This window comes from Carlito syrichta, unplaced genomic scaffold (genome assembly GCF_000164805.1).
Source record: "Carlito syrichta isolate Samal-C Ts95f unplaced genomic scaffold, Tarsius_syrichta-2.0.1 Scaffold143131, whole genome shotgun sequence".
NCBI lineage: Eukaryota > Metazoa > Chordata > Mammalia > Primates > Tarsiidae > Carlito > Carlito syrichta.
In genome coordinates, this window is record NW_007087227.1 from 45,468 (window position 1) to 117,556 (window position 72,089).

The following is a 72,089-nucleotide window of genomic DNA, read 5'->3' on the forward strand; positions in this document are numbered from 1 at the left end:
TATATTTGAAATGTAAAACTCCATTTTGTGACTTGTCTCCATGTTGTTAACTTGTCATTGAACTTCTGTGTGGCTGATGCAAGAATTTAAAATTTTCCCTCACAGCTCTGCACCCCAGCCAGTGCTCTAATGGCTTCCCCCTTATCTAAGTATACTATGTTCCCTCTTATCCGAGTATACTGTGTGCCCCCTTATCTAAGTGTACTATGTCAAACCCCAGAACATGTGTTTCATGTGTTTATCTCTGTAATGACTCAGTTTTCCAACTGCTTTTACCAATAAAGACCACCCGCAAATTTCATTCGTCGTCAAGGTCTGGGAGGCACGAGTCCCCTCTAGACCGCTGGCTTTAAGGAGGGGCTTACTTATTAATTTGACCTTTAATTGGGCTGGTTATCTGATTTCTAGCAATTCGTGTATAACACTGAGAGTGCCCACTTGAGTTGAGAAGCAAGGAAACGTCCCCGGGCTGTGGTCCCAGCAGGCCCCTCCTCACAGTTCTGCTTGGTAATGGACCTGTGGGATCACAGCAGTCCCCAGCAGCCCCTGTTGACCCTTCCATTAATTAAATCACTTGGCATCAGTAGAACAGCAGGGCGGTGGTTTGGGGACTAACAATATTGTGATTGCTTTAAACATCAAGAGAGAATTGAAAGGAGGCTAACCTAACTCCCTCCTGCCCCACAAGTATGTACTCATATTCGATGCTGGGGGGACCCGCTCGGAGCCTGTTAGGAGCCTCTGGGAGTGACTTTCAGTACTCTGCCTGCAGCCGTCAAGAGAGCCCAGTGGACTCTAGAAAATCATAGCCCTTGGGCACACATGGGGAGCCGGAACCGGGCTCTTCTTGCCGGTCCTTTCTGGAAAGGACTGCCCACTCCCCTAGGTAGGCCAGATGGAAGCTTTGCTACCTGAGCTAAAAGCACTGCACCAATTCTTCCTCCACACATCTCCACCCAGAAGGTCACGTAAACCTAGGGAGGATCATATTTCTCAGATAGTATGTAAACTATCTGAGGCTCAGTCTACCATTCCTGCCTTGTGCAGGCTGAGCTCCGAGTCACTGGGGACCAGAAGCGCTTCAGCCTTTTCAGGTTTAGGGTCATCTGCATACACATCATGAGATATCCTGGGGGTGGGTCGCCCCCTCTGAACCCGAGATTCCTGTCTGTCTCCTATACACCTTATTGACATAATCTGAAGGTGGCTTTATACACTATTTTAAATAATTTTGTGTGTAAGACAAAGTTTGTGGACACAGACCTGTCAGAGAGCAAAGGTGTCACCCAGCCGCCTGTGTGGACACCATGGCTATTGGCGTCATGCCATTCCTGACTCTGGGCTTATAAACCACCAGTAAGCAGTCACCTCTGACACTTCTCACACATAAGTACTTAGCCATGAGCATATGGTTCCTGTTGATACAGCAAACAAACCATGTGTTCAGGGAACATGTAGCGGCAGTGTTCCCAGGACACCATGGCAGCTTCAGACACCACAACACAGACCATGGCATTTTGGTCTCCATACCTGCCAGGTTTTGGTTAGAAGTCCATTGGAAGTCACCCCCTGGGGACACTGAATGAACGGTGTGTTTCACACCTGCATTTCAACTGTGACCCTTCTTTGTAGGAGATCAGGAGTGAAATTTCCCACTGTGGGGTCCTATCTGCATTCAAAGCATTTGGAATTTTGGAGCCATTCAGGTTTTGGATTGGGAATGCCCTGCCTGCAGGAGGTGCTCAACTCACACTTGTGGTGATGAGCACATGTGTCGTGTGTGCTGGCCATGAATGAAGCAATGTGTCGGGCCCTGAGGGACCAGCACGGCTGGGTCCTGACCCTCAGGGGGTTAATGTCTCGGTGGAGGTGAGAGAGAGGTAGACAGAGCAAGGCGAAAGGGGTGAGATGGAAATACAGGTGCTGAGATAGGTGCCTGGGATGGGTGCATGGTCCTTTCCAAGTAGAGTGCGTCACCTGAAGATGCGGCACCCTCAGGCAGATGTCCTCACTTCTCCACACCAGTCTCCGCATCTGTAAAGCCAAGAGTACCAGTTCCGCCCCATTCAAAGGGACATCATGGGGCTTAAGCGACGGGGCCTGTGTATGCTGCTGTCACAGTGCTCAAGGGAGGATGCAGCCACCATCACCCATCGTCGTCCCTGCCTTTGCTTCTCCACCTCACACTCAGTCCCAGTGTGAAGGGGGCAGCCATGCTGGGAACTTGGCCTATGGTGGAGTTTTGGGCCCTTCTCTGTGGATGTTTAAAATGCCAGTCTTCCAATAGGCTAGCCAGGGCCTCAATTCCTTGAGGCATCGCTGAAGGAATGAGTGTCTCTGAGCTTGTCCTCAGGCTTATGTAGGATGGATGCCTGTCTGACTCACAACATTTCCCTGTGTGATGAGGTTTCCTTCAGCACTGACTCCTCTCAGCATTTTCATTCTGAGCAGTATCTCTGGTCCTTGGCTGTGATGTTAAGTGCCAGGCTGCGGGTCATGGGCATTGCAGAAGCCTCCGAGCTCTCCGAGCATGAGTCCCCGTTCACCCACCTGGAGGCTGCTGTAATGGTGAGAGGGATTTGCCTGGGGTCTGGTACAGTGTGAGTTCCAAAACCAAGGTGCAGCTGCTGGAGCATGTGGTGGCTGTTTTTAATTTTTAATTTTTAGGAGCCTCTATGTTGTATCCCACAGCGGCTGCCCTTTCTTACCTTCCACCACAGCATACGAGGGTCCAAGTCATCCGAAAGAGTCAGAATCAGGGTCTCAAAAAGATGCCACCCTCAAAAAGAGCCGTGGCACAGCACAGCCCAGGGGGGTGCTGAGAGATGAGTGAACAATGTGCACGTAGGTTGGAATACTGTCCTGCTTCAAAAAGAAGGACGTTCCACCCACACCATGACATAGACGGCCCTTGAGGTGTGTGCAGTCACCAGAGGAGTCGGGTCCACAGGGACAGAAGCAGGGGTGGGTCGAGGCTGGAGGCCGGTGGGGTTGCCAGCCTGTGGGCACAGGGACTCAGGGACACGGGTGCTGGCGCCCTGGAGATGCCGGGCAAAGTCCATGCCTGCGGTCCACAGCACTGCGCGCACTGACCATCATGTGTGTGTTAAGGTTCCCGCCACAATGCAAAGTTAAAACCAAACCAAACCCCAAGGTGATCACTATTCCTGCCTGCAGTAAAATGTTCTCAAGGCAAAACCTGGTTTTTAACATTTTAGTATTTCTACGTAGGTATTTGTGATTTTAGTTGTGGGGACCGTGTGAGGATTTGCTGCATCCACAGGTTGCGTGCAGGTGGGGCTTGGGATTCTCGCAAGCCCACTCTCCCTGTGGTGGACTTGGCGCCTAGCAGATGGGCCTGTGCCCTTATCCACTGTCTGGGGTCTGGAGCATGCTGTTTGTGTTGTGTCCAGCAGGGGGCAGCCCCAGCCTGCAGAAGACGCTATGTGCATGCTGGCTCAGAGGCCCTTGTGTCCTGTCCTGGGGCAGAGGGCACCATCATCCCTTCTCCCCCGCCCGAGGCACAGCACAGCCAATGTCTCCCAGGACATCGTGGAGAAAGAGTTTTCTTGCAGCAGAAGGGCAGCATCGTTTCCTGAGCTTCTGAGCTCGTTATAAGGTAAAATCTCAAACAAGAGAAATCTATAGTGTCTTCATTTTATTTTATTTTTCTTTTAAAGATCCGTAACTTGGCCGAGCTCAGTGGCTCAGCCTGTAATCCCAGCACTTTGGGAGGCTGAGGCAAGTGAATTGCCTGAGCATATGGGTTCGAGACCCATCCGGGCAACTTAGCGAGACCTTGTCTCTACAGTATATCAAAAATTAGCTGGGCGTGGTAGCCCATGCCTGTAGTTCCGGCTACTTGGAAGGCTGAGACAGAAGGATTGCCAGAGCCCAGCAGGTTGAGGCTGCAGTGGCCGGGAGCGGCCATTGCACTCCAGTCTGGGTGACAGAGTGAGACTTCAACTCAAAATGAAAAAAAAATCCACGGCTCTCTTGCTGTCTTACAGCTGCAGCAAGAGAATGTCACAGGTCAGATGTCTCTGCCCTCACTCTTTGCTCCAAAATGAAATCCGTCACCCCAATGATGGAACCACAAAATGCAAGAAAACAGAAAAGTGTATGAATAATGTTGGGGTACAGAAGGCATGGCCTGGATCCAGAAGACATAAAAGACAGAACTGATGGCATTACTATGTAAAAATAGAGCCATCTGGACAGGAAGATGCAGGTAAATTCAGACACAAATGTCCAACGAGCAACAGATATTACTGATACACACGGCAAATGGAAGGCTCATGACTCTAACACACACACGTATCAACAAGGAGTGAAACGTGGAAAGATGGGCAAGTGATTCAAGATACTTCCCCAAAGAAGATCACTAGTGGCCACTGGGCATTAAAAAATGCTCAGCCTCACTCATTGAGGAGCGTTCATTAACATGATGTCATGTCAGTTGCCACGCATCTGTCGAGAGCGAGGTGACACTGGTCTCATGTCACTGAGGGTTTGTGCAGACCGGCACTCGCAGTTGCCATTGGGGAGGCTCCCTGGGCCTTATTTTTGAAGGCTGTCCCTGTTGGCTCAGGGACTCAGACTATCTGTGCTGAGACATTGACTGCAGCCACAACACAGAGACATTTGTGTGAAGCCACAACACAGCTTAAAGACCCGCAGGCTGGTGGGCAGTCCCAGGTGCTGCTGCTGCCCGAGGAGGGAGGTGGAGGCAGTGGGCATCGCCTCTCCTGCTCTGTGGCATCAGAGGACAGAAGCGAGTGGTTGATTGGACCTTGGATGTGGGATCTCGACCGTGAAATGTGACAGCAGGTGTCTCCATCCACACTGATGACGTGGCCATCGTCTGTCTTGGGCTCCAGCTTCCCAGAGCTCCTGCAAGTGACCGGTGCTATGTGGCTCCTGTGGGACAGACTTCACGCACTTGAGCTATTGCAATGAACGAGGGCTATGTGGGACAGATACTGCCCACTCAGAAAGTCCAGGGAGAGGGAGGTGTGTGTACCGTCTCTCCCGGCTCCACTGTCTTGGCTCAGTCAGCTGCCAGCGCTGGCCTTCACCAGGACTTTGTAACCTTGGAGGTGGGGGTGGGGGACATGGCAAGATCGAGAATCCCCAGCCCCATGGAGTCTGTGTGTTGGGAGAGTTCCAGTGCTTTGAGGAGGCTCTTGGGGACATTTTTCAGGAGCGTCCCTGAAACCACACATCTGCCACAGCTGAAAGAAAGCCCTCTCCCCAACGGCAGAAGCCCTGCAGCAGGGGCGGGTGGGGGAGGCTCTGTGTGTCCCTGCTCCCCTCCCTGCCACTGTGTGGAGCCAGAGTCCAGCACACCTGGCCAGCTCCATGCTGGGAAGCGCTGTCCGGCTCAGCTGTCACCAGGTCTCCCACTCGACCTGCATCCTGCCTCCGGTGCCTTCAGCTGTGTTTTCTCAAACAGAATTTCAAATTCACAGATTTGCACTGGAAGGGAGTTTAGAGACCATATAAAATGATGCCTTCAATTTCGTTTTTTAAAAACATTGTTGTTACTTTGAGTTGGGGGTCTCACTCTGTCACTCAGGATGGAGTGCAGTGGCACAATCATGGCTCACTGTGGCCTCGACCTCTTGGGCTCAGGTGATCTTTCTGCCTCAGTCTCCCAAGTAGCTGGGACTACAGGTGTGGATCACCAGGTCTGAATAATTTTTTTTTATTTTTTGTTGAGACGAGGTCTTGCAATGCTGCCCAGCCTCCCAGCGTGCTGGGATGACAGGCGTGAGCCACCGTGCCCAGCTGATGCCTTCATTTTCCAGGTGAGGAGCCTGAAACCCAGCAAGGCTAAATGAGACGGAAGAGTAAACACCCACCCCACCCCTCAGGACAGCAGGAGCTCACTAATGAGTAACCCCAGAGACCTCAGCGTCAGACAGGCCATTCCAGGACTGAAGAAGGGAGCTCCTGGCTCAGAGTTTGTCCGTGAATTTCCACAGGTAGCCAGCATCAGGGCATGGGGGAGGAGACTCGTTCTAGTGTGTCGACGGTGTGCAGCCAGAACTATGGATCCATTGGTCAGGGTCCAATTCACACTCAGATTTTTAATTTTTTTTCTTTGCTCATCACTGCCATTTTTACTAGGCTGTTGACACAACAGCCTAGTAAATATATATAATGTATCATATTATATCAATTGTACTGTATATTTTATATTATCTGTCACTAGCACCTTCTTTCTATAGAGGCACTGTTAATGTATACAGAAGGTGTGCCTTTATTCAAAGGAGCCAACTGAGCTGAGACATGACAATCTTTACTGGGAGTCATGTGTTTGGAATGAATTTGAGGGGAGTGAGTTTCATGGACTAAGTTGAGAGTTTAGTTCTAGCAGAAGCATGAATCTTTTCCTGGTGACTCTCTTCACATAGCAGCTGTGACATCATCAGGATCGAAACCTGGCCCCTCTGCCAGGGTCACTTGAGGCCGTGAAGGACGAGAAGGAGACGTCTGGCTTGCCAAGCACAAGGCACAGATGTGCAGAGGGGCACGTCGTGGGGAGACGCCAGGGACGCCTTGCCTGCCCAGTTCCACATGGGGCAGGCGGGTTTGTGCTTGAGGACGATGTTCCTAGTCGTGGGTGTTATCCTGGGAGATGCGGCAGGCATGTGGGCAGCAGGCGTGACTGGGAAGGGGGACTATAAGAGCACATGTAAACACAGGGCAATGTGTGTGACTGGGAAGGGATAGCATGTAAGCATGTGTGCAAACTGGGCAACACATGTGACTGGGAAGGGAGAGTCTGTGAGCGCATGAGCACATAGGGCAGCACGTGCGACTGGGAAATGGTTAGTATGTGAGGGCATGGGCGCACAGGATAGCAGGTGTGACTGGGAAAGGAAAGTGTGTGAGCATGTGTGCACACAGGGAGGCACATGTGACTGAGAAAGTGATAGTATGTGAGTGCGTGGCACATAGGGCAGCACGGGTGACTGGGAAAAGGTTAGTATGTAAGGACGTGTGTACACACCAGCCAGAACGACAGGGCAGCGTAACGGGGAAGAGTCACAGTATCTGGGGAAGTCCATGATCTGGGACGTGGGTGTCAGATCATGGGGTGTCGGGGACTTGAGTGTCGGGGTGTCTGCTCAGGGACTCCTGAGCCTGGTAATGGGGGCTCTCTTCTTCCTCAATGCAGATGGCCACGCTGAGTGGGTCGCCCTACACGCGTGTCTCCTCTGTAGACTTGGCCCACGGAGCGACCTTTCTCTTCTTTCCCACAGGGCTGCTGCGGGGCTTCCCTGTCATTCTCCCTAACAAGTCAGTCCTGCAGTTCCCAATCAGGCACCCAACCACTGATCATCCAGTCCACCAGACCTCTCTGGGCAGTTTCCTTTTTCAGAGCCCAATGCCCGCTGTGGATGCTGGGTTATGTGGGGTGAGTGAACTTGGAGGGTTTTCTCCTGCACTTAGGGTTTTCTCCAGGGCTTGGTGGTATTCTCCAGGGTTTGGGGGGTTTTCTTCTGTGCTTAGGGGTTCTCTGGTGCTCTGCCTCTCCCTCTTGGTCTCTGTGGGCAGAGTTGGCTGCATCCCATCCAGAAGCTGAAGAGCCTTGGCTGGGAGGAAGGTGGCCTGCTGTCCCAGTGGGCACAGTCATTATGTTGGATGAGAGACTGATCCCAGGACTCCCGGGCATTCCTGCAGCCTCGCCCTCTCTCCAAGGGTCACGGTGACTCCAACCTCAGGGGCTTTCCTCTCTCCGGATATCTGGGGAGAAGCCTGATTTCATGCATGTGTTGTCTTGTCATGTATCATAACATGCGAGCCTTTGATTTTAACTGAACACGTGATACAGTCCATTAAGAAACAAGAACTCCTACCAGCACTGGGCTCCGCTGTTTCTGCACAGTGTTTCTGGTGCAATGTTGTGCACTCCTTCTCTTAGGAGCTCTTGGGGACTCACGCGGTCCAGAGAGCAGGTTCATCAGCACCAAGACCAACATCCCTCGTACTCCTAGAGTTAGGGCTTAGGTGGCCTTTTGGTTGTGATACTCGACGTAAGGGGGTGTTGTGTATTTATGGCTCATTTTGTTTCCTTTGAAGATAAGCATCACTTTCAGAAAAAAGTTGAATGTAAAATAATTTGCAACTAGATTTCAGTGATGATTCACGGCAAAGCAAGACACTGATGTGTTGATGAACCACCCATGTGCCCTGTGACCTTGCACACGTGGTTTGCTGCATGCTGGCATGGCTAGACTCCCTTTCCCTGGACTCTGCCAGTCCTGCGGGCTCCATCCAGGCGGCGTGCCTTTCTCTCCAGCACATGCTGCATGTCGTGGTTCTGTCTCATGGGAGCCATCCTTCGGATGCTGGCAGGCCAAGGCTGGGACACAGCCAGGCACCCTGGAGTGGGCTCCACCACGAAGAGCCAGTTCCTGCACCTCCAGAGTTCTGAGAGTCAGTGCCAAGACAGCTTGCGGTGGCCACGAGAGTAATACTTGCAGCAGGCAGCTAACACATGTGACACGTAAGGACCCCGCCTGGCAGAGGAAACATTGAATCATGTCTGCCATCTCTGCTTCCATTTGGCAAAGTTCAGTGATGAGACTTCGGAGAGCAGCTCCACCCTCTGCCACGTGATCAACACTCCTCCGGACCCACTGCCTACGACTGCATCCTGGTCAACATCACGACGACGTTCAGAGTAAGAGCCCTGGGCTTGCCGGGCTCGGTAGCTCAGCCTGCAATCCCGCGCCTTTGGGAGGCTGAGGTGAGTGGATTGCCTGAGCCCACAGGTTAGAGACCCACCTGGGCAGCGAGACCTCATCTCTACACTAAGTCAAAAAATCAACCGGGCGTGGTAGCTCATGCCTGTAATTCCAGCTACTCGGAAGGCTGAGGCGGAAGGATCGCCGGAGCCCAGCAGGTCGAGGCTGCGGTGGCCGGGAGTGGCCACTGCACTCCAGTCTGGGCGATAGAGTGAGAATCTAACTAAAAAAAAAGAGCCCTCGGCTGGAGGAGCTGGTGGCCGGTGGGGAGGTGACGTCGAGGAGTAAACAGGAGATGGAGCCCCACACCTCCACAGTGTGTGTGCACTGTCAGCTGGGAAGCCTGGAATGCCAGTGCTGGAACTCGGCTGGGATGGTAGGAGGTGGGGAGTCAGGGGAACCTATATTCAAACCAAATCTGGAAGGGTGAGCAGAGATTCTTGGAGACTGAGCAGGAAGAAGGACATTCCAGGCACAAAAAAAGAAAGGCAGACAGAGACCCGGGGAAGGCGGCTGCAGGTGAGGTGGTCGGCAGGTGACAGTCTCAGTGTGACCGGGAGGTGAGTCGAACCCAGGAGTGTGTATGGTTCATGCATCTCCTGTCTGGATGTTCTAGGCCAAGTGCACTGAGAGCCTATGGGTGTAACAGCACGTCAAACCCGTCAGCCCTGAGGAGCCATTGAGGAATTTAGCCACCCTCCGCTGGCGTCAGAGCCCTGAGGGTGGGTCTGGATGATGTGAATTCAAAGAAAATGATGTCTTGGCTTTCACTTTCAAACCCACTATTGGCTTAGGGGATGAAATTTAGAAGGTCAGATACTCAGTGTCTTCACGTGTAAAATGACTGTGCTGGGGGCGGTGCTCATGGCAGTTGTACAGAGGGATCAGCCCGACTAAGCTGCTGAGCCTGCTTGGAGTTGGTGGCAACCAGGACGTGTGCAGGATTGGCCACTGGTAAGGAGCCTTTCTCTGCGTCTCCCTCCTCTCTTGCTGCCAGGCCTGAGCCGATCCAATGGTGGACCAGGCAACTGGGGTGCAGCGGGGATGCCGAGGGCTTCCAAGACCCATCGGACGTGAATATTCTGCAAAGTGAAACCGTCACTTGTTGAGACGGGCCTGGGGCAGTGTCTTCTGCCCCCTGGCGCTCAGGAGATGCGGCCCTCCCCTTCTGCCACTACCGCTTCAGCTCTCTCACTGACCCTTGCTGAAAGCCCAAGGGTTCAGGAGTAAGTACTGAGCCTTGCCCGCTAATGCTCAACTAAAACACCGAAGACCCATTAACGTTAACAGTGTAATTAAGACTAGGTTCAGGGAGAACTAGGCGCAGCCCCATTGGGGAATGTTTATGGACAGGAAGGAAGGAGAGTGACAGGAGATGCAGGTGAGGGACAGAAGCAGCAGGCTGGGTACTGCTCACATCTGCCTTACATGAACCCAGTTTGAACAGTTGGTCACTGTGGTTTGCCCAAAAGTAGGTGATTTCCCCAGGAGTAGGTGACAGCCGGTTACACATCTGGCTGGGTGGCAGTTCACCTTGTGGAAGGGGACAGAGAAACCTCCAGATCGAACCCAAAACACACAAGGGGCAGCTTTGGGTTATACTTGATTTAACACGCGTAAGCTCTTGTTTAAGTGTCTGTCACTATAGTCCCTTTAGGTTGGGCTCCCTGACTCTGAAGACCCGATGTCTCTGCATTGGTCATCATTCTGAAAATGTCTCCTAAATCCCAGTGCGTTTCTGCCAGACATCTGACCTGCCCTAGGGCCATGCTGATGGGTGTCCACAGAGCACAGCCTGGGGCGCAGCTCTTACCTTCCCCAGGGACTGGCCAGCGTCCCTCCTGCTCTGGCCCCGACAGTCCAGCTGTTGACTTTAGTGCAGGGTCCACACACCAGCCTCTCCAGCCTGGTAACTGGGGAAGACTTCCTCTCTTCCCTAGGGAGCCCGCAGCCGTGGAGACACTGGCTGTTCTGCACCACTCTCCTCCACTGTGTTGGATTCGAGGTGAGTTGCTGCTTCTCAGCCTTTGACAGTGGAGGAAGGGAGGCTGCAGACTGGCCTACAGTGTTGCACACTGGAATGGCCTAGATTAAATGCTGTAGAAAGGCCTCCCCCTCAGAGGCCTCCTTTAAGGGCAGGTGACAGGGTATGTTTTAGAGATTATACATCTGTGTCTTCTAAACATTCGTGCTTTCACGAGCCTGGTGAGCCTGGAGATGGCATGAGTGTGTGATTTCTAGCTCAGCAGGCCACACCCAGGCACCCTTCAACTTAGTTAAAATTCAACGAAGCTCATCACTGTGACAACCTTTCTATAGGCTGGCCCTCCCCCCTCTGTTTCCTATAAGAAATGGAGAAACTTGCAAACTCATGAAACGTAATTGGCTGAAAGCATCCCTACATTGCTCTACTGGAAGGGGGAGCCATGCACCTAAGTTAGTTACCCGACATGAAGAGCGGCCCCCACACAGGGAGGGGAAGGGCTCGGAGTTGAGACTGAGCAGGCTGCTACATGACCAGCAGGCTGGATGAGGCCAGCCTCCAGCTCCTGTAGCTAAAACCAACAATTCTCCTGGGGGAACGAGCTGGAATGGTTCTCTACACCAAAGAAAGGACTGCAAAACCAAATCCCTGTTCTTTTGAGACTGACGCTTTTGCCCTCTGGAAAAAATAAATTGGCGTTGATGTGACAGATCCTGCTGCCCAGCAAAATGCAAAGCAATTTAGTAATCATGTCATTTTTGGGTTTTGATTAAGCAAACAGTTTTCTACAAAAGCAGCTAATCCTCTCCCGTCATTGCTGGAGCATCTGTGGTGATAGAGGTAGGTGTGAAGTGCTGGGTTTTATTTGTTCTGCAAATGAGTATTACCACAAACTAGAGAATCTGGGTGAGGTGAACTGCTCATTCTTCCCCCACACATTTGGTTCGGAGGCACAGACCCTGTGAGGAGTCACCAAAGGGTCTCCCTCAGCTTGTTTAGGGCAGTGGCTATGGTGCTCGAAGTCTCAAGTCTGAGTCATGCAAAAATTCCTTTAAATGGGCTACATTTTGAGCAATGCTGATTTCAAAAGCCAAAGTCTGAAAATATCTTTCAACTGTAAATGTTCACATCAAAAGAGAAGTTTCGTCTTCATAAACCAGTAATTTTTAAAGTGCCGTGAAATGGAGACACACACACACACACACACACACACGCACACACACACACACACACACACACACACACACACACACACACACACACACACAATGATCTTCCAACTCATCCCGCTGAGTGCTGTTTGAAGACTCTGACTGGGGACCACTGAGGTGATGTAAAAACCTCAGTCTTTGCAGAGACAAACGGACTTCACTTTGCATTCCAACCCCACCACTCACCACCGCTGTGATGTGGGTCAGCTATTCCACCTCTCCGAGTCTCAGTTTGTTTATCCACAAAGAGAGAAAATACTATCTGCTTTGAGTGGCTGCGAGCATTGTGTGACGTGTCGGCGACACACTCCGTGCATAGTAGATGAGCAGTTGCGAGCTTCTCCCCTTTCTCTCCTGTAGCAAGTATTGATGGGTACCGCTTGAGTATTGATCTGCAAACTCCATTAGCAGAAAGAAGGCTCCCTTTGGAGAGGGACTCAGTGGCTCCCCCCAGGCAAAGCCCATGGCTTAGGAAAGAACGTTTTCTTCTGGACCATAAGGGCTGGAGTCCTGAGGCCCAGGACATTGGCTCCAGACAACCTGCATGACATCATGCACACAACTTACTTCCTTTGTGCCTGAAAAAAGGAGAAAAACACCCAGTACATAGGGTTGTATTAATGTCAGTCACGATTGTTATAAAAAACATGCCTTTTCCCCTTGGCTGACTTTGGCCACGCCTCTTCCTGTTGTCTACACTTATTATTGCCGTGATCTTCTCCTGGACGAAGGGGGTGGGTGAGTATTTAAGGTGGTGTCATATGAAAGATCCGAGGAAGAAGTCTTTTATCATTCAACCCTAAATTGCTCTGGTTAGGAGTGAGCCCTCCAGACTATAGAGGAGACACGGGTAAGGACACAATATGCTGTTTCATTGCAAAATCAGCACCCATTAGGCTCAGTCAACTGCTTCTTACCACATTGCAGTGAGGAGGTCATCATGCTTGCAGAAGGTGTTCTTAGGACTAATTTGGGCATATGTTGCCATATGTCACTCTTGTGAATACACAGAAAAGAAACCACGCATAAAGTGAACAGGTGACTTCCCTGGACTGTGGTCAGAGTTCATGGCTTCGTCCCTCAGAGTCACTGATGACTGGGTGACTGGTGTCTGCTTTGCCAGGACTCAGGACTCCTGGGAAGTGGACCTTTTGGTATAAACAGGGACAGCCCAGCCCCCCTGGACACGGGTAGTTTCTACACAGCATCATCCTCTGCGTCCCTGGGGCCTTGGTGGACACACGTCTCAGGAGCACTCGTGGTCTCCCAACCCTGATAACTGTTTTGCAAGTGTTGACACTGGCATTTCTTTGGTCTTATCAGGTTGTGTACACGGAGTGTTTGCAGACGAATATCAGGGCTTACTTTTTTATTCACCTGGTCCTTACATGCTTGATGGGTTAAAACACTGAGGGGTGGTGGCTGTCTGGTGGACGATAACAGGTAACAACCAAGACAACGGGTTCCTAATTCAAGATCCAGAACATCGAACGTGGGAGCACTCAAGTCCTCAGGGCCCCTGTGACTGGTCCTACCTGGTCTCTCTTGTCTCTGATCTGTGGAGGGTCTCCCTTCATGGTACACTGAGAGGTTCTGCAGTGGCCTTGAGGTCCCTTCCTCAAAGGCCTGACAGTTTTGTCAGGTGATGCCTATAACGCATTTGAAGTTATGGCGTATCACCAAGTTCACTCACGAGGAAGCAAGAACATTTAACCATGACCACCTCCCATTGACTTTACAGAGGTGGAAATGTCAAACATACAGTGTTTGTTTGTTTGTTTTTAAAGAGACGGGGCCTTGCTCTGTCACTGAGGCAGAGGTGTGATCATAGCTCACTGCAACCTCAATATCCTGGACTCAGGTGATCCTCCCGCCTCGGCCTCCTGAGTAGTTGTGACTATAGGCGTAAGCCAGCATGGCCAGTCAATGTAGTGTGTTTGATAATCTGTAAAATATTGCAGTTTGATCTTGTCCGGGAGGAGCTTCATTTCCAGCGACAGTGGCCAGTGCTGCCCTGGAGCCCTCACCATCTCCTCAGGCTGTGCTTGTCTTTCTCTCCAGGCAGCTCATCATGCCTCTTCACAGCCCAGCTCAGAAATTCTCAGAGCACCCAACCAGACAGGACCCCCTCTGGGCACAGGGGATGGGAGGGCGTCCATTCCAGGTACCTGGAAGGCCCCTTTGCCTGCCTCAGCTCTGCACCGACTGCTGCAGTCACATTTCCATCTTAGTAATGATGGCTTGAATATTTGATTCTGTCTAGGCTGCCTGCTGCGTCTTCCACATTTCCGTTTTGAATATTGACAGTTGAAGTGAAGGGCTTATGATGAATTATTTTTATTTTCAAGAAACTTCTAATGAAGTCCAGCCCCTCAAATCCCAGTCAGCCTGGTGACTCTGTTTCTGACTTTCCATTAATGGTATTCAAATCTGATGGAGGAGGGTTTTTTTTTTCCAGGCAATGCTGATCCCACGAATAGTGCTTCCTTCTGCCACACACATATCATTGCCGCTTTTAATTATGACTTCTGATGTTCCTCCTTCTGAGGATATAGCCCCCTGCCTTGTGGTGAGGATTGAAGATTTATAGATTAAAAGCAGTAAACCCTGCCAGGTGGAAGTGGTAATTTGTGCTGTGATCTCAAAGACTTTCTAACCCATTAGAGAATTTTGTTTAACATCTTAAATCCATCCATCAAGAAGTAAACTTGAAAAGAGGATGGGAAATGATGTTAACTGCTCTGTCTAAAAGCTCCCTTCCAATGAGAATACAGGAAAGTGACCAGTCATTGACATACTAGGTGATCTTCCGCTTGTCCTCACTGCTGTAATGACCCCATTTTTTTGTCTCTCCTAATCGCTCAAACATAAAGGATATTTTATTTATTTATTTTTAATTATTTATTTTTGCATTTTTTTTTTTCTCCAAAAAGACAAGTTGTCTACCATTCCACACTCTCAAGAGGAAAGCATGACTATTTCATGGCCGAGCTCATGCAGATTGAACTGAAACTCGAAGCTTACCCAGGCTGAAATGACTCCAGCCTCACAGTTGATAGGACTGTATTAAGACAGCCATGTGCAATTGGGGTGACTCCTTCAGATGTGACCGTGATGCTGAATTCCGGGTTCAAAGTTCAAATCTAGGGAGGTCGATATGTTGACAGAAATGGGTCTCTGTCCATTTCCGTGTTGTCTGACATAAGATAAATTCAAGCATGTATTCAGATATTTGCATTTCTAACACACAGAAAGAAGAATGACTCTTTTCTACGGGGATATGTCACACATTTTCATGACTTATTTTTTTCAGACCTTAGAGCTTAGACTCACATCTGGTTATTCTCAGGCTGAATTTCTTTTTGTGTCTCTTCTCAGACCTGTGTTCTAGAAGAACTGAGAAGCATAGACATGTCGAGCAAAAGATTGGGAGTGAGAGGAATGAATGAGTCGACCTTGGGTCAGTCAAGAGTCGGCTTAGGAGGCTACTTTTTAAAAGTACCATTCAAGTCAGTTGACATTTACTGATTCAAGTTCTCATATTTGACATAGAAAAGAGTAGAAAGTAAAACCTCACTCTGTGCTCAGGGGACTAACTGTCTGGCGGAGGAGGAGAGCATTCTACAACCCACCACAGAGCAGATTCTCTCAGAGAAACGGAAGGGGTGAACACAGTGGCTGGCATCAGAAACCAGGAGCGATGTGGACAGGCCCTGGTGGAAACTAGGATAGTGGCTTTCTAGCTGCTTGGAGCTCCGGAACCCTGAAATTACATGTGGAGAATCATCTGGGTCAGCGATTCTCTTCATGTGCACTCACCGTGTCGGAGGCTGGGCCTCCGACATGTTGAGATTTCCCAGATAAAGCCTGGGGCTGGGCTGTACACACAATTCTCAGGGAAGAGTATTCACGGAGCCACTTGGCACAGCGCGCTCTGTGTGTCAGGAGAGGGGCTGGTGCTGAGGAGACGGGTCTTGGGAAACACTATCTCTGATATAACAAGGCCCTTCATGAACCTCCCAGCTTCCAACGATTCGTTGATTGAAATGTCATCATTCCTGGGTGGTGTCTTGGAAACCTAAGTTCGTTGGTTATGTTCCAGTACATTTTTTGTTAATTCCATGTAAGCATTAGAAATGGAATCAAAACAAACAGTCTTAAGCTGCGAGACTATGACTGGGCTCAGCCCCCTTTCTGCTGAGGAATGTGGAGTAATCTTAAGCTTCAGAGAGACCAACTGTGACCCCAAATAGGCCAGGAAAGGGAGGTGACTGGGGCTGGGACCACGGGCACATCACTTGGAGGCTTTGAAGACTGACACCCCTAACTGCGTGAAGCTCAGCAAACCCTTCAGTTATGGGAGTTTCTTGGTTTTAGGATTGTGTGTCTCTTGTCATGATCACTTAGGGGAATGAGAATGACTTTACTTATCCCGTGAACTTCCTCCATCAGTTTTTGTTTTTTGTTTTTTGGTTTTTATTTTTTATTTTTGAGTTGGAGTCTCACTCTGTCACCCAGACTGAAGTGCAGTGGCCGCTCCCGGCCACCGCAGCCTCGACCTGCTGGGCTCCGGCGATCCTTCTTCCTCAGCCTTCCGAGTAGCCGGAATTACAGGCATGCGCTACCACACCCGGCTGATTTTTTGATTTATTGTAGAGATGAGGTCTCGCTGCCCAGGCGGGTCTCAAACCCGCGGGCTCAGGCAATCCACTCACCTCAGCCTCCCAAAGGCGCGGGATTACAGGCTGAGCCACCGAGCCCGGCTTCCATCAGTTTTTATAAGACACAGGAAGAGCGTTGCATATTTCTACCTAGTTACTTGAGGATGACTGTCACCTACATGTAGATTCATGCAACTGAGAGTCCTGTCTTCAAATCTATATGGCTGGCAAAATATTTCTGAAAATTCATTTATTTTGAGAGTTTCTTCCTGGGTTACTTGATACAATTTAGATTTTTAACTACATATTTTAAGACTGCTTTCTAAGTATTGTTAATCTTCTTCATGGAAGAAATTAGTAACCAAAATTAAATTACAAATCATCTGATACATAAAAATGATCTGGTTTTTAAAAAAAATCATTTAGCATTTCTTTGATAAAGTATTGGAATTTTGTCTATTCAGCTATATGATTATAGCTTTTCTTTCCAGACTTCTTTTGTTGATTGTCATGGCTCTATGGAATATTATGAAAGGATCACAGTGTTGGAAAGCCAGCACTAATGGTGATGATGATGGTGACGAATAGTATGATATTCCTTCGTTGCTTACCAAGTGTCAGGCATTCTTCCAAGTGCCTCGTGTGCACCCACTCATTCATTCCTGCCATGGCTCTGTAAGGTAGGAGTTGGAGAAGCTGGAGCCCAAGGCCCAATCTTGTCCACAGTCTCGGAGACGAGTGGGCAGAGCTGAGGTGGACGCCAGGCAGCAAGTCTTCACTGCTGCTCTCCGGGTTCCCACAAGCAATAGGACAAGCTTGCAGCTCAGACGTCACCCCGTGCACTGGGCATGCATTGCCTTCTCAGTATTGGGTTCTAGGGTCTAGCATGGGACCTGGTACATGGACATTACCCCAAATATTAACTGAACGGACACCAATTTACCTGGAGGAGGGTGGGTTCACGTGGCATGTGTTAGAGAGGGGTCTTTAGTTGAAATGACTATATAAAATATACTTAAAAGAGAGTTTTGGTGGCTGAGGTGGTAATTTGGCATCTGCATGTTTTAGATGCTAAATAGGATCCAGTATGTGGTAGATCTGGCCATATTTTTCAGGCTCTAGGAGGAGCCTTTCGCCTCTGGTTGAGTGGATCTGGCCTATTGTCTGTTTGGTGAAGCTTCCGTGTCAAATGAACGCTCTTATTTGGGACAACACGAAGTCACTGACTTTCTACTAATTGTTTTCCACTTTTCACCTCTTTCGTGTTTGCTAACAAGGCCATCAACAAAGCGGGAATAATGAAAGGGTGAATTGCAAAGTTGCTGAAAGATGTCGGCCATGACCCATGGCTCTCGTGAGTGTTGCAGAATGTTTGGAAAAAGGAGTGTGATTCCCTGAAGCTACCTGGACCACATAATCCTATTATTCACGTCTATTTTATATAGGGCATTTCATCTCCAGCATCATCTGCTGAGAAGCCTCGGGTGGGGCTCCAGAAAGGCTGGGACTCACCCTGGCCTTGGATCCAGGGGCTGACCTCACTCTCTGTGTCCTGTTCCCGTCCCTGGGTGGGGAGCGCCTAGCTCCAGCATGCACCATCATCATCACCGAGAGGACATGTAGTGGGTGCTGTGATGGACTGCGGAGTCAGGCTCTCAGGCTGTTGCCTGGCTGGAAAAAATGATGTCAACTTTGATGTCCCCAGGGCACCAGAATGTTCTGGATATGCTAGGGTGACCTTGGAAAAGAGAAAATGTACGCCTGAAGGAATATTTTAGGAAATTAAATAAGAGCAATGTGAGCTTAGCTTAGTGCTGTTTAGTGATGTGGTGGCATAGTTGTGAGATCCATGTTGACTTTTTGTCCCCAGACCTCACGGATGGCGACACCGCCTTCCCCGGGTAGAGGAGGAAGCAGGGCACTGAGGAGGAGTCAGGGAGCTGATGTTTCCTCCGCAGCCTCATATCTCATCTCACCTGTGACTGGGGGCAAGAAAGGAAGGTCATACCACCAAAGCCCCTTCAGTGAAGCACACGTGATCCTCCCTTCCCCTTCCAGCTGAGTGCTCCACTAGCTCAGAGGACTCTTTTGTGTGAGTTACAGCACCAGGATTCTTCCTGAAGAGGTTTTCTTTCCTCTGTCAAACAATAACTGGAGAGGGGGTTTGGATGGCAGCATTTCAAGCCACGGCAGGGAGCTGGCCTGACTCGAGAATAGCTGCGCACTTCTCTCGCCAGGAAGATAAATGAGAGCAACGGAGAGTTCGGCGGGTGTATCTGCCGCAGGCCCGGAGGTCACGCTTCACCCTTGGCTTGGGTCCTGCATGTGTGTTTCCAGATTGTGCAGGAGTTATCCACAGAGGGCCTATGTCTCGCCAGGGACAGCTGTCCACAGCATAAAGCCCTAAACGGTCCCTCATTCAAGTTCCCTGCAGCATTAGGAATATGTGAGCTCTACAGAGACAGAATTTGATCATTTTTCTCCAGCCTTTCTGAAAGCTCTAGAACACAATCCTAAAATAATGAAAGTTTGACTCAAGCCAACAACAAGATCTCTTGAGTCAGGTTCTCTGAAGAGAGAGCTTGGGGATGTGTGGTGGGCTTGGTGGTTCCCCGACTGTCCTGCAAACCACAGCACAAACATCACTGGGATTGCACCCATATGATGGTCACTGTCAAGAGGTGTCTACATGTTCTCAACAAGACAGGTGTGGACTGACTTGCTGCATATACTGTCAAGGAGCCTTCTGGGGAGTAACCCTGAGAGATTAGTCAGGTCAGCGGCATGTCTGCTGGCTGGGCATCTGCACACCTTCTCAGGTTCCAGGGAGTCAGCACTCCAACTCATTACGCAACAGCTTCTGCCCATGAGTGACTTGATTTGCAAGGGCAGTCACTTTACTTTTCTGTTTTCTTTCTCTTTGCTGGAGTTGTGTGGCTATCTGCAGAGTCTGGGTTAGGATTTCATTTATAAAGGAAGAACTCATGTTAGTCTGTTTTGTAAAGTTCTACTACAAGATGTCTATTTCTGGGTGCCCTAAGTGATAGTACAGTTAGCCCTCTGTGTCTGTGGGTTCTGCATCCCTGAATTTAGCCAATGGAGGATGGAAATATGTGGAAAAAAAGAATCCGCACAGATCAAATACAGCTCTTTTCCTGTCCCTGTTCCCAAAACAATACAGCAGAGCAACTCTTGGCATAGTCTTATACTGTACTCAGTATGGTGAATGACCTAGGGGGTGATTTAAAACATGTGGGAGGTTATATGCAAATGCATCATTTTAAATAAGGGACTTGAGCATATGAAGACTTTGGCTTCCTTGGGGGTCCTGGAACGGAAAGATGACTGTATTTATTTTGGTCTCATGGGTTTCTTTTGGGCTGGGGAAATATTTCTGCCATGACAGCCCCAAAGCCAGTGATGCTGGGAGTTCCTCTTGGTGGGCAAGAGACCCATTGAAGGAGCTTCCCAGTGTCCGCCAGGGTGCGAGTACAGCTCTGCCTGGGCATAGGGACACATGCAGTCAGAAGACGAAACAGCCCTCCTTCACACACACTTGTCTTTCAGTCTGATGGCTGAAATTGGACTCAATTCTTGGCCAGAACTGTCTTGCATACTTATTTCTCCCTGCATCGCTAATACACACACATCATAAAATAAGTGTCCACAAAACATAGTAATACACATCTGCACCCAATCGGCAGTAAGGGCAGGATAAAAAGTCAGACAGAGCAGGAACAAAGACCACTCTTAGACACAAACCGGTGGTTTCAGAAAGGACTGTCCAGAGTTCCACTTTCCAGAAAAAGCCCACCAACAGGAGTGATGCTTCTCAGAAGTCAGAGTCATCAGAACTCCTGGGTCTCAATTGTGCAAGAAGGGACTCTCTGGATTTGTGACTAAGGGCTGGCAAAGTTGTCTCCGGTCATCAGTGCCCTTCAAGTCAACACTCATTAAAATCTGCTTCCCTCCAGGGACACCCGGTGTCTCCAAAGGCTCCCCTGACCGAGGCATCATTAGTATGTGTTTCTATTTCCAAATTCTCATATTTTTCTCTTATTTACAACTGACCACAAGTAGGGCCAGGATGCACCCCGAGGGAGGGGAAGAGTCGGGGCAACCTCATGGAGAAAAGCTGGACCCCCTGGTGACCTCTGACTGTCTGAGACAGGCCTTTTGTCTTCACAGGAAAGACTTCCTGATAAGACGCTGAAGAGGATGCTGAGTCTGCATTTCAGCTGACCAGTGCTCCACACTCGAAAGGGACATGCTTGACATAGTCAGTAAGACTTCCCAAGGGCCATGACCTCTGCCCAGGCCTTTCACCCCTCGCCTGTCTGCTCCCTGTGGGGGAGGGTGTCTGTGAGCACAGGGCTGTGAGGATCTCTTTGGAAGGGCTGTTCCTGTACCCGTGTGCCAGGCACTCTGCCCTGTTCTTGTGAGGGACAGGGAGGGGTGCATCTGGGGTTCCCTAGAAGCATGGGACACCTGCCTGAAGGGGACCTTGACAGTCGCTGTCTCTGTTTCTCCTGAGTCCCACCAGGCTTCTGCTTCTGCGGGAGAGCACAAAGGTTCACAGGAGGCCCCAGGTGTAGACAAGGCTGGGCCAACAAGGACTGCTAAGATTGGACAGGTGTGTGTGGGGGGTAGTCAGGATTGAAACGAACATGGGACCCAAGCTCCTGCAGGGAGGTGGTGGCCAAGTGAGAATATAGGTCACAGGCCAGCCTTGGGACACATCCATTGGGGAAGCTGTTAGACTTCTGATGGGTGTCCACGAGGCAGCTGAAGTTAAGAGAGAGACGGGCTAGGGCTGTAATTTCAGGAGCTGCCTGCACAGAGAGGGGACAGGCCAGGGCTGGAGCAAGCACCTTGGAAAGGGATGTGGGGAAGTTCAGGGCTGGGACAAGCCCTCACCCTGGGAGAGGGAGGCAGGGAGGCTCAGGGCTGGGATGAGTTCCTCGGGAAAGGGAGGCAGGGACGCTCCTGGACTGAGCACCTAGCACGAAGGCTGCCGAGGCCAGTGTCAGCCACTTGGTGCTTCCCAAGGCACCAGAAGGGCCATGCCTAGGACAGGCCATGTCCATGAGGAGTGGCAGGTGGATCCCCTGCACCTGGGGTCACGGGGCAGCGTAGAGATACCTTCTTCTGTCAGAACGAGGCGATTTGAATGAAGCAGCTCTGCTACCCAGCACATTCTCATTCGACATTTTTATCAACAAGAGAAAGTTTCCTCGAATTGCATTTTACTTGTAAACTAGGCTGAAATATTTTGAAAAATAGTAAAACCGACTAAGTAAATCTATGTTGCTGCCTGCCAGCAAGGACGATATCCCGAGAACACATTGTAGAAAAGGCCTCCAAACCTCTTAGGTGTCGCCCGTGCTGGGAGGAAAGGACAGCAGGGGGGATTGTGGGCAGGGAAGGGGTGGTGGAGGCACTGAAGGCTGTGGTCTGGGACCGGGTGGCCTCCTCACCCGGCTTCTCATCAGAATATTAGGGTAAGCGCCAGTCTGCAGGACGGCTAGGAGGATTTACCAACTGGTGTGACATGGTGAGACCCAGAGCACAGAGCTGGCCCTCAGGACCAGAGGATAGATGCTAATCATATAAAAACACTTAACAAATTCCGAGAGTCTGAGGTGACGGCTGCAGGAATAGGGAATAATACGCCTCCTCTAAAAACCGCTTTATTGAGATGGAACTCACCTACGGCATGGCTCACCACTTAAAGGGACAGTTCCATGGTTTTTGGTGTCTTCACTGCCTTGTGCAACTGCACCACAACCTGTTTTGGAACCTTTTTCGACACTCCAAAAAGAACACCCGTTTCCCCAGCTGCTCCCTTCTGGGCTTCCTCCCCCAGTCTCAGGTGGCCACACATCTACTTTACGTCTCTGTTGACTTGCCTGTTTTGGATACTTCTCATGCATGAAAGCCTGTGAGGTGTGGTCCTCTGCGGCTTGTGACACGTGTGTTGGACTCCTCTGGTGCCTGCCAGGATCATGTGAGATCAAGTGTATGTCCACTGAGACTCTGCATTCGCCACGTTCTTGTTTCTGATGCTGATGGATCTGCCTGGGTTTGGTACTGCCCCTCACGTGAGGACCTTTTGAAAAATGTGTCTTTTGATCTGTTCCCATAACAATAATTAGTCCGAAATAAGTCCACAGTGAGAGTCTCCTGCAACTTGCCTGATGGGTTGCTGCTTCAATCGTGCAATTAATTCTTTCATTTTGGTTCAATTCTGGTTAAAGAAGCAGGAATAGGGAGCCCGGTAGAGTGTCAACCTTGCGGAGGATGTTCAAGTGGTGGCGGTCACTCGGCCCAGATGGTCACGGGTGCAAATTTCGCCTCTAGCCGGGGCCGAGCTCCTGGGGCCCACGTCACTGCACTGAGCGTCTGCTATGCTCCAAGTCTGGGCCAACCCAGGCTGCCGAGAGGGAACACAGGGCCACCTCAAGGCTGCAGCGAGCTGTCAACCAGCTCAGAGTACACCTGCAGTGATGATGACTCTGTCTCTGCAACCACTGTGGAGAATGGATACAATGAAGCCCATTTTATTCAGGGGGAGACTGAGGCAGAGATACTGACCTTGGAGCTGGTGTCCAGGCAGTACTCCTGTTGTGACTGTTGTCGTGCCAACCTTGTCACGGGTTGAACTGTAATCCGCCTGAATTCATACAGCGAGGTCCTTGCCCTGTTTCTCAGAATGTGGCCTTGTTTGGAGATGAGTCTTCACATAGGTGACCAAATTAATGTGAGGTCACAAGGGTGGGTCCTCATCCTGGACGACTAGCGTCCTGATCCAAAGGGGACATTTGAAAGCAGACAGACACACATGGGAGGGGACAAGGAGAAGATGCTATCCCCAAGCCAAGGAGGGAGGACTGGAGCCAGGTCTCTCTCAGGGCCTCGCAGGAGCCAGCCCTACCACACCTGGCTCTGGGCCTTCCCACCTCTGACTGCGAGATGACTTCCTGTGGTTTAAGCCTTCCAGTCTCTGATCTGCTGTCAGTGCAGCCCTAGAAGGCTGAAGTAAGCCTGTCTTAGTCCCCTGGTGCGTCTGCCACAGCTGGGTGGCCTTCCCAGGACGATGACTTTGTAAAACCCCAGGGAAGCATGTGGCCCTGTCTCCAGGGTAGCCTCTGGTCTCCTGGAAGTCTGTATCTGCAGGGGTGGAGTGACAGGCCCAGAGAACAATGGCTGTGGCCTCCACTTGTGGGTGTGTCTATCCAATGCAGACATAAAATCACTTTTCACTTGACAGAAAGTCCTTTCCTTGCGTCTTCCTAAGGCTATGTCTCCATAATGCCAAAACAGTCAATAAACCAACTTCCTAAACAACTAGAGGGGCTGTCTGCCTCCCAGAGGTAACACAGAGGTGTCCCTGAGATGGTATCCACCTAGTAAGCATGGCCCCATGAAGGAGGGGCTGCAGAATCCCTGAGGCAACCGGCACAAAATCAGGGTCAGGGTCAGGAAGACACACACCAGGATGATCCCAAATCATCCACTGCCCCAAGCTCCCTCAGTCACCGCTGCTCGGATTAGAAACTGCCTTTCACACCTGGGTGAATTCAAAACCCTTTCAGGTTGGGCCTGTCACCACCATTGGGTTGGCATTCTGTGGCCCAGATGGCATCACACAAGTTTATCTGCTCTCTCCTGCATGGCCTCTTGAGGTTACAATGACTGTGGTAGCAGCCACACCACCACCACCAACAGGAGAAGACAGTAACCCCAATGTTGACTAAGCCCTGTGGGGGGAACCTGTGGCTGGGCCCAGGTGTGCAGGGGTAACATCCTGGCTGTATATGATCTAATAGGAGGAGAAGGTTCTAGGTAGATTGTCAAGGATCGACAGACAGCCACACGCAGGATGAGCAGAGGGTGAACAGCAGGACAACCGATCCTGCCTGGGAATCTTGGATAGCCTCATCACAGGGACAAGGGGTGGGCTCTGAGGGAGGAATAGGAGTTGCTATGTGGAGGGGGATTGGGACACCCTGAGAAGGGAGAGGGCAGAGTGTCTGAGGAGCAGAAAGGAGCCATGAGGCGGCTATGGTGGGGTGCTGCTGGCCGTATGGGCAGGACGCCTACTACATGGCCTCGAGGGCTCACAGAAGGCTTGGGTTGTTAGCTGAGAAGGCTGTGGAGGGACACTAGCAGCCTGGGCATGCAAGCCTTGACCTTCCTAGGAAGGCACGGTCTCCTCTCCTTTACTTTCATGTCCAAGCAATCCCCAACCTACTCAGCCACCACCTACAAGCATGCCTTGCAGGCGGCCTCTTCTTCTTTCACACGCCGGGTTTGGCCCTCCTGGGCCCTGCAGCGGCTGCTTTGGGGGTGGTTTCCACTCCTTGCTGGGGGGAACAGTAGTCCTGTGCTCAAGGCCAGAGTGGAATTCTTTTATTTTTCTTTATTTCATTAACTTAGGGGTACACATGGTTTTTGGTTATGTGGCTTTAAGTGTACCCTCCACTCCCACCTGTGCACCTTGTACCCGATAGGGGACTTTCTCTCCCTCCACTCTTCTTCCTCCCCCTTCTGAGTCTCCTGTGTACATTACACCATCTCTCTGTCTTTGCAGACCCTTAGTTCAGCTACACTTATAAGTAAGAACGTGTAACGTTTGGTTTTCTGTCCCTGCGTTAGTTCACTTAGGATGATGTTCTCCAGTGCCATCCAAGTTGCTGCAGAAGACATTGTTTCCTTCTTTCTGATAGCTGATTAGTATTCCACAGTGTATTTTTTTTAACCACATTTCATCATCCACCGGTCAGGTGATGGGCATGTAGGTTGAGTTCACATCTTTGCAGCTGTGAACTGTGCTGCCATGAACATGCAGGTACAGGTGTCTTCTTCATATAACAACGTCTGTTCCTTTGGGTAGATTCCTAGTCGTGGAATTGCTGGATGGAATGGTGGGTCACTTTTAGTTCTTCGAGAAATCTCCACAGCGCTGTCCAGAGAGGTTTTGCTAATCTGCACTCCCACCAACAGTGCCTAAGTGCTCCCTTTTCTCCAGACCTGCAACAGCTTCTGTTGTTTTTTGATTTTTTAATAAGAGGACAGAAGGAAATTCTGAGAAAACCTGCCCTGATGGTGGGAGCACGTGCCCCTCAGCTGTCACTGAGCTGATAGGTGAGGGGCCCTCAGTATGCATTGCCAGGCGAGAGGGTACCCACATAAGGAGAATGCCTGGCCGGGGAGTCGGTGTGGGGGCCACCTCCCTCCTCAAGGAAAGACTGTATGGGTCATACACAGTCTTCTCCTGAGTCATAGCCGTGAGACCAACATCAGAGTTAGGACACAGACATGCGGAGAAAGAGCTTTCGGAGGGGTAGGAGCAAATGGAAAATGTCCCGGCCTCCCTCTGAAAACTCATGGAAAATCATCTCACCAAAGGCAGATGAATAGGAGAAAAGGCAGGCACACTTATTCAATGTGTACACACGAAGCCTTCAGAACAGAGACCCAAAGATCCAAGGGAAATGGTCCATTTTTATGCTCAACAAAATGTGAACAACCATGTAGAAATGGGTTTGGACGAAAAGGGTCAGAGCCCATGATAGCAGAACCCCAACAAGGCCCGTCTGTCTAGCTCCTTGCTGGCCTCTCTGGGCAGGGTCCCTTCCTTCTGGGTGTGAGGGGGCACTCTCCAGAATACGGATCTATGGTCAAACACGGCAGGTCAGATCACATCTTTATGGCCAGCTTTATGCAAAAAGATGGAAGGAAAGTTAGAGAAATCATGTTAGCTTTTATGGGCAGCTTTGGGGAGAAGGTTCTGGTCCCTACCCGTCTTGGGGAAGAGAGAGTCTGATTTCTATGGCATCCCGGGGGAGAATGGGACAGGGAACCAAGAGTGCCGGAGAAGGTCGGAGAACATCTTCTGCTTCTGAAGCATTTTGGAGAGTCGTTTCCTGAGGCCCAACAGAGGCTAAGGGAGTATTTCAAGACATTTTTTACTGTCAACAGTTTCCATCTATTCGCTCTTTCAGGTTCACGGCCAACATAGTCTAAATTTAGTGTTTTTACATTAAACCTGTTTAAATCTATTATTTAAGTGATTGCAACCATCCACTCAAGCAGAGTTGAGAGAACACCAGGAAATTCTGTGAGCTTCCTGCTTCTGGAAAGATTTCCTTTTTTATCAAAATCCCTGCTGAGAAGCTCTTCTCAAGAGCGGAATTCCTGGGCTGCTAGGTGGGCCTGTCAGGAATCCCAGCTCCTAAATCAGCACCTGGCTGACACTACTGTCTCCACCCACTGGGCCAGCGATTATTCAGATTGGCATCACGTGCAGTTAGCAGTGAGATCCATGTAGACAAAACCAGAAGTTGTTCAGTGAGTGGGCATGTGTCACTCCTGGCTGGGGCAGACTCTGTAGAGAGGCAAGGCTGCACACACTACAGCCCAGGTCTCTCTGACCAGCGGGAGCCCGGGAAGTCACTCCGTGTGTGTGCCCTAGTCGCTAACCCAGCCAGAGGACAATGTTGGCATCCCCTTGTCACGAGGGTCAGGGTGTGCTTCTGTGGATGTGGCTGCAGGCAGGCCCCCAAGAGCACGCTGGGCCTCAGCTCTACATTGCACCCCTCTGCGCCTGCAAGTGAACTGTGCTGGGCTTTTTGTCCATACCATACTTTTCTCTTCCTGATGATAGTAAGTAGCTCCAGGTTGTTGAACACTTGTTTATTGATTACCTGTTTATTTACCCACTTATCTGAATCTCAATTGCCAGCCTACAATGTTGTTCTCATCATAATTTGGTAACCAAGGAGACTGAGGTTCAGAGAGATTGATTAACCAGCCTATGATCACACAGATATGAGGGCCTGAGCTATGGCTCACATATCTGCTTTCAGACTTTCAGGCCTGGTTTCCCTGTGTCTTTCTACATCCTGGCCTGGAAAAGTCCCACTGGGGTGGGGTTCTCAGGCCTAGGCCACCCAGGCCTGTGCTGAGGACCCAGTCGGTTTAATATCATCCTCTGCTCATCCCCTCTGCCCTCCTCCTTGAACTTCCAAGCATGACGGACTGTGATGGGGCACTCTCCGGATTGTGGATCTACAGTCAAACACGGCAGGTCAGATCACTTCTTTATGGCCAGCTTTACGCAAAAAGATGGAAGGAAAGTTAGAGAAATCATGTTAGCTTTTATGCGCAGCTTTGGGGAGAAGGGTTCTGGTCCCTACCCATCTTGGGGAAGAGAGAGCTGTGTATTTTAGTGTTTACCTGTCAAATTATTTCAAGGCCCCGGGACTTCCCTTCTTAATCCCATCACCACATCCTAGTAATTGGGTGACTGCAGGAGCACAGTGTGTCTTTGTTAACACGTTTGCAAGTTCAGAGACGCCGCTTGCATCTGGGACCAGAGCAAGGGACCTGACCACCAGGGTCAGACCTGACAGGTGACATCCAGGCAGGAAGTGCTCTCCGTCAAAGGACACTGGGCCATCAGCATGGTGGCTTTGGCAGGGAGTGTCCTCTAACTCTCCAGAACTCCTGTGTGTGAGCTCATTAGTATCTTGATTACAGTTTTCTGGGCATAGTCAGATGATTTCGTCAGATTCACAGAGGGTTCTGGTTCCAAGGAAGTGTAGACTTGATGCCTGGGGGCTCCCTCGAGCCTGGGACACCCATCTAGCTGGGGGCATGCACACTCCCCGGTGCCCAGGGTTCCTGTCTGCTGAGGCCTCGAAAGGGGACACTGATTCGGTACCTTCTGGATTCTGAGCCCCGGGTGGGACTCTTGCATCTGCCACCTTGCCAAGTCCTTACACTTACCAGGGGGTGAGATGCTACCACCCACTTCACAGAAGCCTGAAGGCTGGGCCAGATGCTTGGCAGGCGTTGTGCTGAGATTCAAGTCCATGCCTTCCACCTGTTTTGAATGTTTTTCTTGTTCTGCCTTAAACGCTCCATGGCTGACAGATGTAGAAGCTTGCGACATGTCAGGAAGTCTTAGAAAGGCTGTACTCACAGTCCCTTGGTTTAAAATGTGCTTTATTACTTCACCTCTTCAGCCTGGCTTTTAATGCATCAAGGTCTTGATAGCACTCCATGGCACCAGACTTCCCTTAGCTTGCAGCACAGATAGCCTCATCACGCCACATCATGCATGCCGTGGATGTGGCTTCCTGGAGCTTCTCTTCCCACTTGGGCAGGATGTGTTATCAGGAGGATTTCGAGTCAGAGCCAGAGGCGTTCCATCACTTGGCAGCTGTGACAGCTGAGGATGCCAGGCCAACTTAAATAACCCATGGGTTTACCCCACCCAAAGACACGAAGTCTGGCCGCCACTTCCTCAGAGCCATCCCATAGAAGCCAGCAGGAGGGCAAGAGTCAGCTCACAGCATCGCAATGCTTCCAGATTGTTAGGGAATTATTAGACTTTCTGTTTTTTATTTGAAAGATGTGGGGTGCAATTCAGGGTTAGGGATTCAAATGGTCATTGCATGGGTAAAGTTTGGTCCCCACTTCACCTGGTTTGAGATGTTACCTTTACTGATGCAGTGTGCCCTCTCCCCGTGAACATGTAACAACACTCCCCTGCCCTGGTCTACCTGGTCTTCAAGGCGTGGTAATTCTGAATTAGTGAGGCACAATAATTCAGAAGGAATTGGAGTTGGGACAGGGCTAGAACTCCACGTGGACCTTGACTGGGACCCAGATCCCGTGGTCTCTCCCACCAGGGCTTGTGCCCTGGACAACCTGGACGATGTCACACAGAAGTGGCATGTGGAAGAAAAGTCACTGGGATAAGAAAAGACTCAGGGTGGCAGGGAGTGGAGCAAGGGACAGAGACAGATGGAGTTGCCACCATGGGCCCATGGATTCAGGCCCGGCTGGGCGGGGAAAGGCTGCGTGGTCTCTGGGGACACCCAGGTGAGTATGTGTGTGGGCAGAGCTGTCACCAAGGAGACCAGAGTCAGCTGAGGGTCCCTGACCCATGTGGGTCATGTTGCCCCCTTCCTTTTTCAAGCCCTTTCCCCTGTGTCAGGTGTGGCCGCGGCCAGGGCAAGGGCGTGGGGTTCAGCAGGATGGAGCACTGAAGAGTCCCTGTGGCCTGAGCAGGTGAAAACGACCAAGCCAGACTGAGCTGATTGGACCACATGAGCTCCTCACCCCTTGGTCCTGGGTGGAGGCTCTGGGGGAAAACATGGTTCATTACAGAAAATGGGGTGATGTCTCCTTCGTGTCCCTGAGAGCTACACTGTGAATGACCTGCATCCCACCAGACACCCCTCTGAGATCTCAGGCAGAGGCCACGCCCTGGCCAGCCAGGGAAAGCAGAGTCTCACGGCTCTCTGTCCTGAGAAGGCTCAGGGGTAGGGAGAGAGGGAGGGCTCTGCTGTGGTCCCTTCCCCACCTCGCCCAGCCCAGGGAGCTCAGGGACGGATCAGCCTCTCACTGAGTTCAGCAAGCGCCATGTGTGCCATGGACGGGTGTGGATCAGCATGGGTTAAACACGTCCCCTGTTTAACCCATGTGTCTGTGACACAGGTGACTGGTTCTTGCTGGGTCCTCTTCTCTTACTGTACACTGTTGCTGTGAGATTGGACTTGCTATCTTACAGCCCGCACTCTGGGAGTGCAGCCACCCAGACACAGGAGGAGGAAGGAGGCGATGTCATTGCTTCACTCCCATGTTTCCCCTGAAGGGAAGCTGGCTGGAAAAGTGTCTACAGCTGTGGCTGCCTTGGTGTCTTCCTTTGTCTGCCTGTTTGATTAGAAGCGGTGACACTCATGACTGCCAGCATGGATGAGCACCTGCTCTGTGCTTGTCAGATAATTCCCACCGCAGCCCTATGAGGAAGGTGGCTTTCTTGTGCCCATTTTCCAGATGAGGAAACTGAGGCCCACCTGGCAGGTGAGGAGTCGCACATGGGCACCTGAGCTTAGAGCCCACTGAACATCGTCCTCCCCAAGGAGCAAGAGGCACATTCTATGGTGGTGGTTGTGCTCTCTGCTTGTCCTGACGGGCCGTCTCTGGGTAACTCCCTTAATTTCTTAGCAGAGTCTCCTACTGGGACTAAGTGCCATTGGTGTGGGGCTCCTGGCAGTCTCCAGAGCCCCTGTGTGTGAAGCCCTCCTGGGAGATATGCAGCCCTGCCCAGCGACCTCCCCCACGCCTACACCGTGTCCCTCTCAGTCCTGTCTGCCTATGACCATGGCTGGCTCCGCAGAGCACGGAGCCTTCAGGAGCTGCTACAGAGGATTCACATCATCACCTTCTGGGGTCACCTCGCTGCAGGTGTCCTGCGGGAGTTTCACAAGCTTCCCCGCATCTACACTGTCCCAGTGCAGCTCTGCAACCCACACCAGACACCTGGAGAGATGTGCCTTAAGGATACAGTTCATGTGGACCAGAGGACTTGAGAGCAGTGGTGTGACCTCTCAGGGGAGGGCTCCTTCCTGCACAACGTCCCCCATGGCTCCTGGGGAAAGGAAAGGCAGGGTGTTTGCTCAGCCTGGGGGCTTCCCGTCGGCCATTGCTGAGTCCCGTGCTGTGTGGGGAGGCCTGCACCACCTGACCGTGCTCTGGACTGGAGGCCTGGTGGCCCAGGGGCACCGCTCCACTGCCTGCTGCTCCTTGGCCACCATGTCAGGAGGGATGGAATCAGGTGGGCTCACGCCTTTGGGGCCGGGGAACCAGAAATCAGCTGTGGATTCTGGCACCTGCGAGGAAGGCAAGGCAGAGCAGGCTCCCGTGCAGGCAGAACTTGCGATGGGTTCAGATACTCCTCATTCAACTGGAGCCGAGAACGGCCCATTCTTGGCAGAGTTAAGCTTCTCGGTGGACACAGAGACACCACATGAAGGCTGAGTGCCCAGGCCAGGGGGCTGTCATGGAGACAGGGAGGAGGGTCCTCAGACAGTGGAACACAGAGTTACCATTTGACTCAGCAATTTCCTTTCTCGGCACAGATCCAAAAAAGTGAAAGCAGAGACTCCAGCACCGGCTGTCCACCCACACCCACAGCAGCATTGTTCCAACAGCCTGAGGGGGGCCACCCACGTGTCCGCGGATAACCGGATTGGCAAATGTGGTTCACGCAGACAATGGGACATTGTTCAGTCTTAACAGGAAAGGGCCTTGAGGACACTGTGCTCATGAAATAAGTCAGTCACAAAAGGACAATTGCTCGCTATAAGATTCCACAGAGACAGGGGCTGAGGAAATGGGGAGTGAATGTCTAACAGGGGCAGCTTCAGTTTTGCAGGTGAAAAACGTCATGGTGACTGATTGCACAGTAATGTGACTGTGCTTAACGCTATTACTGCACACTCAAACTGGCTAGGCTGGCACATTTTTAAAAAGAGTCAGATGTGTGGGGTTCGAGTTCTGCACCCTGGCTGGTGTGTGCATGTGGGTATTGTGGTTACCCCTGAGTCTGTGTTCTTGGCTATCGGGGACACCAGTGGTGACACCAATGCAATGTGGCCCTCAGGGCACACGAACTGTAAATGTTTTCCCATTCTCATTCATGGATGCACTGACCCTGGTTATGGAAGAGATTGTACGATGTCCTCTTCCCCCTCCCCCCACCCCCCAGCCATAGATGATCTCCTGGGAGTAAAACAGGTGGGGGTGGAAGGAAGAGCAGACACAAATGGGGGTGCTTATGCTGCACTCATGGGCTTTGCACATGTGGAAGGCACCATGGCCAGGAACGTTTCTGGGGCAGGCTGTGAGTCCTGGTTTCCCTCTGAGATTCACCCACCCGATGACTTCTCCAACCCAGAGTTCCCTCCTGAGGCTTGGCCATGGCACCTGGACTGCTGTTTGCTCTGAATCTGAGGGACAGCTTGTGGGCACGTGGAACAGGCTACTCTGAGAGTGTGGAACAGGCAGGCAGGGGCATGCGGCCTGCAGAGCTCTTGGCCAGGCCAGTGGGGACTGTTCATGCTGTTCCCTCTGGACTCCTGGAAAATGCAAACAATCACAGCTACCCCTGAGGCCAGGGCAAAGTCCTTCTGACCTCCTGCTGCAAAGGCATGGTCTACAGAGACTAATCGTGGCTGCGTATTCAGTAGGACACGTGGTGACCTGCCACACACCAAGGAGGACAGTGCAGAGCCTTCCGCATGCACACACTGCTCTGTGTCTTTCCAGGACAGGCAGAGTTGGAATTCCAAAGCGGGTGGACTGGGTGTTCCTGGGGAGTGGCAGGCAGCCCTTCAGGGCTTGAAAGACAGGAGTGCCCAAGGCTGGGGTAGAAAAGCCAACCCTGGCACTTGGAGTTACTTTCTCCTTCTGCTTCTCAACTGCCGTGGCATGATTGGGAGGAACTCCCTTCTGTGCTATCCTATTTTAAACATGTTGGGAAGTGAATATTCAGAAACAGAAAAAAATCAAACAAAGACTCTGTTATGGTGCAGAGATCAAAGGAGTCCGTGGAAACTTTGCTTCCTGGGTTTCTGAGCTGGGTTCCGGAAACCTCCGCAAAGTCCCTCTGGGGAACTTGGAAGGGGGGGGGGCAGGCCCTGAGTCACTGGATGTATGTGTGTGAGGCTGGAAAGCCCTGCAGGCTATGGAGTCGTGCTTGTATTTGTAGTTTACTGTGTCTCTGTCTGGCTTCTGTCCTGTTTCTGTCACAGACACAGGAGGACAAGGCACTCATGCCAGAGCTTCAAAGCTTCATGGGGCACCTGCCTGTTGCCTCTCTCCTCTGGAGGGAGCAAACCCTCCTCTCAGAAACAGGTGCCCACCATGGAGTCTCCGCTGGCATCCTGACCCCTTCTCCCAAGTCCTCAGGGGGCATCAAAAAGGAGAGCCCCTTTCCTTCTGCCACATGGAACCCCAAGCTCCCTGTTAACCTGGGAATGGAAGAGAACCAGAATTAACAGGCACCGCCTCCCTCCCTTCGGTGGTGTCTGAATACCGACTCAGTTTCCTCTGTGAGATGGGGTAATGTGGCCTAGTGGCCCCGCGTGTCCTCTCTGAATGATAGGCTCCAGCTGGTCCTCCAAGTGCGGTGAGAAGACAATTGTGTGGCCTCACCAAGATGCCGGATCCTCGGGGCCCAGCATCCACTGATGTCTTCTGGAAAACCCTGACTTCTTTAGGGAGAATCCTCCTCTACTCTTTTGGTTCACATGGTATCAGTTGAATTGATTCATGTTCCAGCCTCAGGGGAGGAAATGACCCCTGCAGAAAGAATTTGGTATAGCCATGGATGTCTTGCTCAAGTCACACTAGTCAGCACCGCGATTTCATTCTGAGGTTTTCTTTTGAACTGAATAGGATGAGAATTATCTTTGTTTTATAGATATAAAGCAGCCAGATATGGTCCCACCATTTTGCAGGGTCAAGAAAGGGGTGGTCTGAGAAGGGACCAGGCACCAAGAGGCATGAACTGGGGAGGAGAAGGAGAAACCAGAGGCAGACCTCAGCACTTGAGATCTGTCTGGGTCAGGTCGGGCTGCCACAACAAAGTACTGTTGATTGGGTGACTCATACAGTGGAAATTTACTATCTTACACTTTTGGTGTCATGTGGATTGTGTGGTTCAGGTCTGAGACTCTTTAAATGTTTTCCTATTTCCCTTGTGGTTTCTTTATCAACCAATGGGGTTAAAAGTATATTGTTTAATTTCCACATATCTTGAAATCAGGTAGTGTGATGACTCCAGCTTTGTTCTTTTTGCTTTTATTTGGGGTCTTTTATGACTCCATAATAATTTAGGGATTATTTTTTTCTATTATTTTTCTGTGAAAAATGTTCCTAGACTTTTGATAGGGATTGCATTGAATCCTAGACTTTTGATAGGGATTGCTTTGGGTAGTATGGGCATTTTTAACCTTAGTTCTTCCAATTCAAGAACATAGGATATATTCCCATTTATATGTTTCTTTCTCAGTTTCTCTCATCGGTGTTTTACAGTTCTCAGTGTACAGGCGTTTCACTTTCTTAGTTAAACGTATCCTTATTTTTTGTAGCTATTGCAAACGGAATTGTTTTCTTAATTTCCTTTTTAGATATATTATTGTTAGTGTTCAGAAATGCTAATGACTTTTGTATGCTGATTTTGTATCCTACAACTTTAATGAATTTTACAAATTAGATCTAGCAATTGTTTAAAGGTATAAGAAAAAAAGCAGTATGGTACTGGTACAAAAACAGACACATAGACCTAAGGAACCAAATAACGTGTCCCAAAATAAATCCATGCTTTTACTGTTCACAGATCTTCAACAAAAACCCACAATGAGGAAAAGACAGTCTCTTTAATAAGTGATATTGGGAAAATTGGATGTCCACATGCAGAAGAATGATACAATACTCCAGTCTCACACCATATACAGAAATCAACTAAAAATGGATTAAAGACTTGAACATAAGACCTGACTTTATAAAACTTCTAGAAGAAAACATAGGAGACATTGGTTTGGGCAGTGAATTTTTAAATGTGACCTCAAAAGCACAGGCAACCAAAGCAAAAACAGACAAATGGGATTAACTCTAAAGCTTCTACTCAGCAAAAGAAAGAATCAATGGAGATGATAGGTAACCTATGAAGTGGGAGTAAATATTTGCAAATTACACATCTGATATAGGGTAAATATCAAAAATATATGTGATTCAAATAGCTCAATAGCAAGAAAACAAGTAACTTGATTTAAAAATGGGCAAAGAGCCTGAATGGACATGTCTCAAAAGAAGACATATGAATAGCCAATTAGTATATGAAAAAAAGGCTAAACAACACAAATCATCCAGAAAATGTGCAATAAAGTGTCACGTCACATTTGCTGGAATAGCTGTTACCCAAAATACAAGATAAAATATTGGGAAGAATGCAGAGAAAAGGGAACCCTTGTTCACTGCTGGGGAGAATATTAATTTGTAAACATTATGAAAAGCCATTATGAAAAACAGTATGACTCATACTTCCACTCCCAGCATTTAGGGAGGCCAACGTGAGAGGATCCCTTGAGTCCAGGAGTTCAAGACCAGCCTGGACAACATAGCAAGACCTCATCTCCACAAAAAAATTTTTAAAAGGGTATGGTGGCATGTGCCTGTAATCTCAGCTACTCAGGAGGCTGAGACAGAAGGATTGCCCGAGTCTAGAAGGTCAAGGCTGTGGTGAGCTGTGATTGTGCCACTGCACTCCAGCCTGGGTGACAGACTGAGACCCTGACATAAAGAAAAGAAAAGTGAGTGAGGAGTCTTCTCAAAACATTAAAGATAGAATACTACATGATTCGTGACCCACCTGGGCAACTTGGCGAGACCTCATCTCTACAATAAATAAAAAAATCAGCTGGGCATGGTAGTGCGTGCCTGTAATTCTGGCTACTGGGAAGGCTGAGGTGGAAGGATCACTGGAGCCCAGCAGGTCGAGGCTGCGGTGGCCGGGAGCGGCCATTGCATTCCAGTCTGGGTGACAGAGTGAGACTCCAACTCAAAAAAAAAAAAAAAAAAAAGAATACCACATGATTCAGCAATCCTACTTATGAATATATATTCAAAGGAAGTGAAATCAGTATGTTAAAGGCATACATGGGGGGAGCCAAAAAGCCCAGAATTTATTTCTAAAAATTGTGTATTTACTCTTACATGTTTAAACTTCAGACACTTTCAAAGTACTATCCATTTGATGCAATACACCCATCAAGATGCTTTTTCCACCGCTCAAAACAATTTTTGAACTCGTCAATTTTGATGCCTTTTAGTGCTTCTGTTGTTTTTTTCTTTCACCTCTTCCATATCAGCAAAATTTTTTCTTTAAGGACTTTTGTCATCTGGGGAATCAAACAAAAAATCACTCAGAGAGAGATCAGGTGAATAGGAAGTTGGGGCACCGGGGTCATGCTGTTTTTGACCAAAAACTACTGAACACTCAGTGTGGTGTGGGCAGATGTGCTTGTAAATCACCTACCATGAAATGGCCAAACATGTTGAAAGAATCTCCAAAAAAACAAAAATTAACTGAAGTCAAACACAGTCTCTTACATGAAGCTAGCTGGTGCATTGATGCTCATGAGTACCTAGAACACTTACCTAGTGGAGGAAGCTATCCTATAAGGGGTCTGCTCTCCAAAAAATAATTCTGGCTTTCTTTGGGTCCCCCTCATATCTGCATTCCCACATCATTGCAGCATTTTTTATATTAGGCCAGATATGAAACTCAACCTAAGTGTCCATCAATAGATAAATGAGTAAAGAAAACATGGTGTACATATGCATGGAATACTATACAGCCTTAAAAAGCAGGGAATTCTATTCTTTGTGACAACACAGATGCAACTGGAGGACATCATGCCAAGCAAAAGAAGCCAAGCACAGAAAGACAAATACTTTATGACCTCACCTGCATGTGACATCTATTAAAGACACACACATAAAAGCAGAGAGTAGAAGAGTGGTTATTAGAACCTGAGGGGCAGGAAGTGGGGAGATGTTGGTCAAGGGAGGCAATATTTCAGTCAGACAGAAGAAGGACGTTCACGAGACCAGCTGTACATATGGCGACTTCAGTTGTCCCTCAGAATGGGCAGGGTCTTGACTTCCATTTATACATATACCTCCATGTATTCCAAAATTTACACATACTCAGGTCTGGCAGACAGCCCTGCAAAACCCACAGATATGGGAAGTTGCCCTTTGTATAATGCAGGACTTCCATTCTGCAAATACTGCATTTTCTAACCCCATTTGTTTGCAAATGCAGAACCCACAGATACCAAAGACAACTGTAACTATTGAAAAAAATTCAAATGTAAGTGAATTTCAAACCCATATTCGAGGGAGTCTACCTGCGTGGTTAGTCCTGGAGGCTCACCCCACGAGGTGGCCTCCAGAGCTCAGCCTGCCACTGAGGGCTTGGCCCTCCATCTAGCCCCCTTCATGACCCCATACCCTTTCCCTGGGACTCCAGGTTCCTTGTCTTTCTTGGAGTCTTCCTGTTTCAGAGACCTGAGATGTATATTCCAGCCAGATGTGGTGGCTCACACCTGTAATCCCAGCACTTTGGGAGGCCAGGGCAGGGAGACTGCTTGAGGCCAGGTGTTTGAGAGCACCTCAACATAGTGAGACCTCATCACTACAAAAAATAGAAAAACTAGCCAGATATGGTGGTGTGCACCTGTAATCCCAGCTACTCACTACTCTGGAGATTGAGGCAGGAAGATTGCTTGAGCTCAGGAGTTTGAGTGAGCTATGATTGTGCCACTGCACTCCAGCCTGAACAACAGAGTGAGACCCTGTCTCTTTTTTAAAAAATATGTTTACTTTAACAAGCTCATGGCTAGTGGCTTCAGAGTCTGCCCTCCCCACCCCAGGCGCCCTCTGAAAGAGGCACATATGGTAGAAATGTAGAAAAAAGATTTGCCTCTTAGGCCGATGGTTAAACAAAAGAATGTCTAAATGGCACTCATGGCATGGTTGAGAGCCAGTGCTAGTAGGGAGGGGTAAAGGGTTGTGGGGAATGGCCTGGGTCTCATACTTTACTGACCAACACTGGGGGACTTGCTGGAGGTGGGAAGGGGGAATGGAGCTCAGAGGAACTGGTGCTTCAAAGGCAAGAGCTCAAGGAGCTTCCAGGGTAAGACTCAAGGAGCATGTTCAGTGAAGACTTCCAGGGTCGAGTCAGGCGTTGGAAGGGTGACCCCAGGGCCTGGAGGAGCCAGCCCATTCACCGCATGGTGTGCTTGGGGTGGCCAGGGCAGAAGTGAGGGTTTGGTCACTTCAGACACGAGGACTGAGGTGGGGAGAGAACACAGGAGAGGGAGGTAGCCCACTCTCCTGAGATACTGCTGTGTTGAAAGCTGACCTCCTCACTGAGAGGTCCTTGGATCTGGGGAGGGCCACTGGGTCGGTCTCCACAGGCGGCACCACTGTGCGAGACAAATCATTTGGTGTGGAAAGTGCATAGCGACCCAGCAGATAGCCAGGCCACTCAGCAATGACAACCTCCCTTGTTTCTCTAATCATTCTGTTTGTCTCCAACACCCGCAGCGGGACCTGCCACTTTAACCTGCAGCTTTGGGACCAACATAGTGACCTCATCTCTTTGGGTCTTAGCAGGTGACAGATGTGAAGCCGGGTTCTAGAACTGTGTTTTTATTTGATGATACTTCACTCTGTGTTGATTCACTAAAATCTTTACAGATTCCAGCTTGTCAAATATTCCCATCAAGAATACAACAGGAAGAGAAACTACAAGGTGTGGCCAGATGTTCCTAGAGCTGAACAGTGAATGTCATGGTTCAGCTTCAGCAAGCCTTGGCCCTGGAGAAGCAGGCTTCCATGTCAGGTAAAAACAGGGCTGCTTGGCTCTACTTTGTGTCCTCACTTCTGTGAGGTCGGCCCTCCCATCTTACCTGACCCTAATGTCCAGTAGCAAGGCAGGATGCATGTGTGTGCACACATGCGTATGTATGATTGGTACAAGCATGTGTGTGCATGCACGTCGGTGCATGTGTGCTTGAACTCTGGACCAGCATAGACCTGGACAACAATGTGTTGGGTGGGTATAGATTTACTCCCTGTGTGCTTTATAAAGTAAAAACATGGACACATGTCTGAGTGTTTACTTTATAAAATGATATCTTGTATGGCTTTTATTACTCCTTAATAAATTGCACGCACGTTCTCAGCATGTGGCTTTCAGCTGTAAAACACAAAGCCTGTGTATGGTGCACTGTTTACCAACAAAATGGAAAAGGTATTTTGAGTCAACTCATGAGTGTCCAATGCCAGCAGAGGGTGTGATCATAACTGAGGGGCCCTGCTCTTTATGAGGGCGTGTCCCTTCTTAAACAAATAAATGGCATGTCTGTTATTACCATGGCAACCTGAAACTCTAGGGCGAGCACCCTGCCCAGCATGACACCCTTCCCTGTGTCCGCCCAGGCCCCCTGTGGCTACAGACATGGGGACGTGTGTGCAGGCTGGTGTCTTGACTGCACCCGCAGAGCCTCACTGGGCCTTGCTGTGTCCTGGCCCGGCATTACCCCGGCACAGTGGAGCATGGCCCGCGCACAGGGCAGGAGGCAGGAGAAGCTTGGCAGGCGCAGTGATTCCCAATCATGAAGCTGAACAAAGAAGGCTGTGAAGGATCTGGCCCCTGCTTGTCCTGTGCAAAGCTGCTGGGCTATTCTCAGGGCTTGGGAAAGTCCTGACCACCCGGGTCTATAGGCATACGCGTTCCTGAGTCACACAACCCACTTGCTGGTCTTTACACGTGTGTTTACACGTTTATTTCACCACCAGCCCAGCAGGACCCGGCTGGCTGCTGTTCACAAGATCTCTTTTCTTGGCTCAAAGAATTCACTGGACCTCAGAAGAGGACATACTGTAAGCAGTTGACTCAACTGGGAGCTCAGCCAAAGGAAAGTGAGGGAACCAGCTGTGGAGGCTGTCAAAGCATGCATTGTGGGAGAGGGATTTGTGCCTCTCCCGGGTGATACCGGATCCCCCTGCCGAAGACACAGATGTTCTTTCTGACACACCCAACCATGCTGACTATTAAGTTTTGGCACGCCCACCACTGTAGCTGCATGATGCTGTTTAAGTTTTTACCGTTGCCATTTACAAAGGAGGCATCAGACTTGGAGCTACAGAGTGGCTTGGCCAGGGCCCACTGCTGGGGATGGCAGGAAGAGGATTTGAACTCAGGTCCTCTGCCTCCGAGGTTTATGCTTCATTCCCAGATCACACTGCCCACTCTCTCCCTGCCCTGATTTTAGGAACAAAGTCATGATTTTTGGAGCAGTATGTAAATTCACAATATCATCTTTACTGTGAAGTTGGGAAGGTAGGATTGGGTGTGTGGTTTTACTTTTGCGAAAAGAAAGTATAGACAAAGGAAAAAACTAAAAGAATGTCCACAGACTAACAGGAAGTGACCACCCAGTGGGCAGTGTGTGGGTTCTGGATAAGGTTTGATTCTTTAGTTTCAGTACCCCTCTATGACTTAACATTATTTAGGACCCCCTCAGATCATTCATGTATATGAATTAAATCTGTCAATATTTACCATATTAGAAATTAAAACAGAAAAATTTACAATACGTATTTATTTTACATTAACAATATTTATTATTATATTTAATTTATTATTTTAATTGTTAAAGTTTTAAATATTATTTTAATGCTAACATTATTTATGTTTATTTTGTAACACTAACAAACTCATTATATGCTAACATAAATAACATAGTTTTATAGTTTCCCAAAGAGAAAAGCCATCTGTGAGAAGCCTGGCATCGATCTCCATCTGTGTAAGTCCCTCTGATATCTGGCCTGATGAGGCACTTGGAGTCCACCTACCCTGTGACAGGTGGGCTGCTGGGACTCAAACCTCATACATATGCGATGGGAGAGGGAGGGGTGTTGTAAGAACCTCTCAGGTCACTCTAGACATCCTTCCTTACATACTCCCCAAACCATGACAGCTGCAGTTCTTGAGGGTCAGTGGCCTGCAGAATCCACAACTTGTAGTGACTGCTCCCCCTTCCACAGGGACATGCGTCTGTGGTGTTGCACTGTGAATGACCATTCCCCGGGCCAGTTCTGTAACCTCAGGCATTGGCCACTGGGGAATACTGTTTACTGAGATGCACAGATCTTGATGCTCCCAAGAGCTGGATTTGCAAAGGATGACAGCTGGCCACACAGGGGCAGAACTATGACCCATACCTGTGCAGGAGGCCACCCGTAGCCACAGACCACGCCCAGGCAGCCCGCCTGCTGTCTGCAGGTCAGGAGTGCGGGATGTCGGGCAGCTGGGCAGGACCCTGTAACGACTGAACTGAGGTGGCCAGGCTTGGTCTGTAACAGACAGCTTTCTTGACATTTGTCCCTGCTTCCCGCTCAGGACCACCAGAGAAAGCCAGATGCGCCCCCACAATCACACAGGATGCCTGGTACTGGTTCCTCACTCCAGTGTCCCTGGGCCTACAGCTCCCATTAGGGCACACCTAGAGCCACCATTCTCATTATAAAGCCTCCCTACTTTCTTGCTGCCTTTGAGTCTCTGCAGAACGCAAGTGCTGGTGGTGACCCTGTGACAGCAACTCTGAGTATACAGGCTCCATGGTTCTCATCCAGGTGGGCTTTGTCTATTTCCGCTTTCATGATAGGCTGCTAAAACATCACATTTGCTAACATGGACACCCATCCTACCACAAAAGCTTTAAACATCGTAAAACTCTCAAGTTCGAAGGTTGAATACAAGTGTCCTCAGATTCTTTTTTTTTTTCAGATTCACTTCATTTTTATTATGAACAAACACAATCTCAGATCAGTACAACTAGCTTCAGAATTGATATTAATAGAAATTATTCCAAAATTATTCTCAGGTCACAAATAACTACGATCCCACTTAAAAAGGGAAAAGTCCCACCCCATCAAAGAAAAGGTATCCTGTGTACATGTCCACGACAATGAGTTTATGCACTCTCAGCTTTTGTCTGGCTGGTGACCCACCCCATATCACTCATCCCATAGATTCTAACGCTGACCTGGGAGCTCAGATTTCACCACGAGGAACGCTTGCCTCACTTTCTCATGGGGAGACAGGTTGCTGGTGACTCAGGTTTGAACACCACAGTTTGTCCATCAGTTGATCTTTTACGTGAAAACTGTGTTCCATTTAAAAAAACACCAAAGCAAAAGCATAACCAGCACTGCCAGTTCAGCAGGTGAGCTGAATGATGTCCCAAGTGCTTCTCTGGAAGCAACCTCTCCCATCACTCAAATGTGCCATGGAAGTGTGTTACACAGGGTTCCCATTTCATTCTACAGAGGTATTAGAAACCCACGTCCACAGGACCAAGATCAAGTCATTAATCATGGACTTCACTGCTTGGCCCTGGGTATCCTCAGGCGAAACTGCTTCCCGTTTTCCTGCAGGTAGGACAGGGAGAAATGCTATGATGGCTCTCACCTTGATTTGGGCCAAAGAATCAGTAGTTCCATCTACTCTTGTGTGAGATGTCTACACAGGGAAAAAATCTGTCTTCACATTGTGATAAAAAACAGTTCTGCCCTTGTGGCAGGGTCTTGGGATCGCTGGAAAGCAGATTTAGGGGCCTGGCTAGAGGGCTTGTGCCAATCCCCCATTGCAGCCCGCTGGGACATGAAGGTGTCCCAAGGTCCCAGTGTCATTCTAGCTTAAAATGCTTCCATTCATCTTTTGGTTTGTAGTGTAGAAGATGAGATGACTCAGTTTATATGAGATATCTGAGGATGGTAATGCATGAAAGACACATGGGAGCAAAGAGGTCTCAGCTCAGGAAAGCAGCACAAGAATGCAGGTGGTGCTGTCATGCTGTCATGTGAACGGGAGGTGATTGGCTCCGGGGTGATTACCAGCTGCAGCTGCACCTGGGTGGGTGAGTGAGGGGCTTGCCCTGTTTTCTCCTCCCAGACCCCTTCCTTCCCAGGAAACTCAAACATAAGGCTAATTCATTTGCTTCCAGCAGCTAAGAGAGAACTTGAGGTTCTGCATTCATACTGCAGTTCCTGAGTTAGGGTGCCCTCATAGCCACCTTGGGATTGGAGAGTACAGGAGCTTTCCATGAATGGACTGAGATAGAAAGGACATGATCACTAGCCGGTACCCTGATGAACTATCAGTGGGGAGGTAGGGGTTGCTACTTAAGTCGAGTTTGTGCCTCGAGCTCAAAAAGCCTATAGGAAAAACAACTCGAGAGTCGCCTACAGGTGTGTGGCCTGTGGAAGGCAATTCCCTTCCGTGGCAGGTCAGCTCTGAATCCACAGCTCCCGCTGCAGGCAGAGACACCACTCAGCCCAGAAGCAGCACTTTCCACTTGACCCTCAGAGCACAAAGAAGCGCCTATTCATGCAGTCTTCTCCCTGCTCCAGCCTTCATTTACTGGTTTTGTTTTGGAAGATCTCCCCAAGAAGGGACAAGAGGGCTCTCGGCAAGAGGACCTGGGTGGTGACAGACATATGTGGGGAAGAAGCAGAAGCAGAATCTGTTCCCTGAGAGCCTGCCCAGCTGCCCCACGCCGGCCACGTCTGCCCGAGCAGCTGTGGGGGGTCATCTTGGTTCTGAGATGGCTGTCACTGTAACACACACCAAACACCGACACAACCTTTCCTGTGAATGTCTTCATCTCATGGTGCAATACTTGAAATAAACAGAAACGTATAATCACATCTCTGTGGATACCCACATCCTTAAATGTGTCTCTTTGGGCTGGGTGCGGTGCCTCATGCCTGTAATCCTGGAGAGATGGCCGAGGAGAGATGACTGATTGAGCCCAGTAGTTTGAGACCAGTCTGGGCAACATAGTAAGATCTTGTCTCTACAAAAAATAAAAAAAATTAGCTAAGTGTGGTGACTCATGCTTGTAGTTCCCGCTACTCGGGAGACTGAGGCAGAAGGATTGCCTGGGCCCAGGAGGTCAAGGCTGCAGTGAGCCTGATTACACCACTGCATTCCAGCCTAGGCAACAAAGTGAGACCTTGACTCAAAATAAATTTAAATAGCAAAATAAACAATGCATGAATAAAGTGTCTGTTCATAAGACACGGAGACACAAGTTGTTTTCGCCGATCAGCAACTGCTTTTCAGTACGTGGGCTCAAGCAGAAGGCTCTGTGCTGATAAACATACTTCTCACTGCTGTTTCAGCCAGTGAATGTGTGAGCTCCCAGGCTAAGGAAGCACCCCCACATGCTTGGTGTAAGAAACCAATTCCACCTGCTGCGCCAATTAAAGGCATCTTTCTAAGCCACTGGCGTCCTTTGGAGGCCGCAAGCAGGACCCCTTGGGAAGAATTGCTACCTTGAATGAGCAAGGCCTGGGGTTCAGGTGGCCTCCTGTGGGTCTCACAGCACAGACACCCACGTTAACTGGTTCAAATTGGACACGGAGGAAAAATAATTGAATCCTTCTTTCTCTTCTGCTGGCAGCAGCAGGCAGGAGCTCAGACACAGGTCTGGGCTGTTGACATGGTCTTTCAACCTGATCAGTGGGGAAGAAGTAGCCCTTAGTGCTGGAAGATGGAGATTTTACAAATGGCATCTGGACGAATAACCTCTTGTTTCCAAATTTCTGTCATCTCTTCTTCCACATCTATATTGGTTTCAAATATCAGAATCGTTGAGAAAACAAGAGAGTTTACATAATGAATAAGAGAAGGGTTAAGTCTCATTTTCTTTCCTTTAGTCTAACTTTTCCCTTTGATCTGGTGGGTGGGGAGTAGGTCAGGCTTGTTTGGTTATCCTGCAAAAACAATCAATTTCACAGGCATGTTAATTTGACTAAAATCCAGCAAGGCAGAATCTTTGAAATGCTGACTGTATTTACTGGGGCACATAAAAAAACCTGACATCCAGTGGCTGATACCAATGGGCCTGACTTAGAACTTACCATCAAAATCTAATAACCAGGCATCCCAAACATTATTCATGGGAAGTGCATTGAATTCTTACCAATGTGGAACCATTTACATATTTGAAAGATAAACCATATAAACAATACAGGTTTTATAAAGTCCTTAGGCTGAATTAGATGTTAAAATCTTCACAACAGCGATGCACTTATATTGGAAACGCTGGCAGGACGGTATCTAGAGGAAACGATATCTTTTTATTTAGAAGTGCATAGTGGATTTCAGTTTTAGCTCGCCTTCTTACCCACAACACGGCTTTCCGTTAACATGCAGAGCAGTCTACAAGCAGGTGTCTACTCCATTTGCCTCACAAGCCACTAACTTTGTAAACAGAGTTTTAAATTTTAGCTATTTATGTTTAAAATCAGCGTGGGTTTAGTTAGATCAATCATCTCAAATGTACCCCAAACCCAAGAGAACAGGAAAAAGTAAGCCAGAAAATGGTCTTGGTATGTTGCTTCAGACTCCTCAGTTTTCAAATGAATAGCAATAAGATAAATTCACTGTGAGCCCATCATCACGACACGACCTTAGATGGGGAGGTAATACCACTTGGCCTAGCCCGAGAGTCCATTCCCGCCCCTGCTATTCACCAAGTGGCCTGTTAGTGCTGCCTTGTGGAAAGGCCTTAACCAGGCATGGCGGTGTGTGCCCATAGTCCCAGCTACTAGAAGGAAAACCTCCCAGTACGGAATATTTCTTTCTGGGCCAATAGGGACTGTGCATCCCTCTCCAGGACACCAGAAGCAATGGTGGTTAGGCAAATGCCCAATCTACATGCCTCACTGGAGCAAATGGGGAGGAACCGGGGACAGTTAATTTGTTCCTTCACTTGAGACAGTAGCTGCTTGTCATAGGATTTGGAGACCACCAGTTAGAAACTGCAAATGCCTGTTCCTTGGAGAGTCCTTCCATCAGCTGTCATGGCAAAGAACTTTCTGAAGACACATCAACCTACTGCGTCACTTACCTGGAGCAGTTCCAGCCTAGGAGAGACTTACTGGACGAGTGCTTCACCCCCATCTGACATGGAGCTGGGTGTGGGGGAGTGTTCATGGGGTTGGAGGTGTGAGGGCGTGACAAGAAGGTGACATCTGGATGAGGATGCTGGCCCCTCTTCTCACCTCCACAGGCCTCATGGCTGATTTCCCTCACCTGCGACCCGCAGATGCAGATGGAGGAGTCGAGGGTCCCCCTGTTCTTTCCTTCTTGTACACATCCAAGTTCTCACTGAGCTCAACCCTGCAGCAGAGGGCCCAGAAACTTTTTCCAGACTGAGGTGAGGGATCCAAGAGCCGAGACAGAGGTGGGGTCAGCACTCAGTCCCACCATTTGCAGTTTTATTCCTGGGATTCCTCCATAGCCTAGAACTTCAAGGTGTTTTATAAAGAAATGTTGGGAAATACAGCTTCTGGAGTGTGTTGCTCAGCATGCTTTTGTGTTCGTGCCCAAACACGATTAGGATAACATTTCCACCATCTAAGCCTCACGATGAAAATCTCAGCTCCAGCTCTGGTGGCTGTGGCCACACCGCATGACCACGTGTGTCAGGGTCGGGCCCTGACACCTCCATGCTCTACTTCCTCCATTCCTGTGCTGAGAAATCCTGAATCCACATCTCAGCATAGGCATCGTCTCTCTGAACGGTTGTTTTCCTCCCAATGTGTGTGCAGCTGTTTTTGGGAAGACTTTGACATGCTTGTTCTGTGTCTCATGGTGGATACATGGGTGTTTCAAGGGGATGTAAATGCCGGGTTACTCCTCCCTGGGGTGCTAGTATTTTATCTCTAACTGGAATAAAACCATCTCAAATAAAGGACTCATAGGTGCCATGTCGAAACAAGGGGGATAGTGATGGCGAGGGTTCTGTCCACAGCCTGGGGTCATCACAACAATCCTCCCCACTGACTCACAAGCACATCTTGGGCCTCAGCAGCAGGTGACACACAGACCTGTTTGTTTTGTGCTTGTCCCAGATCCTAATTCTCCTCCACTTTCCAAGCAAGGATAATATTTTTTAAAGGCCAACAAGCTTTTTTATTTTGCATTTTCTATGGTGACCTTTTACTCAGCGAATAGCAGCCTTGAAGGGTAGAGATGATTGCAAAAAAATGCAAAGAGAATGAGTGAAGCAGCATTTCTGACATTCAAAACAAGTGCATACCGGGGTGCAGGTCAGACAACAGGTAGCCGACACACACTGCTGGTGTCATCCGTGAACACGTGTTCTGGCTCCATGGAACAGCTACAGTGGTCCCTAGCTGGGTGGTGTGGGCAGAAGTGGGAGATGAACTGGGCAAGGAAGACCATCATCTGCGTCCCAGGGAGTGATTGGGGAAAGAAGGGGCAGAGCAGCGAGGGGAGGAGGGGGTACTGACTGCCCGTGTTGAGAGGGTCTCATGGGACAGGGCTGAGGACAAGGTGGGTCAGTGCAGTCTGCCCCACAGTCCCACTTGGGCAGCTGTGGAGGGGCTGTGAGGTCTGGGCAGGTTTGCAGGGCCTTGAGTGGACTCCTGGCCGCCCTCCCCGGGTCCTCTGGGGCCTGCAGGCAGAAGGGAAAGCAAGATGTCCTGCCCTGCCCTCAGCCCATGTGGCAGGGAGAGGACACGGACACTGAGAAGGTGGCCTGAGGCAGGGACCAGGGGTGTTGGGTCCATGGCCAGCAGAGGGCCCTTGGTCAGCAGAGGGTCTGTGGTTAGCAGAGGGCCTGTGGTTGTCAGAGGGCACGTGGTCAGCAGAGGTCACATGGTCAGCAGAGGGTCTGTGATAGACAGAGGGTCTCTGGCTAGCAGAGAGCTCGTGGTTTTCAAGGGCCTGTGGTCAGCATGCCCCAAGATAGGCTGAGTCCTGGGAAGGCCGAGTGGCCAGCTCAGTGACCCCTGCAACTCACCCAGTGGTACGTGACCAGCTGCGGCAGTAAGTATGGACTTGCCATTGCACACTGGGCTGGAGCAGGATGCAGAGGTTAGGGCAGAGGCTGACTGCTCCACTGTGCCCTGGGTGGCATGGGCCCCCTGCTCCTTGGTCCTGACACAATCTCTGGTGTTGACGAGGATGGGAGCATGACCCCAGAGGCTGTGCAGTCCCACAGGGGGCTCCATTGGGGGAATGGGACTGGCTTTAAGTTGCTGTGGACTAGTCACCTTCCTCCTTCCATGGCTCAGCCCGAGGAGGGAGATCCATTTTCTTCATGTGTCCTGGTTGCTGGGTGAGTGTGAGGCCTGCACCCCACCTGGTGTGTTGGCTGGGGACGGTACTCTTCCCACACCTGCTGCAGGGATGAAGAGGCATGTGGGGGCAGGGGTCCAGGGGTGGTGCTGGCATGGAAAGGGGCGAGGGAGGGCATGAAGGGGTTGGTCCACGGGCATTGCCTGAGGATCGCAGGAGAGAAAGGAAGCCAGGAAAGCCGACTCCTGACCGACTGGTCCTTAATCCTGTCCAGAGTCCACACTCAGGGGACCCACTTTCCCCGTGTGCTCGTCTATTGAAATGTCACCTTGAAGGACTTGCCGAGTGAGAGTCCAGTCCAGTGCCCAGCTGCTCCAGCCCCGGCCTGTCGCCAGCCAGCATAAGGGAGCCTGGCAAGGTGGGTTCAGGGCCTGAGTTGGGGCAGCTGGTTGCCCAGTGGCCACCCTCACTTGAGGGGTCCCGGCAGCATCAGTCCCGGGAAAAGGCAAACCCCAAGATGCACAGAGGAAATGCAGAGAGGAGCAAGGAAAACTGAGCTCTGAGAGATGGACACATCGAATACACACAAGGAGAGGAACAGGCCGGGTTCAGACAGGGATGGTAGAAAGTCCTGCCTTTACGGTCAAGCACAGCACCTCTGAGAATGTGCAGTGTCCACACATAGCCCCCTGTCCTCTGTGCACAGCTCTTCATGAGGAGGCAGGTTAAAGCCCTGCCTCTCCCTGCCTGGCCTTCCTCTCCATCCCAGTCAGAAAGCAAACCAAAAGAGCAAACACCAACAGCACACATGGAAGGAATCAGTATTGTTAAACAAAAGAAAAGAAAGGATTGCACAAAACACCATACTCTGCCACCTCCCACCCACACTGGCTTTGTGGTGATCAGGGAAGCCTGGGGTGATGTGTCACCTCCTGACACCAAGCCTCAGCCTGAGCCCTTGGAGGTGAACTTGGATGCTTAACCACTCCCCTCCGAGATGTCTGGGTCATAGTTGAAGGCCGGGTGCCCGGAGCCACAGGCCGGCTTGTCCACTAGGAAGGGATGGCATCTGCCATGCTGCCTGGGAGGGTATCTTTTTCCTTCTTATTTGTGGGGACGCATCACGGACACCTTCTCAGCACTTCCAAGCCACCGCCTGGTAATAGATATGAACGGTTCCTTTGCGATGATTGTCCTGTCTCTGCTGAGCTTAGTTTTGGGTAAACAAATACATTCCTTGGCAGTGTAAGATTGTGAGGACTTAGCTCATTCCATGTTTGAAGATATTCATGGGGGAAGGAAGGGGTGGGTGGTCTTAATAGATCCTACACTATCTGCACCATCTGAGAGAAATTTGCCGGCTATTTTTCTGATTTTGAAGAAAACATTAGTTCTGAAAGGAACAGCTTACCTTTTGATAATGGAGAGGATGAATACTTTGTAAACACACCCGTCTAGCAAGTAAGGACAAAGCCTGCAACCCAACAGTAGAATTCTAGCCTTCTCTTCATGGCTTTCTGAGGACCCTCAAATCAACTGTTCCCAGCTCAGAGACCCAGTGTATCAGTGGACACTGCAGATGACCACAGCCTCACGTGGCCAGTGACTCAGTCCATCAGAAAAGCAACTGAGTTGTGAGAATGGGGACACCTTGCATATATAAACTGAGTAGTACCAACATTCTGTGGTTCTCAGTAGTCTACCCCACTCACCTCCCCTCTAAGTCACCCCAAAAGGGGCTGGATCAGGTTAGACGATACCACCCCCCACTCTTGCCATTCCAACTTATTCTGAACCCAGTTTTCACTTTCATTTCTCAAATTTCTCCTGAGCTCTGACCCTGGGAGACAGGACGTCCGACACAGGCCTGGCTGTGTATGCCATCACTGAGATGGAAATAACAGCTTAAGGACTGAAGTTGGTTTGCACCACTTGGAAAATCAGTCAAGCTTGAAAACAAAGCATGTCTGTTAACACACACACACCGAGCTCAGACAATGCTGGCTCCAGTGCTGAGTAAACTCAGCACCTTTCAAAGCTGCGCGGCTTTGAGCACAAGCCCATGACTCAGGAGAAGAAAAACACGAATTAATTCATGCACAAAAGCACAAGCCGATAGGCAGCTGCCTGTCGGGCTAACCAGCATCAGAGGCTTCTTGACAGAGAGGCTTTCTTTGGGATGTTCAAAGCAACTTTCGGCAATTTTCAGTCATCAGAACCCCCGCCCCCAATGCAGCAAGTACAGCACGATTGTTTTAAAAACTGCATGGTTGGGAGTAAACCAAATGATTACTCCTCCCATGAAATGATTGAATCTGCTACAAGTTGTTCTTCTGTTTAAAGTGTTTTGTATGTTTGAAAGTTAGGAAAAGCAGTTTATCAAAGACATAACCTAGTATTCACTTAAGTGATTGCATCCAACGCGCGGCGTCGAATGACCACTGAGAAAGCTTCTCACAGCCAGGATGGTGAGGGGGAGTCTGAGGAAGGTGAATTTCTATTGAGTGCAGGAAGCCGGGAGGACGGAGAATGTCACACTTCAGCTCTTGGCTCACAGAATCACAGGCACACCACTCTATACATCTTTGTGAATATGGTGACCTCGGTTGTTAAAAACAAACACACAACACACCTATAAAGTCAAGGTTATCGTTCCGACCCATAAACCCTAAGAGCAAAGACACAGCCTACATGTCACAGGGTCCACACGCATAGTCTCCCCTGAACCGGTGCTTTAAATATAGCTTCTAGTCCAATCTTCTCCAAAAGACTTAAGAGGGGAGAAGGATGATCCCTCCTTTAGAGGAGAAAATTGAAGTTCATAGAGTGACAGAGAACTGAATTCACAATCGGATGTCTCCAAAGTCTGTTAACTTTGTATATGCCACGTGGTCTCCTAATTAAAAAAGAATTGCATCTGGGAGTGGGTGATTCTCCTGTACGGACATTATAGCTTTTCACACCACATCAGCAGGTGTGCAGATGCAAGGGAACCTGGGGAAAGCAGTGTATTATGGTAAGTATGCCTGCTGCATGTGTGGAACAGGCATGCAGGACACGCCCACGACTCTCTGCTGGGCCCTGGGTGGGGTGCAGGACATACTTGGTGGTTGTTGGGAAAGGTCTCCAGAGGGAGGCCATCCATGCAGGCTGGGTCATGTATACTGAGGCTCTGAAATTCATGGGCAGGAATGGTGTTGCTTAATAATCAAGGGTTCTGTTGGATGGAAACTTCCCTGGGAGAATGAATCACTCATTAGGACGTGGTGCTGTCTGAAAATAAAGTGTGGTCTTACACACCAAGCATGTCAATTTCTCTTCCTTGATTTGCTAAGAAGGCAAACATGATTGAAACAAGAATAGCGCTTGTTGGAGCTGACAGTGTCACAAGTTGGTTTTGCAGTCCAGGCCCTGATGCCAGGCCCTGATGGGTTCCGCTTCCTGCCCGTAGCCGGCTCGTGAAGCTGAATAACTGCAATTTATCTGCTTAATGGGGATTTCCGACCCTTTTACACATCTTGCTTGGTGATGAGCTCTGCGAGGACTTTTATCCAAGTTAATGGCTCTAGAAGGAAGGGGGTTGGGTCTCTGCGGGACGGATGGCGGTAAAGCCAGGAGGGCAAGAGCTCGGCACAGCCATGTCTGGGCAGACTCGGGAGTTAATTCCGGGCCAGGACCATGTCTGCGGTGCGTTTCAGAGGGTTGTGTTTCAGAGGGAAGCACAGTGGATCGGAGGATGTCAAAGGGATGACTGGAGATGCCGGGAAAGAGCTCGTGATGCAACATGGAGAGAGCCTGCTCACACATGCCAGAACAAAAGCTCAGTGTGAGACATGGAGAGAGCTCTGCTCAGACACACCAGGATGAAAGCTCAGAATGTGACATATAGAGAGCCCTACTAACACCCACCAGGATGAAGTCTCCAGGTGCAATGTGGAGATAGCTCTGCTCACATCTACCAGGATGAAGGCTCAGGATGAAACGTGGAGAGAGCTCTGTTCACACCTGCTGGGATGAAGGCTCAGGGTGTGACATGGAGAGAGCCCTGCTCACATCTGCCAGTTCGAAGGCTCAGGATGACACATGAAGAGAGTCTTGTTCACACCTGCCAGGATGAACCTCGGGGTATGATATGGAGAGAGCCCCACGGACACCTGCCAAGATGAAGGCTCAGGATGAGACATGGAGAGAGCCTTGTTAACAATCACTAGGATGAAGTCTCAGAGTGCAACATGGAAGAACTTTGCTCACACCCACCAGGACAAAGGCTCAGGATAAGACATGGAGAGAGCCCTTCTCACACCCGCCAGGATGAAGGTTCAAGGTGAGACATGGAGAGAGCCCCATTCACATCCTCTGGATGGAAGCTCAGGGTGCAACATGGAGAGAACCCCATTCGCACCCACTGGGATGAAGGCTCAAGATGTTACCTATAGAGAACCCTGCTCACACCCGCCAGGATGAAGGCTTGGGGTGTGACATGGAGAGGGCCCTTCTCACACCCGTCAGATGAAGGCTCAGGATGTGACATGGAGACAGCCCCTTCACACCTGCTGGGATAAAGACTGAGTGCAACATGGAAAGGGCCTTGCTCACATCGGCTGGTATGAAGGCTCAGGGTGAGACATGGAGAGAGTCTCACTCACACCTGTCGGGATAGAGGCTCAGGTTGAGACATGGAGAGAGCCCTGCTCACATCCACTGGGATAAAGGCTCAGGGTGTCACTTGGGGAGAGTCCCACTCACACCTGCCAGGATGAAGGCTCTGGGTATGATATGGAGAGAGCCCCACTCACATCTGCCATGATGAAGGCTCAGGATTCACCATGGAAAGAGCCCCATTCACACCTGCCGGGATGAAGGCTCAGGGTGTGACATAGAGACAGCCCTGCTCTTGCCCACCAGTGTGAAGGCTCAGGATGACACATGGAGAGAGCCCTCTCACACCTGCTGGAATGAAATCTCAGGTTTGACACGGAGAGAGCCTCACTCACACCTGCCAAGATAAAGGCTCAGGATTTGACATGGAGAGAGCCTTGCTCACACCTACTGGATGAAGGTTCAGGGTGCGACATGAAGAGATAACCTCTCATACTCATTGTGTTGAAGGCTTAGGTTGAGACATGGAGGGAGCCCCGCTCACACTCACTGGGATGAAGGCTCAGGGTGTGACTTGGGGAGAGGCCCATTCATACCTGCCAGGATGAAGACTCCAGGTGTGACATGGAGAAAGCCCTACTCACACTAACCAGGATGAAGACTCAGGATTCGACGTGGAAAGAGCCCTGCTCACATCTGCTAGGATGAAGCCTCAGGGTACAAGATGGAGAAAGCCCTGCTCACACCTACTGGGATGAAGACTCAGGATGTGGCATAGAGAGGGCCCTGCTCACACGCATTGGGATGAAGGCTCAGATGCGACCTGCAGAGAACCCTGCTCACCACCTGCCAGCTGCAGCAGGTCCACTGATGCCAGTGAAGGGGGTGTTCAGTCACAGAGGATGGTGGGCCCCCTTGCCACTGCCTTCACCTGATTCCCACAGATTTGACAGGCATCTACATCCATTGTATCCATGGTTATGTAATGAATATAACACATAAAGCTCCCTGTGTATCTTTTGTGTCAAAAATGTAAAGTTTGGAGAATGTTATTTGGGATTAAATCACTAAGACAGCAAAAAGAAATAAACATTCATACTGCAAGGCTTTGGTTGTAACATCCTAGGTAACCATGCATAAACTGGAAACCTCAAAGAGTTGTTAGGGAAGAACCAGCAAGCCCTGCGGAGTTTGGAGTTTTAAGAAAGAAAGAATACATTTTAAAAAACAAACATACGTAGCAGTCCAGCCAGCTGAGGCCAAGTCAGTCCTTGAGAGGGGTTCAGGCTGGCTGTGCTCCCTGGAGTCCGAAGTCCTGGAGCTCCCGAACCCGCTGCCTTGGCACCTGCTTGTGGGGCGACAGCGCTGCATCTGCCCTCTAAGGCAGTTGATTTGAAGCAGACTTTTTTGATAATGGGAAGTTTTTCCTGGGGCTCTATGGTGGTTTTTAGGATGATTACTGACTGGTGAAAGGATTACTTTTTCCCTTAGACTAAATTTTTATGAGGAAAAAACGCACAGATAACCGCTTTGCAAAATAAAACTGAATTATTACCACTCAGAATCCAAACCTATCAGTATAACTGATTATTGAATGGCTATAAATACTTACACGTTACTCACTATTTTATTAATGCATGTGTTTAGCACACAGTAAGCAGCTCTCCCAACCCTGGGGTAGGGCCTGCGTCCAGGTCACTGTGCCTATCTTACCCAGTCCCAGGTGCATACATGCTGTTCCCGCACCTGAGCCCATGTTGCTCCGGGAGGAGGCTCTGTCCGAAGGTGTGCTGGGGAGGCAGTCACTGTGCTTGGGACAGGGGGTGAATGATGTTAATGAGTGAGTGTGTGGATTCAATGCCGCAGGGGTGAAGGCCCCCGCTTATAAGGCACACTTGCTGTGAATGAAGCCCCGGCTCCAATCACACAAGCCAGGGTGCGTCAGAGCCCCTGTCTCACCATGGCTAGCACCCCTTGGCAATGACTTTGATACATTTTCTCAACAAACACAGACTGGAGGCCAAAGCTGAGTCTCACTTTCTTATGGGCTTTTCAGCCTAATTGAGAGAAAGCATCAGGCATGAGGAATGGGATCTGATGATTTTCACCATGGTGATGGACAGAGAGCATTTGGCCAGGAACCAGAAGAGCTGAGTTCGAATCAAGGCTCCAATTACATTCACTCAATGTGACTCTGAACCAGATAATTCCCTCTGGTTTCCCCATCTGTAAACTAAGGTAACAAGACCAGTTGTTTCTTCTAAAGAGGTTAGGTATAGCGGCCTTGGTTTGTAATATGAATAGAGATGTATTTAGATGAGTGAAGTCTTCTCGCTCTCTTGGGAACAAGCTCAAAGCTAATTTCCCCTGTGGTCTGTGATGTTACCTGCATTTTCTCAGGGGAAGGAGTGTGCAGGATGAGCCTGCCCTTGGACGCCAGGTCTTTATAGAGCCTGTTGATGGAGGTAGGGTCTGTCCACTGTGGTGCTTAGTCAAGGGTGGGGATGGGAGTGGCCCCACTCTCTGTCACTCCCCAGGGACCCTGTAGCAAAAGGTTTGCTTCCTGCCCTGCAAGCTGATGCTCTGCTGGCCTAGAGTATAGCTGGGCTCCTAAGGGCCTGAGTGCCAGAGGAAGGACCGCTCCAGCAGGGACACAGCAACCATTCCACTTGACCTGGGCAAGAGCACCAGGAGGGAGAGGAGAGCACTGGGAAAGCCCGCCATGTTGAAAGTGCCCCCACACACCCTTGACGGGGATTTCCACAGAGGAGAGGCACAGGATTACCTGAGGGGGTGCTGCCTGTGGCCGTGTCACCTAGGGGCATCACAAGTGACCCCATGGGTGAGCACAGGTGGCCAACCAGTCCAAGTGAGATCAAGAGTGAGCCTGAATGTGAGATGGCTTTGAAGCCTTGTGGAAAAACTACAAAACTCACAGTGTGTCCAAACAAGAAGTTAATTTCTTATCACATGAATGGGAAAGGCTACACTTAAATTCATTATCCTACAGTGGTGGGTCTTTCTTTCAGCTCAAAAACTTGCAAGAAATCAGACTGCCCTTCGGCAAGTTCCCTCTTGTTCTGTGTTCCAGCAGGACACCCACTCTACCAAGACCCTGAGCAACCTGCAGTGGCTGGCATAGCCTCGGGGAGAGACCCTCCTGCTCCTGGCCTCTCTAGGGTCTGGGAGGCCAGGGTCCTTCAGAACAAACTGCAGAGGAAAAGCATCCATTGGTCCTCAAATGGAGACAGAGCTGCTTTCAGGAGTTTGGCTTTCAAAATATTTGCTTAAAGCAAACACTTGCAGTGCCCCAGAAAGGGCCTTCCCGATTCCCCGGACTCCTGTGACCTCTGGCCCAGGGCATGAGGCCTTCTCCCTTGGGGCAATGGAAGCTGGAGAGGCTTCTGTTTATTCTAAGAGATCATAAAAGTTTTCAACTTTAACCTGGACTCAGACCAGGCGAGTCTGGCGGGCACTCCTCGCCGTCCTCCACCCCCGACTACAGAGCTTTGCCGGCCAGGCCCTACTCGGCAGGGGCTACCCAGTGGAAATATAGCCCCTCACTCCTGACACAAGACAGAGGCACATCCACCTTTTGTCTCTAAAACTCACCAATGTCTTGTAGCCCTAATGCCCATCTCCTTATATTTGCAAATCCAAGTTCATTGCTTTTTTGTTTTGTTTTGTTTTTACAAAGAGATAAATAAACACCCCCCAAGCCTTGTGCATATTTTGATAGACTGAGTTTCGTGCAGGTGTTCACTGTGACTTAGGCTCAGCTTTGTATCTGGGTGCTCCTTGAAATTTAAGGGAAACATGGAAGTCTCCCAATAAATGTGGTGAATTAGTATACCAGGACACATGACCTTGGTTCCTCACTTGGAAAAGTCACTGCCAAGTAAGCCCAGGGCTGGGGGCTCATCTTGTACCGGAACCGTGATCCAGACCCAAGCTCCTGTGGCCAGGCTAGGGGCTCTGGCCTCGGTGCCCCCTTCTTATTTGGGTTTCACACACAGTCACCATAGGGAATGGCATCTGGAACCAGAACAAGTCCCTGCCACGTGTAAAAGCAAGCTTAACACAAACTCGCCTTCTTCTTCTTTTGTTCCCAAACTGATGTTTGTTGAGCTACGGAATGACTAGCCTTCCTCCTCCCCGCCTCCCCCCCCCCCACTTCGCCTCTCATGACTAGATGCAGAATTGGCAGGATCTGGACATTCTCATGGTCAGAGGCCAGAAGCCTGGGTCTGTGGGTCCCACTTTGAGGAAAGTGGCACAATTTAAATACACACATTGTTTTCAAATAACAGAATAAAAAGTAAAACATATCTTCTTATACATATCTTCATTACTTTGGCAATTATTTGTATGTTTCTCTGTTCTCTTCTGATATTCCTTTTTAAGTATGATCACAATTAACTACAGATATGTGTTCTACCCCACTTTTTTATCAGGTATTTTTTGTGTTGTGAAATAACATTTGTGAAATATTCCATTAGGTTTACGTGCTATATTTATCTGACCTATTTATCCAATGTTGGATATTAAATATTACTATAAAGAAGCCAAACTCACTTTCTCAAGCAAAAGCATAGGGTCCCTAAGACTGCTCAAGTGAGCGAACCAAACCCTTTTAGATGAACAACATATTCCCAATATTTAAAAAATCTGGTTATGCAGACACTGTACCTGAACCTTCTTGTGGTTCTTCCCAAGGCTCCCTTGTGAGCATGGACCTTCCTTCCCAAGGTCCATCCTCCCTAGTGCCCCAGGATTGGAAACACAGGCGTCCTGCTGTGGCTACCCAAGACCTGTGTGTTCGTGGTTGAGGGAATGCACATGCCACTCCTCCCCCTTGGGATGATGCCAAAGATGAGGAGAGTCCTAAATACATGGGGAGAGTGAGGCAAGACAGACCCTAGAGGTGGACAACATCCCACGTGCACAGCCAGCTTGGGCAGCGTGCGACTCTCACAGGAGCTGGGAAGCTGTGGGACTGGCTGGCTCTTTCTGCGTGTCCTGTGTTCGGATGTACTCACAGCTGCAGGTAACACCAGGGGAGGCTGGTAGAAGCAGCCTTTGTTCCACATCTGCTAAGAACCAGGACACTCTAGTGGCTTCGCTTCCAATTCACAAAATGCACAGTCTTGCAGGAGCTCGTCTTTGGAAGCCATCTGGAACTTTCCATGTCAAGTGAATTAAAGACATCCACCTGATGAAGCAATGTGAACTTTCCTTGTAATCCCTGACTCACCACTCCTCTCTGCTGAGCCCTGACATGCGTGCTGGCTGCAAGGACTGCTAGACACGCTTACCTGGAACTGTGGAACAGGTGCATCTGGAAGGACACCCGGGGGAAGCCTGCCTTTCCCTCCAGCACCTGTTAGGAATGGGCCCAAGGGGCCAGATAAGGTGCTGTCTGGGCAGGTGTGCCCTTCCCAGCAGAGGCACCTGTCCCTCCTCTAAGTACCTGGAACGACAGAGTGGGATATGAGAAGAGTGACCGCCATGGGCTCACAGTTTTTGCCAAAGGTCCCCCTACAGAAAAATCCAAAGCTTTCCTGTATCTTAGACTGTGTCCTAGGCCTGCAGTCCCTAATCTTTTTGGCATCAAGGTCCAGTTTCACGGAAGGCAATTTTTCCACGGGGCTGGCCGGGCGGGAGGGGGGGAAGTGGGGGAGGTGGGGACCATCAGGCATTAGATTCTCATAAGCAGCAAGCAACCTAGATCCCTTGCATGCGCAGTTCACAGCAGGGTTTGTTCTTATGAGAATAATGCCACCACTGAAGAGGCAGAAGGCAGAGCTCCATTTGACCATCACTCACCTCCTGCTGTGTGGCCTGGGTCCTAACAAGACACAGATTAGTACCAGTCTGTGACCTGGGGGTTGAGGTCCCCTGTTCTAGGCTGTTCTGCCTTCTCAAAGAGGCTTCCTGCTGAGGCTTTGGTCTGCTGTTAGCAGACCTCAAGAGGTCTCTGAGTGGGAGACTGATCAGATGGATGGGGTGTCTGTAGGGGGACGGCTCTGCCCTGGCACCTGACACCTGTGGGCACCATGTGGCCACGAGTCAGCCTTGCCTACTGTCCGACCAGGCCTCAGCAGAATGCCTGCCCTGTAACCTCACAGAATGGGGGCACTTTCTCCTGCTTCCAGTGAGACTGGGGCTTCCCACCTTGCCCCATCTGAGGACAGCTGCCAGCGACAGAACCACTAGTGGGAGTGTGGAATCTTCAAGTGGATACCACAGGGTGATGCCATGATCCTGGGAGCCAGGAACCTCCACATGGACACCACAGGGTGCCACTGTGGTCCTGAGAGTCAGGAGTTCTCACCTGGACACTGCAGTGTGATCCCATGGTTCTGGGAGTTAGGAGTCATCAGGTGGACACCACAGGGTGAAGCTGTAGTCCTGAGAGTCAGGGGTCCTCACATAGATACCACAGGATGATGCTGTGTTCTGGGGAGTCAGCGGTCTTCATGTGGACACTGCAGGATGATGCTGTGATCCTGAGAGTCGGGGTACTCACATAACTCTCGCCACAGCAATCAAGTCCTTAGCCTCCGTTCCTTATTGCCTGCGCTGACACCTCCCCAGAGACCTCTTCCTTTCTTCTGGAAATATAATGTTTTCTAAGCCATCTTTCCATGAGCCTCTTCTGGGCGGCACCGTTTGTGGGTGGGAGGGCGCCGCCGACAGCCGACAGCTGCTGCATGTCCTGCGGCTTCAGACAGGCTCCCTGTTGTGTAGACACAGTGAGGGTGAGGGTGGCCTGTGAACCACTCCCTCATTCATCCTGTTGTGACGGAGGACAGGAGTGGAACACGTCCAAGTGCAAGTGATTTACAAGGTCGTTAAGTAAGAGGAAGGTGTTGGAGGGTGAACGCCCTGTGGTAGAGGCAGCCCCACTTCCTTGGCTCATCTTATCTTGGCCAGCAGGACCAAGGTGTTGTGTGACTTGGCCTGGGGGTGGGAAGAAACCGTGGGCTTGGGTGCTTCACCCGGGCCAGGAACTGGCTGGACGCGGCACAAGGTCTGGGAGTCAGGAGTCCTCGCGTGGATACCACAGGTGGACACCTGTTGGTGCCTGGGACCACATTCTGGAATCAGCTGGAGGAAGCAAGAGGGTCTTGGGGAAAATACCCATCGGAGCTGGGAAGAGCTAATGTATCCCTGAACACAGGCAAACCCAGGACGCATGCTGGGCCTGGAGAAGGTCCCCAGGAGAGGGAAAACCTGCCACTGCATTCCCCCAGGACCACCTTGAGCTCTACCCGGCCTTGGTCATACCAGTGTCTCATGCGGCAGGTGGGTCCCACCCTTGTGTAGAGCAAGAACTCTGCAGCCGCCTACAAGCATCAGCCTGCATAGGGCATCTGCCTCCCTGGTCCCGGCTGAACAACTACAGTAGGTTTGGACCAAGCTCAGGTGTGAGCCATCAAGGGCACAGGGACTGAGTTTCCATGTGGAGAGCTGGGCTCTTGTGGGTCTCATTGCCACCTCTGGCTACTCCTGGGGAGGGTGGGAGGTACCTGGATTCTGGCCCCAGTCCTCCAGCCACACCCCACACTCTAGTTTGAGCAGGGCTGCCCTGTCCTTTGTGTCATGGGTTTCTTAGCCCGCCATAGGCCCTTGGGTCTGAGGAAGAGGGAAAGTAAAGCTTGGCCCCTCTGGCCTTGCCCTTCCCAAGGGACAGAGGAAGCTGGCCAGATGGGTTGACATAACTAGGCGGGAAGAGGGTGCTCAGGACTTCTAGCATAGCCCTGTCACTGCTCTGCTACACCCTTCTCACAGGATGAGGCCATTGCGTCTCCTTCAGAACAGGTCAGTATGGGGACAACCACTGAATGGGCTCAGGACCACCAGTGTGGACCATTCACAGGACGTCTATTCACATCTGTGCTGGCCAGGCATGTGGCAGGACCATGACTCTGGGTGTCTGCCCCAATTGTCTGTGTTTAAGACCCCACCTGAGGTACGGCAGCCTGGACTGACCCACATGCCTGACATCACTGTCCACCCTGGGAGACACGGACTCTACATTCCTCATGTGGGACCCTGTGTCCCCCACATGGCACATGGACATGTGCTGTGGGATAGGCAGAACTTCTACTGCCTTCCATCCCTGTATGAACCTGCTGGTCCCCCTCACTGCACCCAGGGGGCCAGATGGGGACACTGGTATCATGGCCTGGGCCACTGAAGGCATTCCCTGGTGATGTGGAGGGGTGGGAGGAAGAATGGGTGACCCGGAGAGTGACTGAGACATGGTGTGGGGAGCTTCACACAGGCGATGTGCTGTGACTTCCGTCCTGAGTGAGTCAGTCCCACTGAGGGCCTGGTGGTCTGTACTCCGCTGACCTCCCTCCCTTGGCCACTATCCCTGCCCAGGGACATTTGTTCTTGATGAATTTCACAGCTGCTTCATCTCTGCTCCTTCTCAGCTGCTGCCAGGAAAGGGATGCATGTCTCATGCCTGAAGACTGCAGATGTGGCCAACCCAGTGCGTGGATGCATGTCCAAAACCTCTGGTCTCATCGCACGGTCTGCCTGAGAGACTCCTCAGAACAAGCCGGCCAGGGGATGACTCAGTGTGGGTGGGGATAGGAGGGTACGGGAGGGGACACGCATCTGCAGGGAAGGGACCTATAACACTCATGATGAAGCTATGACCTCCCAGTCAGCAGAGACAGAAGGAATCCGCTGACTGGTCCCGTAAACACATCCGTCACCTCTCAGTGACCTACTGCAACTTTCAAGGCAGCTCTCCAAACACTTGGCTTCCGATCTGTGTTTGCAAGAAGCAAAAAACACCCTGGAAACAGCAGGGGCTTACTAAATCGGGCAGCTCCCTGATGCTGACCTTTGAACTGAGAGCTTGGAACTGATTAACCTCAAGAAGGGTCTCAAATGAAGCATCGAATGTTCTTTCCTTTATGTCCAAAGCAGATAAATGATACATAGGTGGGTAGGTAGAAAGATAGATGAGAGAGAGAGAAGGAGAGAGGAAGAGAGAGATGATAAAATACAGATAGATGAATGAGAGAGAAAATAACTAGAGAGATACAGATAGATGAACAGATGACAGAGGATAGATAGAAAATAGAGATAGATGAGAGAGAGAGGATGAATGGATGGACAGGTAGATAGACAGATAGACAGACAGACATAGATGAGAGAGAAGATAGATAGATAGATAGATAGGTGATTGATATAGATAGAAATAGACAGATGAGAGAGAAGAGAGGATGGATAGGTAGAAAGATAGATGAGAAGAGAGAGACAGGTGAGAGAAGGAGGATAGATAGATGATAGATAGATAGATGAGAGGATAGATGGATGATAGATAAATAGATGTAAGCAGATGAGAGAGAGAGGATAGATAGATGAGAGAGAGAATAGATGATATATAGATTGATAGATACAGGCAGATGAGAGAAAGGATGATAAATAGATGAGAGAGAGAATGGATAGAAGATAGATGAGAGAGAAGATAGATGATAGATGATAGAGGCAGATGAGAGGGTGGATAGATGAGAGAGAGGATAAATAAATAGGTGACAGATAGATAAATAGATTAATAGATGGATGGATAGGTAGATGGATAGATGAATAGATAGATGGATAGACAATATAAAGATAATTGATAGATGGAAAGAGAGATAGATAGATGATAGATGAGCACATGGAAGGATAGATATAAGGATATATGGATGGATAGATAGATAGAATCATTTGCTTCTATGTTTTTTCTATTGTCAAAGTTTATTTTCTTCTTGACTTTAGTTATAACGTGCTTATCCATCTTGATCTACTTTTCACTTTTGCATCCCTGCTTTTGATGCATCTGGTACTTTGGCTCGTGGGGATTTTAAGTGCCGTCTTGCAATTTAGGGATGCTAAGGAGCACAAAGCCAGCTAACCCAAGACCTTGCTGAGAGTTCAGCCGACCCTCAGAATCCTGGGTGAGTGGGCACAGTCCCGGCAGGGGGAGGAGAGGACTGGCGGGCACTCTGCTCTCCCTAGTGGCCTTGAGCAAGCCCCACGCCCTCTCTGACTGTCAGCATCCTCTGCTGGGGAGGCAGGTGGTTGGACTGATACTCTTGGAGACCCTATTTCTCGAGGAGTCTTGGGCCATCTTCATATGAGCCCTGGGCATGCCTCAGGTGGCCTGGTACAGCAGGAAAAAACCAAGCAGTGTATCCAAGATGTTCCTCCCAGAAAGTTTCTGGGAAAAGTCCAAGAATTAGCTTCGGGAATTAGGCTGGAAGAAGCATTTGATGATGTGTTTTCCTTTATTCCTTACTCCCTGTTTGTAAAAACCTGGGACCTTTTGTCACAAGCAGAGAGGCATACCCCAAAAGATGAGGGGAGGCTCTCAGGATGTGCTCCCTGAGGATGGACTTTGGAATGTGGACTTCACCTTCATTCCAGTCGTAGCTGTGGCAGATACCCCGGCTTCCCAGATCCTCTTCTAGAATGTGCACCTTGCACTTTGAAGACAGTTATTTGCCTCCACACTTTGAGGACAGTTATCAGTGCAGGTCGTCACTACCTCTGCTATGCTCTTAATTCAGTGGTTCCCAGCAGGGCAACTTTGTGCCCCAGAGAGATACCTGGGGGCAGATTTAGGTGTCACAACTGTTGGAGGCAGTGGTGGCATCCAGTGGGTGGAGCCAGAGATGTTGGTAAATGTCTGACAATGCACGGCTCGGCCCCCCCAGTGTGTGGCAACTAGCCCCAAATGGCAGTAGCGCCAAGGTTGAGAAATGGGGAAATTGAATGTGTCGTGCAGCATTCTTGCAACAGGGTGGGAGGATCTACAGGAACTTCTATGGCAAACACAATAATATTTCTGGGAGAAAATGTCTTTAAAATTTAGTTATATTACAGGGATCTTAAGGAAATATGAATGTATGGAAAGAGTAAAATAAAAAGGAAGGAAAAAGGAAAGAAGAGAGGAAAAGATGAAATGAAAGAAAGGACAGAAATCTTTACAAAGAGCGAGAGAGACGTTGATTCTCTACAAATACTCTCACCACAGTCAGCTCTCAGGGTGCTACATTTCACTGACCCTGGGATACCTGCACTTACAAGGGTGACTGTTGTTTATACCAGTTATAAGACACTTTAGACTGTAAGCATATTTGCATTTCAGAGAACTTAGAAAATAAAACAAGTGCATCTTAGAATGAAGAATTGTGATTACAGTGACCAGAGACCATGGAGTAATTACATGAACATGCTGGGGGAACACGGTGGTCCACTTGACGTCTACACCCAGTTGACTCATCACTTACAGTGAGAGTGAAATACAGAGAATTTTAGGCAACCAAAGAATGGGGGGCATGAAGCTTCCTTTCCTACACCAGTTTCTGAAAGCCATTTTGCAGGAAGAAGAGAAATGAAACCAGAAGAAAAGAGGAGCCACATCGAGCTGCCACCTGTCTTCAGATGTGATGCCAACCAAGTTGCAATGAGCCCCCCAGCAGCAGTGCCATTGGTAGAGGCCCAGAGAACATAGTGACCCTGAGGAAGGCCTGTGAGACACAGGAGGCAGGACAGGACACCATGGACACGGGCCGCGACTGAGCGCATTCTGTGGTGTTTGCATCAGGCAGGAGAAAAAATACTGCTGCAAATTTAAATGTTCTTAAGACAAGTATGCAGATTAAAATATGAAGAGCAATCACCAAAATAAGAGACATTTCCAGTTAGTAGAGGGAATAGAAGAAAATAAAGACATTACAGTCAAACTGAAATGGGGAAACAAGAAGGAGAGCAACCAGCAAACATAAAATAAGATGTTAGGCAGACATTCAGTGATTGCAAATGGTTCTTACTATAAGCGAGACACACTGGAAACACAACATTGCAGAGAGGTGGAGTGTGGAGGGGGTGAACAGAGCCTGCAGGAAAACACAAACACTACAGAAGGGGAGTTGTGACAATGTGGCAGGCTGGACTGGTTTTAAAGAAAGAGGCATTACGAGGGGCAGGAGCCACCACGGTGTCGTGATGAAAAGAGCCATTCACCAGGAAAACGAAGCCTTCCTAGCACAGACCAACCTACGAGACAGTCGTCAACTGTATAAAGTAAAAAGGATACCATTCAAAGAAAAACGAACCTGTTCACAATTACAGCGAGGTATTTCATCACACCTCCAAGCAGACCAAAAAATTAACATGGCGTGAAAGATTTAAAGCTCTCATTTTTCATAAATGCACTCAAAACCCTGCCCAGCAACAGTCACACACGGATCATCTCCAAAAACTGACCCCAAGGAAGTCACAAGGAAAGTCTCCACAAACACAACACAATGACAAAACTAAAAGAATTGTCAGCATGTAGCCTGGATTTTTTGACTTCACAATAAATTAGAAAATAGTAACAAAAAGACAATCCCCAAAACCCCATTTTGTTTGGAAGTTATTAAGGACCTTCTAAAAAATTCATGATCAAATGAGAAAGAATAATGAGAACTTAAAACATTGCCTAACACCAACAAAGACACCGTATAGCAAACCAGTAAAGTTTCTCTGACATGGAACAAAGATGGAAAACCCACTATCTGAACAAACAACTTGGAGGTGCAACTCCAAAGAAAACAAAAACAAGGAGATAATGAAAGTAAGGCAGAAATTAATGAAAGAGAAGATGAAAGAAAAATAGCACCAGGAGAAATAAAACCAGGTTCTTTGGAAAGATGGATCCTGTGATCATACCTCTGGCAAGATCAATTTCAAAAAGTTTACAAGAAAGACAAAGACAATTTTGGGGGGTAAAATGATTAATATTGATATACCCCCAGCAGGACTGATGGAGTTAAAAATTAGGGAGAGCAGAAGAAAAAACCAAACCGTTGAAAATCAGGCAGCCACCAGTGTAGTAATGTGTTTTACATCTTAGGAGAAGACCAGGAGCAACTCTATATACCTAAACTTGAAAATGTAGATGAAATGAAAAATCTCCAAGTGATATGTAAGAGTGTAAGCTGACTCAAAAAGAGACAGAAACACAACAAGACATACAGGCACTCGAGAAAGTGAATAAATCCCCAAATCCACGCACAGACCTGCCAAGGCCCTTTGTGTGCATTTATTGAATTCTGACAAAAAAGAAAGCCATCACAGCCTATCCTAAGGGCTGGCTTCACTTTGGTATGAAAACAAGATACGAATGATGTAAGGCATTTCTCAGTCAATCTCACTTCTGGACACGGGGGTACAATCCTAAGTAGAAAGTGAACAACCCAATTCTAACAATCTGCTAAGAAAACACATAGGAACTCATCAAATGCCTGGACTTTGCAAAACCTCTTTCTGTGATGGGGCGGGCTGCAGATGAGGTATGGGAAGGTGGCCAGGAGCTGGGCCAGGGGCCGTAGGTGCCTCAAACAATTCTCTCCAAGGACGGTCAAATTTATCCACAAGAAACAGGTTTAAAAGTGCAAACAAAACATCATAACCAAATACTGCTCCTCCCATGATGCATGGTTGGTTTAACAATGATTGTTTTCTTAATGCAATTCATCTTATTAACAAATTAACTGGAAAACAGCAATTAGTATCTCTAAAATATTAAATTTTCACACCATGTTGCAATAATATGTATGTAAGAAGTAAGAATTTTTCCTAACCTAAGCAGGTTAACTTTCTCATGGCAATGATAATAGCCTATTTACCAAAAGTCACACAAAAATCATGGTGCGTTGGAAGGGCTTTCTCTAAACTGGAAACAAGGGAATGTTCGGAAACACTTGCTGTTGCTCCTGCCTTCTGGTTGCTGCTGGGCTTAGTCCTGGTGGCCCAAGTGCAGTCATGCCAGGAACACACAGATAACTTGGGGTCAGCATGTGTGGTGAGATCTAGAAGGGGGACCCCTCTCTCTCTGACACTCACTACCCTCCCACTCTCCATGCAGAGCGCCCTTTTTTGGACTTTTCTTGACCAGCGCCCTTTTTTGGACTTTTCTCTGAGTGACCCCAACCCCTGCACACACTGTGGAGGGAGAGTGACTCAGGGCTGATGGTTTTGGGAGAAGAGCCTGGTCCACACCCGAACCCGCATCCCCATCTGAGACCCTGCCTTGGAAGGAGTCCTGGACTTGCCTTGGTGCTCTGACATTGCCATCTTAGACTCCCCAGTAATTCTGTCTTTGAACTTGTATTCTGGGATGATGGAGATTGCATGCAACAAGGAGAACTGTGCAGTGTGCGTGTCCGCCACTGCCTTTGTCCCCATTCCACAGAGCAATCCTGAGGCCCATAAGCACAGACCACACAGGCGGTGTCCAGTATGACCACAACCCAGAGCAGCTAAACAGGTGACACCAGTGATGGAGATACAGGAGTTGATAGGCCTGGGGCCATGCGTTCTCCCCAACCAAACCTGCCTCTAATGGAGAGAGACATGGAGAAGCCAGGGGCGATCACAGCCATACCCAGAACCCGCCACTGCACTTGAACTGGCAGTGACTGCACAGTGGGGGCAGATGGGCAGTCCCTCCCCTCTCAGTGTCCTACCCACTGTCATCGGGGAAGGGGCAACTGCAGACTGTCTGTGAATAAACATTGTGGAGGTACTGTGTGTGGCGTTTCCTTGTCCTGTAAGAATATAACACACACGTGTGAGAGAGCAGGACACAGGCTATCACTGCCACACACACGACAGAGCAGGACATGGGTGCCACTAAACACACATGTGTGAGAGAGCAGGACACAGGCTTTCACTATACACATACATAAGAGAGAGCAGGCCATGGGCTTCACTAAACACACATGAGAGAGAGAGCGGGACATGGGCTCCACTGAACACGTACATGTGAAAGAGTGGGACACGGGCTCCACTAAACACACACGAGAGAGAGCAGGACACAGGCTATCATGAAACACACACATGTGAGAGAGCAGGCATGGGCTGTTACTAAACACACACGAGAGAGAGCAGGACATGGGTTCCACTAAACACACACATGTGACAGAGCAAGCTGCAGGCTTGCAACCAAGGGATATGCTAGGAAACCAGCCCTGAGCAACATGAAGATGAACAGTGACAGTCAAGTTCACAACTGAGGGTTAATTTTCCATCCTTGGATGACAGGGACTGGACACATTGTAACAAGTTGAGGAGAGCATGGGTAGAAGGATCAGCTCTGTGTGTCTGCGCTTAACAGGATGGCATCTTGCTCTTTGGGTGGGGCCATGGCTTCCGATCTGCCATGGCCCTCAGACCCACAGTGGCCTGTCTGCCGCCCTGCCCCTTCTGCCATGTGGGTCTTGGTAGCCGCTTATCCCAGAGAACACCTACTTCCCCCTCACCTGCACGTGTGAGCCGTTCAGGGGTGAGGCCCCTGTCCCACGGACCTGCTGGTGATCCGAGGGCTGATCTACTAAGTTGGGGTCCAGCAGGGGGAAGCGCACTTTCTTCCAGGTAGCATGCATTCTCCAACATTGGCATTGCCTCAAGTAAAGCTGGTGTTATGACCTTGGCTTCTTACATTTTGATTTATTTTTCTTTTGCTTCTGAACCTGGTTGTGAAAGAGAAGTGTTTTTCATTGGATCCAAATAGACATGCTGACTAATTTGATGTGTTCACTAAAAACCCAAGAGAAGCCACAGACTCTTAAAACTCATGAAAGAGTTTAATAAGTTTTCTGAACTCAGGATAAACACATTAGTACACACACACACACACACGCCAGCATCAGATGAGAAAATACCGCTTAATATTCCAATTTTATTTATTATATAAAAAAAGGTATATAGGAACTAATGTAACAAAAAATGGGCAACTTTTTTTTTTGAGTTGGAGTCTCACTCTGTCACCCAGACTGGAGTGCAGTGGCCGCTCCCGGCCACCACAGCCTCGACCTGCTGGGCTCCGGCGATCCTTCCGCCTCAGCCTTCCGAGTAGCCGGAATTACAGGCGCGCGCTACCACGCCCGACTTATTTTTTGATTTATTGTAGAGATGAGGTCTCGCTGCCCAGGCAGGTCTCGAACCTGCGGGCTCAGGTAATCCACTCACCTCAGCCTCCCAAAGGTGCGGGATTACAGGCTGAGCCACCGAGTCCGGCGGGCAACTTGTTAAGAAGGAAATTAAACATTTCCTAGGATACATAAAATAAACCTAAATACTGTCAGGGAGACTTCATGAAGGCAATTACCCACATTCACCTGCATGTTTCAATGCAATTCCATTGCTTTTCAACGCAACTCCATTGCTATCCACAGAAAGCTCTTCCCGGAACTTCACGAGACAATCCCGTGATTCATGTGCCCACACGACCAAGACAACTTTGAGGAAGTGTTGGGCTATTTGGCCGGTGGTAGTTATCAAGACCTATCAACAGCTGTGGAATTGGCTTATGTGGCTCTGGGAGAAGAGAGAAGGACAGTGAAGGAGAATGGGATATTCCCCAGGAAGACACTCCACACACGTGACACCAGAGGGGCAGGGTGGCACAGGCCACTGGGAAAGGCTGGGCCAATCCACAACCACCGAGGACAAATGCACGAGACAGAGGCAGATGGAGGTCTCGTCCTCACACACACACACGGATGGTAGGGGATGCCTGTGTCTGAGACACAAACCTGTATGTTAGAAATACTTTTATAAGAGCAGGCTATGTAGGAGCTCTATAAATTAGAGTTTTTTAAATTCACAAATCATAAATAAAAAGATCCATAAATCTGATGATGTTGGCATAAATCCTGTGCTCAACAAAAACACCCATCAACAATTTTGAAAGACAAGCCTCAACTAGGGGAAGGATATTGGCAACATCTATAACTTATCACGATCAACAGCTAGTATCCAACTTACAATGACTCTTAGACATCAATGAAAAAAATTAGAAAAATACCAGAAAAGAATATGTTCATGTTACAAGGAAAACGCAAAAGACCAATAAAATATGAAAAGATGTTCAGCCTGTTTTATAAACAGAGAAATGCACGCTAAAATCACAATCAAGAACCACTCACATCCATCAGATTGGTACCGCTGTAAAGCTCTGATGACACCACGTCTGGGCAAGGAGGGAGGAACAAAAATGCATGGTTGGTGGCCTAAATAACTGATTTAGCCACCATGGTCAGCAGAATAATGGTCCCCAGTGTCCACGTCCTAATACCCAGAGGCTGTGAATGCATTAGGCTGCATGGCAACCGGGATTGTGTGTACAGAGGGAATTACGTGACTGAGATGGGGAGATGACCCTGAATTATCTGGGTGACCCCAATGTATTTACAGCGTTCTTATTCATGGAAGATAGAGGCAGATGAGAGAATCCCAGGACGGCCACTTGAGAAGGACTCACTGATGCTTCCGGACTTGCAGATGGAGGAGGGGCCAAGGGTTGGGAGATAGCTCCTAGAAGCTGGAAAGGCCAGAACACAGACTCGCCCCTAGAATCTCCCGGGGGAACCAGCCCTTAGCCTTGGCTTCAGTCCGGGGAGACTGAGGTTGGAATTCTGTCCTCTGGAACTTCAAAATGATGAGCTTGCTTGACTTTAAGCTCTAAGTTTGTGGAAGCTCATACACTCACATTTGGAGAGGTATGGCTGTGTCTATATGATGAAATTCTTGCCTACTTAGATACATGTATGTTTACTGCAGCAATTCTGCAAAGGAAACATGAGCATCTGTCATTCAAGGAATGGACCAATGAACTTTGACCCGGCCAGTGGGCAAGGGGTGCCGTCAAGGGGCAGCATGGGGCAAACATAAGCTCATGCAGTCATGGCCTGGCCCTGTTGGGTCCCGCCTCCTGTCCCTGGTATGTGATCCCCTCCTTCACAGCTTTAGCAGGACTCAAGGCATGAGAGGGTGGGGGCACTGAGCATCAGACCTGACTCATACAAGAGCTTGACATATCTCCTCACGGTCGTTGTCACATATCCCAGAATGATACTGAGTGAATGCATGTGGTGCAAAAGATGGTGTCATGGATATAAAATCTAAATTCTTAAGTACTGCTTGATGGTGCCACATATACCCACATGTTGGTAAAGTTGTAAAAACATGACAGAGCTCGATGCAGGACAGTGGCTAACTCTGTGGTGAGGGTGGGGTTTTGGCTCTAGTTATTACACGCTATTTATTGTTTAAAGATTAAAGATTTGAAAGAAATAGAGCCACATGTTAGCTTGCATTAGATCCAGCAGTGAGTACATGAGGGACTGGTGTGTGATTTTTGCATGTGTCATGTGTTTGAAATACTTCACAATTTAAAATATGTTTTTAAGTAAGAAAAACGCAACAAACCAACAGAAGCAAAGGGACACTGCATATGTTTGCAGTCAAATTTTCATCATTATTATTATTTTTTGAGTCGGGGTCTCACTTTGTCACCCCGGCTGGAGTGCAGTGGCACGATCACAGTTCACTGTAGCCTCAACCTCCTGTACTCAGGTGATCCTTCTGCCTCAGCCTCACAAATAGCTGGGACTACAGGTGTGTGCCACCACACCTGGCTAATTATTTTTATTTTTTGTACAGAAGGGGTCCTGCGATATTGCCCAGGCTGGTCTCCAAAGCAATCCTTTTACCTCAGCTTCCCAAACTGCTGGGATTACAGGCATGAGCTACCACACCTACCTTAATTTTCATTATTTAGTAGTAGTAGATCATCTCCCCTGCCATCCCACTATGGTTTTTTCCAACAGCCAAGAATGACGCTAAGTGGTATGTGAAAACCCAGGTCCACTTGGGAAGCTAAAGCAGGGGCCTAGGTTCCAATTCAGCCCTCCCTACTCACTATCTCTGCCAAGCAGGCTGATGAAGACCTCTGGATGTTGGTTTCTTCCCTAACCCAGGAGACTTCCATTCATCCATTATTTGTTTATTCATTCATTTGATATAGATAAAATGCCCTGGCATAGCTACTATGGAGATCACAAATAAACATGCAAATAGGACATGATCTTACTTAAAACAGCTTGCTTTCTGGCATTGAGTCATGACCCTAAGCGAGAGCATCATTTCCGAAATCAGAGGACTTCAATTAACTTCAGACACCACCACACACTGGCTGGTACCCAAGCACCCAACTATTTCCTTGGCTTAGTTCTTTCTACTGAAATAGAGTATAGATATAATACACCCACAGCACTCACCCCCTGGAACTGTCAGGGGCCTTGAAAGAAGAGTTTTGTGGAAGTGCTTGTTAATATTAATTATCAATCATATAAACTTTTTAAAAATAAATAGTCGATAAGAAATGTCAATCACTTACAACTGCACTGAGTCTCAGAGTTAGCTAACAGCCAGAATATTGACACCATCTCAGCTCTAGGGCCCTGGGAATCCTTTGAC